Source organism: Zea mays, chromosome 1 (assembly GCF_902167145.1).
Source record: "Zea mays cultivar B73 chromosome 1, Zm-B73-REFERENCE-NAM-5.0, whole genome shotgun sequence".
Lineage (NCBI taxonomy): Eukaryota > Viridiplantae > Streptophyta > Magnoliopsida > Poales > Poaceae > Zea > Zea mays.
The window spans coordinates 12,903,235-12,975,323 of NC_050096.1; the positions used below are offsets into that span (position 1 = coordinate 12,903,235).

A 72,089-nucleotide genomic window follows, 5' to 3' on the forward strand; every position below is an offset into this window, starting at 1 on the left:
CTGCTCGTATCGTATTCTACTAGCACATCATCCCAGTACGCATGACCAGGTGTACTGCCCCTGCCTGCCTCGCGATTCCGCGGTTTAAAACAGCGGAATAACAATTAATTCACTAGGGCATGTTCGGTGAGCTAGTATTTAGTACACACTAGGATCTAATACACGTTGAGATTGACTGAATTTATCTCATGACACTTCAATCATGTGTGTTTCAATTACAGCTAGAATTTAATACATTGCTCATTTTTTATTGTTTGGTTACACCATACATTCATTTGTTGTATACATATAAAAAGATCAATGCCCTGCTTATATATCAGGTCCATGAAGCGGATCAAAATTAAAGCATCAAAATCAGAAGCTGGTGGAGCAATTCATTTGCCTCTTATTACATTACAATAGAGTGTGTGTGCATTTAGATTAAAAACAAACCAAAGGGAGAGCGCTAATTTTTATTCAAACACAATATAACATAACATAACTAAAGGAACAAAGAAAGTTAGCTGAATACCGAAGTTGACCGTCTGAAGGTCTCTCCTTCCCACTAATTCCATCCAGCGAGATTGTGCATCGTTGGAATGGTTTCATGTGTAAAACAGGTTATTTGTACACTCGAGATCAAAGGCTTGATGGGGGTGCAGGATTTGCTGCGAGCTGAAATGAGTGAAACTTTTGCCGCCAAGGAGGCGCTTTCTGAAGATGAACTGAGGAATGAGAAGCTGGCCAGGCTGCTTGGAGTTGAGGAAGTTAAGAACAAACGGCTTCAAAACTCCCTCAAAAGGTAGCTATCCGGAGGTCAAAATCAGATAGCACTTGCCATTCCTCTTTGCAGCAATGCACGCTTCGAGTGAGTTCATGATGGAAGTTCTAGTGCTTTCAATGCAATGGTGTTTTTTCTTCATAGGATGGAGAAGACTTCTAATCTGGATGAGGAAAACAGAATGATTCGACAGGCTATGGCGTTAAACCCTGCTATTGTCAGGTCGTCATCAAGCGAAAACCATGAAGGCACCTGGTATTCAGGTATGCCCAATCATTGTATCATAAACTGACTTGTGATGCCATGACCAGTACTAAGAAATCATACTTTTTTAGTTAATAGTTGATCATAGTTGTGTACATTCATGTACTACCATGAAAGAAAGGATTCGTTGTATCGTCCAGTTTTATTTGTTGAGAAAGAAAATCGGACATTTTTATCTGAAACTAAAGGAACAAAGAATTATATTTCGGTCTAGCTTAATTCTGTTTTTACATTCTAGCAGATTTGATATAAGGTTTGATGAACTGATGGAGAGTGCTAGGAAACTGATCAAAGCGACATCAAAGGAGATCAACAAGTGAAAATAAATATCCATGCAGTGTTTTCCCAATCTCCATAATCAACCAACGGGGAGACCAAGAAGGTTGTAAAACCTGGCCATCTCGGTCAGTAAGCTAAAGGCACTTATATTTTTTGCTTACTATCTACATTCTACGAACTGCCCTTAATGGGGGAAACAACACAGTTGCTGCAGATTAATAAAAAAATTGAGTTGATGGCTTTCTGAGTATGAGAGTTCTTGAATCCAAAAACATTCAGAAACATTTGGCAGCCTTCAGAAAGGAAATCACATATCCTTGCAATGGCAAACTTTCGATGGCCAGCTCTGTGCTGCCGGCGGAGGACAAGAAGCCCAAGTACATGAAGTCCCGCTCCCGGACCCACCGCTCCAGCGACTACCACATTTCCAACTCGTCGAACGATGCCATGGGCCCATGGCGTGGTTCAGCAGCGATGCGGCCATGCCGCCTGTAAGGAAAAATGACCTCGGTCCATTTGATTAAATAATTTTGATGTTTGATAATTAGCATAACTTGTGAACTAATATATTTACTAGTGTTTATGTTTATAGTTCACATAATGCGAAAAGGATAAGGATTGGACTGAGGCTCTAAGATGCAACACCTCAAAAGAAAGACACAAAAGACGCTTAAAAGATCAATAAATATCAAGCATAAGTCCAAGTCTCAAGACCAAAGGAAGCTCAAGGAAATGTAGTGAAGAAATTCGAAAAGTGGGCAGTCAGTTAGCACTCTAGTGACGCACCAGACGGTCTGGTGTGAAGCCACCGGACTGTTCGGGAGAGCTCCGTATATGGACTCTCGGGAGTTATAGCACCGGACTGTCCGGTGTCTATCAGACAGTCTGGCCAAAGGTCGGCAACGACTCTTCCAACGGTCAGCAACAACAACTCTCACCGGTCGGCTGACGTGGCCAGGGCATCGAACATGTCTGGTGCGCCCGACAACATAACAGTCGGTTTTCTATCCAACGGCTATGATTGAGGGCAGGCTATTTACACCCCTCCAACCGGTCATTTAAAGGTGTGGGAGCCTAACCAACATATCAATACATGTCATAGACATTTCCAAGTGCTCAAACACTCAAGTGTTTAATAGAATCACTTAGTGATTAGCGTATGTGCTTTGTAAAGTGCTTAGGTTATTTAGACCGCTTATGCGCTTGCTGATAGTCGCCTAGAGGGGGGGTGAATAGGGCGAAACTGAAATTTACAAATATAAACACAACTACAAGCCGGGTTAGCGTTAGAAATATAAACGAGTCCGAGAGAGAGGGCGCAAAACAAATCCCAAGCGAATAAGCAAGTGAGACACGGAGATTTGTTTTACCGAGGTTCGGTTCTTGCAAACCTACTCCCCGTTGAGGAGGCCACAAAGGCCGGGTCTCTTTCAACCCTTCCCTCTCTCAAACGGTCCCTTGGACCGAGTGAGCTTCTCTTCTCAAATCAAAGCCGGGAACAAAACTTCCCCGCAAGGGCCACCACACAATTGGTGCCTCTTGCCTTGATTACAATGGAGTTGTGATCTCAAGAGTAAGTGAGAAAGAAAAGAAGCAATCCAAGCGCAAGAGCTCAAATGAACACGGCAAATCACTCTCACTAGTCACTAGGGCTTTGTGTGGAATTGGAGAGGATTTGATCTCTTTTGTGTGTCTAGAATTGAATGCTAGAGCTCTTGTAGTAGTTGAGAAGTGGAAAACTTGGATGTAATGAATGGTGGGGTGGTTGGGGTATTTATAGCCCCAACCACCAAACATGACCGTTGGCTGGAGGCGTCTGCTCGATGGCGCACCGGACAGTCCGGTGCCCCTGCCACGTCATCACTGCCGTTGGATTCTGACCGTTGGAGCTTCTGACTTGTGGGCCCGCCTGGGTGTCCGGTGCACACCGGACAGGTACTGTTTGCTGTCCGGTGTGCCAGCATGGGCGATTCTGACTTCTGCGCGCGCAGAGGGCGCATTAAATGCGCGGCAGAGAGCCGTTGGCGCGGAGATGACCGTTGCTCCGGAGGCGCACCGGACAGTCCGGTGCACACCGGACAGTCCGGTGAATTATAGTGGACTAGCCGTTGGCGTTTCCCGAAGCTGGCGAGTTCCTGAGGCCGACCTCCCTTGGCGCACCGGACACTGTCCGGTGTACACCGGACAGTCCGATGAATTATAGCCGAGTCGCCCCTGGAAATTCCCGAAGGTGGCGAGTTTGAGTCTGAGTCCCCTGGTGCACCGGACAGGTACTGTTCACTGTCCGGTGGCACACCGGACAGTCCGGTGCGCCAGACCAGGGGTGCCTTCGGTTGCCCCTTTGCTCCTTTATTGAATCCAAAACTTGGTCTTTTCATTGGCTGAGGGTGAACCTTTTACACCTATATAATCTACACACTTGGGCAAACTAGTTAGTCCAATTATTTGTGTTGGGCAATTCAACCACCAAAATTATTTAGGAACTAGGTGTAAGCCTAATTCCCTTTCAATCTCCCCCTTTTTGGTGATTGATGCCAACACAAACCAAAGCAAACAGAGATGTGCATAATTGAACTAGTTTGCATAATGTAAGTGTAAAGGTTGCTTGGAATTGAGCCAATATAGCTACTTACAAGATATGCATGGAATGTTTCTTTCTTATTTAGTATTTTGGACCACGTTTGCACCACATGTTTTGTTTTTGCAAAAAAATTTTGTAAATTCATTTCAAAGATCTTTTGCAAATAGTCAAAGGTAAATGAATAAGAATTTGCAAAGCATTTTCAAGATTTGAAATTTTCTCCCTCTGTTTCAAATGCTTTTCCTTTGACTAAACAAAACTCCCCCTAAATTAAATCCTCCTCTTAGTGTTCAAGAGGGTTTTGATATACCATTTTGAAATACTACTTTCTCCCCCTTTTGAACACAACAGGATCCCAATTGATAAATACTTCTTGGAAAAACACTAAGTTTTGAAATTGGTGGTGGTGCGGTCCTTTTGCTTTGGGCTCATTTCTCCCCCTTTTTGGCATGAATCGCCAAAAACGGAATCATTAGAGCCCTTAGGTACTATCGTCCCCTTTGGTCATAAGTAAATGAGTTAAGATTATACCAAAGACGAAGTCCTTTTGCTTTGAATTCTCATTCCTCCCCAAGGAATAGAGAGATGCTTGGAGTGATGGCGAAGTATGAGTTACGGAGTGGAAGCCTTTGTCTTTGCCGAAGACTCCAATTCCCTTTCAATATACCTATGACTTGGTTTGAAATAGACTTGAAAACACATTAGTCATAGCATATAAAAGAGATATAATTAAAGGTATTCAAATGAGCTATGTGTGCAAGCTAGCAAAAGAAATTTCTAGAATCAAGAATATTGAGCTCATGCCTAAGTCTGGTAAAAGATTGTTCATCAAGAGGCTTGGTAAAGATATCGGCTAATTGATCTTTAGTGTTAATGTAAGAAATCTCGATATCTCCCTTTTGTTGGTGATCCCTAAGAAAATGATACCGAATGGCTATGTGCTTAGTGCGGCTATGCTCGACGGGATTGTCGGCCATTTTGATTGCACTCTCATTATCACATAGCAAAGGGACTTTGGTTAATTTGTAACCATAGTCCCGCAGGGTTTGCCTCATCCAAAGCAATTGCGTGCAACAATGACCTGCGGCAATGTACTCGGCTTCGGCGGTGGAAAGAGCGACCGAATTTTGCTTCTTTGAAGCCCAAGACACCAAGGATCTTCCCAAGAACTGGCAAGTCCCCGATGTGCTCTTCCTATTGATTTTGCACCCCGCCCAATCGGCATCCGAATAACCAATCAAATCAAATGTGGATCCCCGAGGGTACCAAAGCCCAAACTTAGGAGTATAAGCCAAATATCTCAAGATTCGTTTTACGGCCGTAAGGTGTGATTCCTTAGGGTCGGATTGGAATCTTGCACACATGCAAACGGAAAGCATAATGTCCGGTCGAGATGCACATAAATAAAGCAATGAACCAATCATCGACCGGTATACCTTTTGATCCACGGACTTACCTCCCGTGTCGAGGTCGAGATGCCCATTAGTTCCCATGGGTGTCTTGATAGGTTTGGCATCCTTCATCCCAAACTTGGTTAGAATGTCTTGAGTGTACTTCGTTTGGCTAATGAAGGTACCCTCTTGGAGTTGCTTGACTTGGAATCCTAGAAAATACTTCAACTCCCCCATCATTGACATCTCGAATTTCTGTGTCATGATCCTACTAAACTCTTCACATGTAGACTCGTTAGTAGACCCAAATATAATATCATCAACATAAATTTGGCATACAAACAAGTCATTTTCAAGAGTTTTAGTAAAGAGTGTAGGATCGGCCTTGCCGACTTTGAAGCCATTAGCAATAAGGAAATCTCTTAGGCATTCATACCATGCTCTTGGGGCTTGCTTGAGCCCATAAAGCGCCTTAGAGAGCCTATAAACATGGTTAGGATACTCACTGTCTTCGAAGCCGAGAGGTTGCTCAACATAGACCTCTTCCTTGATTGGTCCGTTGAGGAAAGCACTTTTCACGTCCATTTGATAAAGCTTAAAGCCATGGTAAGTAGCATAGGCTAATAATATGCGAATTGACTCAAGCCTAGCTACGGGTGCATAGGTTTCACCGAAATCCAAACCTTCGACTTGGGAGTATCCTTTGGCCACAAGTCGAGCTTTGTTCCTTGTCACCACACCATGCTCGTCTTTGCTTGTTGCGAAAGACCCATTTGGTTCCTACAACATTTTGGTTAGGACGTGGAACTAAATGCCATACCTCATTCCTTGTGAAATTGTTGAGCTCCTCTTGCATTGCCACCACCCAATCCGAATCTTGAAGTGCTTCCTCTATCCTGTGTGGCTCAATAGAGGAAACAAAAGAGTAATGTTCACAAAAATGTGCAACATGAGATCGAGTGGTTACCCCCTTATGAATGTCGCCGAGGATGGTGTCGACGGGGTGATCTCGTTGGATTGCTTGGTGGACTCTTGGGTGTGGCGGCCTTGGTTCTTCCTCATCCTCCTTTTCTTGATCATTTGCATCTCCCCCTTGATCATTGCCATCATCTTGAGGTGGCTTATCTTCTTGATTTTGTCCTTCATCAACTTGAGCCTCATCATCATTTTGAGTTGGTGGAGATGCTTGCGTGGTGGCGGATGGTTGATCTTGTGCTCTTGAAGGCTCTTCGGATTCCTTAGGACACACGTCCCCAATGGACATGTTCCTTAGCGCTATGCATGGAGCCTCTTCATTACCTATCTCATCAAGATCAACTTGCTCTACTTGAGAGCCGTTAGTTTCATCAAACACAACGTCACATGAGACTTCAACTAGTCCAGTGGACTTGTTAAAGACCCTATATGCCCTTGTGTTTGAGTCATAACCAAGTAAAAAGCCTTCTACAGTTTTAGGAGCAAATTTAGATTTTCTACCTCTTTTAACAAGAATAAAGCATTTGCTACCAAAAACTCTAAAGTATGAAATGTTGGGCTTTTTACCGGTTAGGAGTTCATATGATGTCTTCTTGAGGATTCGGTGAAGATATAACCGGTTGATGGCGTAGCAGGCGGTGTTAACCGCTTCGGCCCAAAACCGGTCCGGTGTCTTGTACTCATCAAGCATGGTTCTTGCCATGTCCAATAGAGTTCGATTCTTTCTCTCTACTACACCATTTTGTTGTGGCGTGTAGGGAGAGGAGAACTCATGCTTGATGCCCTCCTCCTCAAGGAAGCTTTCAATTTGTGAGTTCTTGAACTCCGTCCCGTTGTCGCTTCTTATTTTCTTGATCCTTAAGCCGAACTCATTTTGAGCCCGTCTCAAGAATCCCTTTAAGGTTTCTTGGGTTTGAGATTTTTCCTGTAAAAAGAATACCCAAGTGAAGCGAGAATAATCATCCACTATTACAAGACAATACTTACTCCCCCCGATGCTTATGTAAGCAATCGGGCCGAAAAGATCCATGTGGAGTAGCTCAAGCGGCCTGTCGGTCGTCATGATGTTCTTGTGTGGATGATGGACTCCAACTTGCTTCCCCGCCTGGCATGCGCTACAAATCCTGTCTTTCTCAAAATGAACATTTGTTAATCCTAAAATGTGCTCTCCCTTTAGAAGCTTATGAAGATTCTTCATCCCAACATGGGCTAGTCGGCGGTGCCAGAGCCAACCCATGTTAGTCTTAGCAATTAAGCATGTGTCAAGTTCAGCTTTATCAAAATCTACTAAGTATAGCTGACCCTCTAACACAACCTTGAATGCTATTGAATCATCACTTCTTCTAAAGACAGTGACACCTGTATCAGTAAAAAGACAGTTGTAGCCCATTTGACATAATTGGGAAACAGAAAGCAAGTTGTAATCTAAAGAATCAACAAGAAAAACATTGGAAATAGAATGGTCAGGAGATATAGCAATTTTACCAAGTCCTTTGACCAAACCTTGATTTCCATCCCCGAATGTGATAGCTCGTTGGGGATCTTGGTTTTTCTCATATGAGGAGAACATCCTTTTCTCCCCGGTCATGTGGTTTGTGCACCCGCTGTCGAGTATCCAACTTGAGCCCCCGGATGCATAAACCTACAAAACAATTTTAGTTCTTGACTTTAGGTACCCAAACGGTTTTGGGTCCTTTGGCATTAGACACAAGAACTTTGGGTACCCAAACACAAGTCTTGAAGCCCTTGTGCTTGCCCCCAACATATTTGGCAACTACCTTGCCGGATTTGTTAGTCAAAACATAAGATGCATCAAAAGTTTTAAATGAAATGTTATGATCGTTTGATGCACTAGGAGTTTTCTTTTTAGGCAACTTGGCACGGGTTGGTTGCCTAGAGCTAGATGTCTCACCCTTATACATAAAAGCATGATTAGGGCCAGAGTGAGACTTCCTAGAATGAATTTTCCTAATTTTGTCCTCGGGATAACCGGCAGGGTATAAAATGTAACCCTCGTTATCCTGAGGCATGGTAGCCTTGCCTTTAACAAAATTTGACAATCTTTTAGGAGGGGCACTAATTTTGACATTGTCTCCCCTTTGGAAGCCAATGCCATCCTTGATGCCAGGGCGTCTCCCATTATAAAGCATGCTACGAGCAAATTTAAATTTCTCATTTTCTAAGTTGTGCTCGGCAATTTTAGCATCTAGTTTTGCTATATGATCATTTTGTTGTTTAATTAAAGCCATATGATCATGAATAGCATCAATATCAACATTTCTACATCTAGTACAAATAGATACATGCTCAACAATAGATGTAGATGGTTTGCAAGAATTAAGTTCAACAATCTTAGCATGAAGAATATCATTTTTATCTCTAAGATTGGAAATGGTAGTATTGCAAACATCTAGTTCTTTAGCCTTAGCAATTAAATTCTCATTTTCTATTCTAAGACTAGCAAGAGAAATGTTTAATTCTTCAATCCTAGCAAGCAAATCATTATTATTTCTAGGATTGTGAATTGAAACATTACAAACATGAGAATCAACCTTAGCATTTAAAATAGCATTTTCATTCCTAAGGTTGTCAATCATCTCACGGCAAGTGCTTAGCTCACTAGATAATTTTTCACATTTTTCTACTTCTAGAGCATAAGCCTTTTTAACCTTAACGTGTTTTTTGTTTTCTTTAATTAGACAATCCTCTTGGGAATCCAAAAGGTCATCCTTTTCATGAATAGCACTAACTAATTCATTTTTTTTAGCTATGTTAAGGTTGGCAAAAAGGGAACGCAAATTATCTTCCTCATCACTAGCATTATCATCACTAGAAGATTCATATTTAGTGGAGGAGTTGGATTTAACCTTCTTCCGTTTGCCGTCCTTTGCCATGAGGCACTTGTGGCCGACGTTGGGGAAGAGGAGTCCCTTGGTGACAGCGATGTTGGCGGCGTCCTCGTCGTCGGAGGAGTCGCTTGAGCTTTCGTCGGAGTCCCACTCGCGACAAACATGGGCATCGCCGCCCTTCTTCTTGTAGTACCTCTTCTTCTCCTTTCTTCTCCCCTTCTTGTCGTCGCCTCGGTCACTGTCACTAGATATAGGACATTTAGCAATAAAATGACCGGGCTTACCACACTTGTAGCAAACCTTCTTGGAGCGGGACTTGTAATCCTTTCCCCTCCTTTGCTTGAGGATTTGGCGGAAGCTCTTGATGACGAGCGCCATTTCCTCATTGTCGAGCTTGGAGGCGTCTATGGGTTGTCGACTTGGTGTAGACTCCTCCTTCTTCTCCTCCGTTGCCTTGAATGCAACGGGTTGAGCTTCGGATGTGGTGGCATCATCAAGCTCGTTGATCTTCCTCGAGCCTTCGATCATGCACTCAAAACTTACAAAATTCCCGATAACTTCCTCGGGGGTCATTTTAGTATATCTAGGATTACCACGAATTAATTGAACTTGAGTAGGGTTAAGGAAAATAAGTGATCTTAGAATAACCTTAACCACCTCGTGGTCATCCCACTTTACGCTCCCGAGGTTGCGCGCTTGGTTCACCAAGGTCTTGAGCCGATTGTACATGTGTTGTGGCTCCTCCCCTTTGCGAAGCCGGAACCGACCGAGCTCCCCCTCAATCGTTTCCCGCTTGGTGATCTTGGTGAGCTCATCACCTTCATGCGCGGTCTTGAGTAAATCCCAAATCTCCTTTGCGTTCTTCAACCCTTGAACTTTGTTATACTCCTCTCTACTTAAAGAGGCTAGGAGTATTGTTGTTGCTTGAGAGTTGAAGTGCTCGATTTGGGCCACCTCATCCTCATCATAGTTTTCATCCCCTACTGACGGTACCTGTGCACCAAACTCAACAACATCCCATATACTTTTGTGGAGCGAGGTTAGATGAAATCGCATTAAATCGCTCCACCTAGCGTAATCTTCACCATCAAAAGTTGGTGGTTTGCCTAATGGGACGGAAAGTAAAGGTGTATGTTTGGAAATGCGAGGGTAGCGTAGGGGGATCTTACTATACTTCTTGCGCTCTTGGCGCTTAGAAGTGACGGAGGGCGCATCGGAGTCGGAGGTTGATGTTGATGAAGTGTCGGTCTCGTAGTAGACCACCTTCCTCATCCTCTTGTGCTTGTCGCCTTTCCGATGCGGCTTGTGGGAAGAAGATTTTTCCTTCTTCTCTTTGTGGTGAGAAGAAGATTTCTTCTCCTTCCCTTTGTTGGAGGAGCTCTTCTTCTTTTCCCTCCTTTTGGTGCGGGACTCTTTCGATGAAGTGCTCCCGTGGCTTGTAGTGGGCTTTTCGCCGGTCTCCATCTCCTTCTTGGCGTGATCTCCCGACATCACTTCGAGCGGTTAGGCTCTAATGAAGCACCGGGCTCTGATACCAATTGATAGTCGCCTAGAGGGGGGGTGAATAGGGCGAAACTGAAATTTACAAATATAAACACAACTACAAGCCGGGTTAGCGTTAGAAATATAAACGAGTCCGAGAGAGAGGGCGCAAAACAAATCCCAAGCGAATAAGCAAGTGAGACACGGAGATTTGTTTTACCGAGGTTCGGTTCTTGCAAACCTACTCCCCGTTGAGGAGGCCACAAAGGCCGGGTCTCTTTCAACCCTTCCCTCTCTCAAACGGTCCCTTGGACCGAGTGAGCTTCTCTTCTCAAATCAAAGCCGGGAACAAAACTTCCCCGCAAGGGCCACCACACAATTGGTGCCTCTTGCCTTGATTACAATGGAGTTGTGATCTCAAGAGTAAGTGAGAAAGAAAAGAAGCAATCCAAGCGCAAGAGCTCAAATGAACACGGCAAATCACTCTCACTAGTCACTAGGGCTTTGTGTGGAATTGGAGAGGATTTGATCTCTTTTGTGTGTCTAGAATTGAATGCTAGAGCTCTTGTAGTAGTTGAGAAGTGGAAAACTTGGATGTAATGAATGGTGGGGTGGTTGGGGTATTTATAGCCCCAACCACCAAACATGACCGTTGGCTGGAGGCGTCTGCTCGATGGCGCACCGGACAGTCCGGTGCCCCTGCCACGTCATCACTGCCGTTGGATTCTGACCGTTGGAGCTTCTGACTTGTGGGCCCGCCTGGGTGTCCGGTGCACACCGGACAGGTACTGTTTGCTGTCCGGTGTGCCAGCATGGGCGATTCTGACTTCTGCGCGCGCAGAGGGCGCATTAAATGCGCGGCAGAGAGCCGTTGGCGCGGAGATGACCGTTGCTCCGGAGGCGCACCGGACAGTCCGGTGCACACCGGACAGTCCGGTGAATTATAGTGGACTAGCCGTTGGCGTTTCCCGAAGCTGGCGAGTTCCTGAGGCCGACCTCCCTTGGCGCACCGGACACTGTCCGGTGTACACCGGACAGTCCGGTGAATTATAGCAGAGTCGCCCCTGGAAATTCCCGAAGGTGGCGAGTTTGAGTCTGAGTCCCCTGGTGCACCGGACAGGTACTGTTCACTGTCCGGTGGCACACCGGACAGTCCGGTGCGCCAGACCAGGGGTGCCTTCGGTTGCCCCTTTGCTCCTTTATTGAATCCAAAACTTGGTCTTTTCATTGGCTGAGGGTGAACCTTTTACACCTCTATAATCTACACACTTGGGCAAACTAGTTAGTCCAATTATTTGTGTTGGGCAATTCAACCACCAAAATTATTTAGGAACTAGGTGTAAGCCTAATTCCGTTTCACTTGCTCTAGGTTGTTCCTAGTTAGTTGAGTGAGTTTAGAAAATACACAAAACCTCTAGGCTCTTGCGTGAGCCGTTGTAATATTGTACTGAGTGGGACGAAAGTTTTGCGAGACTATACCAACCGAGTTTGTGTAACAGAGGGAACGAGGCCTGCGTGTTTCGGCCGGAAGCTCGATAGTGGAGACGGCGGGGAGCGTCCGAGAGAAGACGGAAGCGGAGAACCACTTGTGCGTGGAGAAGGCCCGTGACTCTCTACGAAGTAACTCGACCGTGATGATTGGCCCTTGTGAGGGCTACTCTTTGCGTAGGGGCACCAACGAGGATTAGTCGGCACCTTCGAGGTTCCGGATACCTCGGTAAAAATATCAGTGCCATCCACGAGAGCTCTTTAATCTTCCGCACTTACTCTCTCTACTTAAGTTGCAATCTTTACTATTCGTTGTCTAGATTATATATGATTAGAAATTAGGTTGCATAACTCCTTTTTGCGGTAGAGATAGCAACACTTAGACAAAACCTAGTGTACACATTTTAGATTGTTTATTTTTATAGGTTTTGTGCTAGGGTTTTTTTGTGGCCTAATTTAGAAAGGAGTTTTTTATAAGTCCTAATTCACCCCCTCCCTCTTAGCCATCACCGTTTCCTACACCGTCCAGCCTAGGACCTTCTCCTCAACCTCGCTGGTGGTTGCCTCTACCTTTCCGAACGCCATCCGTCATGCCTCGGTAGGGATGAGTGAGCTGCCACCTCTTTGTGCGCCTGTGACCGTCACGGGCAAGAAACCCAAACCCTAGGACACTGACACGGGAGAGGATAAGGAGAGAGAGGGGAGGAAGGATGAACTCACAGAGAAAAAATCACCGACGAAGAGGGCAGACAACGGTGGAAGGGGCCTTGCGTCACCGTCGTCACTTCCTCCAAATCGCGCCATCATCATCTCGGTGGACTTGGGTCGTGTGGACTTATGGACTTGTTTCGACTATTGTGTATATAATGTTTGGACTTGTGTTTGAGACGTTGTATGTATGTGATTATGTGATAATGCGAGTTTTAAAATATAAACCCTGTTCTGGAGGCTTCCATCTATGAGGGAGCTAGAACAGGGTTTATATTTAAAAAAACATATAAGAACGTCGGCCAAGTGCTTGTGTCCACATCATTTACGAATATCGATCGTACAGATGTTCTTACGACCACGTGGCAATGCCAAGGGATGGCCGGGTGGCTGATTAAGAACGCCAGCCACCTCGTCGATGTTCTTTACACTTTAAGTACATCAGTCGACCAATGTCCGTATGGCCACGTGGCTCGTCCACGAAGCCCCAACAATCTGCCACGTGGCTCGACTTTAAGTACGTCAGCTAGTTAAAACCGATTTACTTAAGGCATTAAGTGCGCCAGTTTCAGAGTGGCCGGCATACTTAATTTAAGTATGTCAGCCCCAACGTTCTTAGTCGTCTAGGTACGTCAAATTCTGTACGTCGATTAAGAACGTCAGTAAACCAACGTTCTTATCATAAGTACATTGTCCTATCAAAGTAAGAATGTCGATTCCTGGCCGACGTTTTTTCTAGGTTTTCCTGTAGTGACATAAGAGTAAAGCACGAGAGCGGTCATTTTAGTCCTCAATTTTTTTTCTAGCAAAGGGCAATTGAGATGATGGGAATTGTGTTCCTAACAAGGCAAAAACACTATGCGAACGATATATATGGTTCATTTTTTGACATGCTTTTCTGATAATCTGGATTCATGAAGAATTTGGATGTAGGAAGAATCTTAATATCGTGGAACTTACGTGCAGAGGAAGATAAAGTTGTTCATATAGTTTAGCGGTGGGGTAACCATAGGGTATGCTGTATATACCACTACATACCCTATGCAAACTGGCAATATACATGTGTGTGTTGTGTGTGGAAAGGAGGAAATTTAGCAAAGCACACTTGTGTCATTATGGGATATAAATATTCATTCATGCGGCTCACATGACGTTTAGATACGACTCACTATCCACCCGACAAAGTAGTACATCTATACGTAATAGGCATACATACTTCATGATATTTTCTTTCCACCTTTTCTAACCCAATCTACTCGATTAGATCTATAGGGATTGGAAGCACCTAGAGGGGGTGAATAGAAGATCCTGCAAAAATACAACAAAAAACACAAACTTGGTTCAAAGTCAGGAGTTAGCGCAAATCTAAAATAAGTTTGAAGCGAGAAAAAGATAGAAAGTCCTTTTCACTTGATTGCTCTTTTAAGATGTAAATTAGACTAAGAGCAATATTTCAAGTAAATTAGATAAATAGGCTAATGGGGCACTTGGATCCATTCATTTTGGAGGAATCAGAAATTACTTAATAAATTAATCTATTTAGCTTGGATTTTGATATTCCACCACTTTCCAGTTCAGATATAACACTATCTTAAATTCATGGGGTGCAATATGAGAAATGATTTTATGTATTAGTAGAATATATTTCTACTCCACAACTTATAGGACGCTATTCGACTCACTCAAAAATAGTAAAAATGTAGCACATAAATATCTCGAATATCTTGTTAATAACAATATACAAATATATTTTATATAAAATAATATTAGCTTAATTGACACGTGTCTAAATTATTATTATTAGAATGAAATTCAATTGCAATGATCCAATAAAAATTATTACAGGGCACCCACCAGTGCCTTGGATTTCACATATTCCCACGTGGCGTTCTTCCCGCGCCCTACGTCCTACATATGGGCGGCCCACAGCACAGGCGGGCCGGGTTCCGTTTTTGCAACTGCGAGCGCGAGGTTTCGACCTGCTCTGGCTGTCTGGGCTCTGGTAGGCCAACTAGTGGGCCAGATATCACCAGCCGGAAATTAGCAAAAATGCTACGGCCTAGCCCAGGTCACCCAGTCACCCTGGTATGCGAAAACGCAAAATTTTCGCGCCACCCAAAAAAATTCGCGCCCGGGAACGAAAACCCGGCGCGCGCGCGCCATCGGGACTCGGCGCCCACCCGATTCAAACCCCAACCCAAAATTTTCCCCTGCGTGGCGCGTTTAAAGACCTTTGCTCCCGCATTGAACAGGGACGGGAGAAAATCTCCAAACGCAGCAGAGCCCCTCGCGCCGCCGGCCTCTTCAGCCTTGCAGCACACCGCCGCCAGCCCGAGTGACCGCTGCAGCCTAGGTTTCCGGCGCCGATGGCGGGTAAGGGAGGGAAGGGTCTGCTGGCGGCCAAGACGACGGCGGCCAAGAGCACCGACAAGGACAAGGACAGGAAGAAGGCCCCCGTGTCGCGCTCTTCCCGCGCCGGCCTCCAGGTACCCTCTCGCTTCTTTTTCTTTCGAATTTCATCTCGATCTGTGCACGCCATATGTTACTCAGATGCTAACTTAAACTGGCGCTTCTTGTTTGCAGTTCCCGGTGGGTCGCATCCACCGCCAGCTCAAGTCGCGTGCCTCTGCGCACGGCCGCGTCGGCGCCACCGCCGCCGTCTATTCCGCCGCCATCCTCGAGTACCTCACCGCCGAGGTCCTCGAGCTGGCCGGCAACGCCAGCAAGGACCTCAAGGTCAAGCGCATCACCCCGCGCCACCTGCAGCTCGCCATCCGCGGGGACGAGGAGCTCGACACCCTCATCAAGGGCACCATCGCCGGGGGCGGCGTCATCCCGCACATCCACAAGTCGCTCATCAACAAGACCGCCAAGGAGTGAATCAAGGCCGTGCTGCTGCTTCTGCCTGACTACAGTCCCATCTCGTTCTGTACTTGTGCAATCTGAGTTTAAGTGCATGTTGGCACAGTTCTAGTAAACTCATCCTGTTCACCTATGCTTCTATCTTGTTAATTTAAGCTCTATTCCGCGAGCTTTTTGGATTGCTGGTATCGTGATTAACGGGTTCGTAAAATTAGTACGTCGAACCTTGCAATTGAATCCGATTGTTTGGTTCTTTTTTTTTGCTATCGTTCTGACGTCGTAGACAGCTATTTAAGCTATTAACCGTAAACGCTGCACAGCTCCACCTCGTCGTGCCTCACCGCCGCGGCTCTGCTCTCCTCCCGGCATACCCGCTCGGGCGCTCTACCTGCTCGTCGTCTCTACCCGCGGCGGTGAGCGCGAATGCTCGTCATTCCCTGGCAACGGCAACTGCGGAACGAGGGGTCGAGGAGGCAGAAGAACAATGTGAGCGTGGAGGACGTGGAGTGCCGAGAATTCTCGGCGAGCACGAAGATTACGACGATGTCCCCGTAGGAACCTTTGCTTCACCACCAGCGACCGGAAGATATCGTCGAGCTCACCCCCTCGTCTTCCTCCATAGCTGCCGCGAACTGTGACAACAGGTGGTGCTTGTCACAGCAGACGCCGTCGCTGACGCCGTGTGATCGCTCCTTTGACTTCATGATCGCCGTTGCGGTCAGGTGGAGCATGCGTGCGAAGGAGATGTCGACGGCGGCGGCGAACGCCTCGAAGAACATGCCACGGTCGAGGCCGAGCGCGTTGCGCACTCGAAGCGCCATATGATCTAATCTGGAGTTGAGGACGGGAGGCGGCGCACGGGCCGACGCGAGCACATCTCTACTACTTAAGAGCGGAGCGTAGGCGTCCACACCACCGCTGTGGTGCACGGTTCTGCCTCCGCGCACCCTGGCCGCCGCGCCGCGATGCCCGCCTATTTCCATCGCCAGCGCGTTCTCCGTGCTCCGCCAATCTCGCAGCGGCGCGCCATCATAGCTCGGCAAACTCTCTTCCCCACCACGGTCCCCCTTCCCCACCCACTGGAGACCGCGCCCTTCCCCCCTTCCCCACCGCGGCCACCGGATCCGGCATGGCACACACCTGAGATTGCGTTCTTCCCCACCGAATCTAGCTTGGCGCACACCGGAGACCACGCCCTCCCCCCTTCCCCACCGTGGCCACCGGATCCAGCATGGCACATGCGCGCTTCGGCATGGCACATCCACAGCGCGAACGCCCGGAATGGAGCAGCGAGCATCCATGTACCCACCGGAGACCGGGCCATTCACCACCGTAGTCCCCACCCCACCCCATCCCCCCGCGCATCACGCCCAACCCGCATCCGAATCCGGAAACTTTCATTCACCTCCCATGGTCGCTCTCCCTGTTCGGGTCTAACATTCGAGAGTTTGGTTCGGTCTCAGGCAGCGATGGCGTCACGAGCGTGGCATCGAACGCGGATGCGGTGGCGATGTGGATGGTGTCCTGCAGGGTGCCGTGCGGCTGGTGCTCAAGTCCACAGGCGACACCACGCCTCCGTCCTCAGTGCCCCCCACAACACCCCAACATCCCGGCGGCTGGGCGGCACGGGACGCGCGCTCCTCACGGTCTCCAACATCTCGTTGGGTCGCCACCAACTCTGTGGAGGGCAAGGTCAAGGAATTGTTCCGCTGTGTCAAGGCCAAGTGCTCCGAGCTCATCCATGGCTGGTACGGATCATGCAGTCTTCTTTACCTCCGCACTGCCCCTTTTATTGAGTCCTCCGTTCTTCTGGTAATGGGGTCTACTTCTGCCTAGCAAGTTCAGAAGGTTTAATTTTCATTTTAGTGTTGGTATGGACTATTGGCATGAGGTACATGGGACAGAGAATTAGCAACTCATCAGCACAAGTTGTCATCCTTTTGGCTCCCCTCTTAAGCAGCAAGATAACACTAGCTCGTTTATGTGATGAAGTTGTGATGCTCTAGCCCCCTCTAATTTCCTATTTTTCTTTTCTCTACTTCTCCAGAACCGTGAAATTCTGTTTCGTTACCATAGTGGAAATTGCAGCTGCAATGCATGAGGGAAGGTTGTTGGGTGTGTTTGGCTAATTCACTCCCAAAATGTGGAAGAAAATATGTTCTAGGATTGTGTAGGATTGTTTCCCTGGTTATAGGGAAAAACTTAATGGAGCTCTGCTGCGATTACTTGTAGCATTGTGCTAATTAACCCTAATTTTGTTCAAAAACATTTGAAGACGAATTGAATCTCGGAAAAGAAAATTTCTTTGCATGATATTGGTTTTCTAATGACCCCATGTGCTCATATGCAATTTGGTCGATGGTCAGGAAAGTACAGATCAACATTGCTTCGTTTCTTGGTCACTAGCAAACTCCAGAGATGGAGAGACCGTAGTAGATCTTGCCCATTATCTAGCTGTTCTTTCATGCATTTATTTATGTGGATGGAGACCCTAGCAGATACGATTCCAGTGGATGGAAGATTTGAGCGTTTTGTTTTCTCTTGCAACACGACATCTGATCATGCTATTATATGGATAGAAAGAGAGGCCCAACAAGCCTTTGATGTAAGTCTACATTTTGTCATCAAAATTGACTTATTTCCTGTTGAAATGATTGTTTGTTCCTGAATCTTTTCCCATATGTACAATATGAGCACAAATATTAAAACTAAAACTTTTCCATTTTCCAATCAACCATGGCAGGAGGAGGTCATCGAGTCAATTATAGCTGGGACATGGAACGTCGTGGAGGTTGTGGCTGATGCCTGCGTGCGGTGCCTGGTGTTGTCCGTTCTCGATAGCGGGTAGGGTTTAGCTTGTCGCCCCTCTCGATTCCAATCAGTGCCAAATTTTATTTTTTTTGTGTTGTACCATTGAATACCTATTGCAAGTTGTAGCATTAGTGCTTATGGTGGCTGCCTTCACGTGCTCACATGTTTGAATTTGATTTGTGTTTGGTGCTGGCACCACATCATAGACATGGCTGAGAAGGAGGAAACAGAGGCCGCTGCCCTGCCTGCCGCACATGCTATGACAATGATAGGATCGTCAAGATGGCCGCCACTTGTGACAGGTCCGTCGTGATGCTTCTCTCCTTACCAATCAAAATTTTCACTTAAGCAAACTACAACATTTGCAAGTGATTACCCTTTTATATATCATGGGAAATAGGAAGAGGTAGGTCTCTCTATCTCAGTTAATTGGAACCATCTGTGAAAGTTGACCTTGCCACTAGGTATCTCAAACTTACCTTTTACATTGATGATGGAAGCAGGACAGTGGCAGATAAAAATGCGGAGAAGAAGCAAAAGGCCCAAAGGGTTAAGCCAAAGTCAGCACCACCACCAACAACAACATCAACCATAGAATCTAAGAAGCATCTTGCTACTGTCAGGGTTATCCAGAGAAATCTGGTGTACATAATTGGGCTACCTGTGCATTTATGCAATGAGAGCGTGAGTTCACATCCACTTTTGCCCAAGTCATGTGATATGTTTAAATTTTACTTCTCATATTGATTTGATGGATACATTTCTGAGAAGCGCAACCCAGCAACACCGGTGGAGGGGCTGGCGGCCACAGGGCCCTCCCTGGGCGTGGGGCACATCGATGCCGGTGCCGGCAAAGAGGAGGTAGAAAATGACCTATCGACCCAATATCATCTGACCTAGCGCGTCGTCGTCCTCGCCAGATCTCCGTCCGCTCGTCAGTCACTCAACTTTCATTCATCTTCCTCCCATCTTCGTCTCTTCCTCTCGAAATGTCCTCTGAAATTAGTTATGTCGGTGCTCCTACATAGGTGCTTGCGAAAATGGTGAGACAGGTTTAGGTGTTGTTCTTGTTGCGTTGGTCTTGGCTTGTGCACTGGAGTGCACTAGGAGCCATAGCTGATGGCTCTAATCACAAGTACAAGGATGAGAATCATTTTCCACTTCAGAATGCACCCTGGGAATATTTGAATGAGCTACTTGAGGGTAGGAGGAGCAGCAACTACTGATATCCGCATCCAATGACCGCTTAGAAAACAATAATTTTTTTAATCAAGAAAAAGATTTGTTTCATTTTCCCTTTTTATTGGTCTCATGAACTCACAGTTCTTATTTGACTTATTTTAGCTCTGCACTCATTAACTAGATCAACTGCTGCAGTGTCTGTTCCACCCAATGCAAATCACAAGGTAAAAGGATGACCATTCAAACACAACATGGGTATAGGAGTAAATTCAATTGGACTAACACAAAAAAATAATAATATTGTGTATAAGAATCACCAGTTGCTAGCATAGGATCCACAAGGAGGATATTACATCCTTTCGGGAATCTATCAGGTAGCCTGCACTCAAAATTATGTTCCATTGATCATCAGCAAAACAAGTGCCAATAGTAATTTCATATAATACAATAGCTTGAAACTCAACTTTTCTAAATAATTTTGTTTATTTATTTATTTATTTGAATTAGTGATCACAATGCGATCCTAACCCGTGAGTGTTGGGGCTGTGATTTCTCGGTACATCTATGGGTCGACAACGGGAGTCTTGAGTGGGTTGTAGTTGTAGTTCTGTGGTTTGCTATTCTCACGTGTGGTTTCCTTGTGGTTTTGTTCTGAGGTCTACTTAACACTCGTTTCATTCCTCTATCATTTTGCTGCTTATGTTAAATATATATACGACTTCTATCCATTCTTATAAAAAAGGGAATTATATGTTCAGGTTGAAATCATGAATGAGTTGCCTGAGGACAAGAGCATTACTGTATACAGGTGTGGTCCTTTAGTTGACCTATGCCGTGGGCCACACATCCCAAATACTTCCTTTGTCAAAGCTTTCGCTTGTCTGAAGGTAATGATTCTTTGATTGTCCACTATCCTTCTGGTTCTCTTTTTAGTGGAACTGACTATTTCATATGTATAATACATGTAAATATTCAGGCTTCATCATCATATTGGAGAGGAAAAGTTGACCGCGAAAGTCTGAAGAGAGTATATGGAATTTCTTTCCCTGATTCTCGACGTCTCACGGTATTGAATGTAATTTCTGCTTATGATGCTATCACTGATGACAATGACAATTGTAAAACTGTTTACTAATATATAACCCTGCAGAACATGTCTGTTATATTTGCACTTCAGATACTAGCATAATTATATGTTCATGATTATGTGCTGCACCTGAGTTGGCATAAAGTTTCATACATGATATGACATACACTTCTATCTGAATCAATACCTTGAAATCTTGTCTAAGATCTTGTGTTTTCTGGAACCTGTTGGTTAACATGGGTTATGGGGTTAGGGATAGTTTGCACAACATGCTGCATGATATATGTGTGAAACTTTAATTGAGCGTGTCTATGAGGCACTGATAAGTTCAGGTAACTGTAGGGTCAGGTCATACCTTTTGCTTTCGGATCTATGTTATCATATTCCGTCTGACTGTCCTTGAATGATACACTTTCATTTTCTTTTGTTATTATTCTCATCTTCTGTGATTATGTTTATTATATGACACTTTGCAGGAATATAAACATTTTCTAGAGGAAGCTAAGAAACGTGATCATCAAATATTAGGGAAAGCACATGAACTCTTCTTTTTCCATGAACTTGGGTACATATTACTCCTTTATGTTTCTTCCTTTTCTTGCTTTCATATTCCATTGCAACATTTCTGGTTAATGGTGAATTGCTGGTTGTATTTACAATTGTGCAGCCCTGGAAGCTGCTTCTTCCTTCCACGTGGTGCTAGGATATATAACAAACTGATGGACTTCATGCGACAACAGTACAGAGATAGAGGATACCAAGAGGTTTATATTAGTTTCTTATTTACTGAGATTATAGACATCACTTTTCAATTCCATTGTTTTTGTTCCTTATTTCTATCTTATAGGTGTTGAGCCCAAATATTTACAATATGCAACTATGGGAAACTTCTGGACACGTCGCAAACTATAAGGAGAACATGTTTGTTTTTGAGGTATGTGCATTTATAGATTATGCAGCAGAATATATGTCATTTTATTGTACATTACATGTGTCAGACTCATTAGTGAGTTACAACATCTGCTGATTGCTTGTTGGACCCATTCTCAGAAACAGGAATTTGGACTTAAGCCAATGAATTGTCCAGGACACTGTCTAATGTTTGCTAATAGGGTTCGGTCGTATAGAGGTGAGTTTCTTCCTAATTTTTGTATTTTAAGTGTTTTAAGTGAGCGGGCGAAAGGGCCTCTAGCTGAGTTGGTTAGATGTTCTGAGTAGCACTCCTCAAGTCCTGGGTTTGACTCCCCATGGGAGCGAATTTCAGGCTATGGTTAATAAAATCCCCTCGCCTGTCCCATGCCAAAGCATAGGCATAAGGCTCGGCCTCGGTCGCGGTCGTTCTCACATGGGCTTCGATGTCGCTGTGTATGGGTGGGGCAGGGGTTCGGGGGTTTTCTCAACCTATGTGAGGTCTTCTTCTTAACACAATACTTGGGGTGTACAAAGCACAGAAGAATAAAATATTTTGCCATTAATGAAAAATATCTATAAAAGAACCGAATAGTTCTTTAATCTATACAAGATAATGGTTCATAATCTTGCAAACTAAAAATGGATACTACAAGTTAGTTGGATGAGGGGTCTTTTGTAAACAAGAGGTTGTGTCTTTACTATCATTAACTTATAGAAAAAGAATAGATTTCTTTTTGATATATAACTAAAAACCATTCAAATATTGATTTTCTTTACTATTTCTTAGCTTATTCTCAAAATGTGCTGCTCAAAATATTCTCTCAACACTTGTAACTGCAAACGGTAGTAGCATAACACCACTTTAAGAAGCTTGTAAACAAATGTGAATGAGAAGTTTTTTCTCAACAACTCTGACTGAGACTAAGATGAAACAAGTATGCTTCAGCAAACTACTGCTAACCAGTGATCAATTGGGCATGAAGTCATGACTGGAATTATACAATAGATAATAGATTGACATCTTAAATATTCATACAAAGACACAATCTTGCCACCATCTAGAAGGTACAACCTTATCTTCTAAGGCTGATCTTGATCTTCACGGCTGGAGGTAGTCCTAACTGCTGTGTACCGGCATGACCACAATAATGGGGAGTTGGGGACTTCAATAGATATTTAGGCATGGTGGATTCTATTAACTCCTGGCATGTTGTCTGCTGCTATGCTCTCCAAGGTTGGCCGATAGTTGTCCATGTACACAAAGACACAAGGATGCGGATCATTTTCCACTTCAGAATGCTGAATGCACCATAGGAATATTTGATTGAGCTGCTTGAGGGCAGGAGGAGCAGCAACTACTGATATCTGCATACCAATGACCGCTTAGAAAATGATAATTGTTTTTTAATCAAGAAAAGATCTGTTTCATTTTCCCTTTTTATTGGTCTCATGAACTCACAATTCTTATCTGACTTATTTTAGCTCCGCACTCCTTAAACAGATCAACTAATGCAGTGTCTGTTCCACCAAATGCAAATCACAAGGTAAAAAGACGACCATTCAAACACAACATGGGTATGGGAGTAAAGTCAATTGGATTAACACAAAAATAATAATAATGTCTGAAATAACAACAAACCTTCTTTGTGCCAATATGTAAATAATATCAATTAGTACTACAAACTATAATAACATAACGAAAATGCAATGATACTTTATCTAAACAGTAACAACAAATGTCTGCTTACAGATTTGGCTTGTCCTCAAATGGTTTCACCTAATATATTTTTTCTAGCCGTACTGACCTTTAATCTCTCTCTACTAATTTGTTTCATGCATGTCGATGCAGTGATTTCCTCACGGTTGTGTCCTTCACAAAGGAAGGATGTGAAGCCACACTATTATCAAGCAACAAAACCAGAGTTGTGTGACACAATTATAACAAAGGAATCATCGCCCATTAGCACACTAAAATTGGCGCATACAGAGAACGCACCTGCAAAGTGGGATCATTTGAACATAGTTCAGCAAAGGGCCGACACACTTGAGTCAATCCTCGAGCTCTACGCAAAGCTTTTGGAGGAGAGGCTCGATGAGCTCGCCGACATTTTTCGACCATTCGTGAGAGAGTCGTGTCATCCAGAGAGATGAGCATACAACGATGTCTGACCATGAGCCTAATGACTCCACCCAAGTTTTGAGAGTCCCCAGCAATGCTTTTGTAGCAGCGATTCGTTTCAGCATTTTTTTGTTTTTCAAATACCATTCCGAGAGTGTAAATAACTTCAACAGAATCAAAATGGATGTACTTAGGTAGGCCTGAGCCCTATTTATCTTCGATGTATATGGTTTGCATGTCACCAACCGTTGTGAGCGATGATTGATTATGTACCATCTTGTTTTATCTGTTTGTACTCCTTTAATGCAACACCTTCCTGTGTCATGTGTCGTCTCCCCAGTAAGATGTTGATTAATATTCGTCATATCGTTGTTTATTTTTTAGCAATAAAAAAGTATGTGTACAATCTTATATATCTTTTAAGGTATGTAAACATGTACTTTACAAAAGTATAGAATAACAATTAGGGTTTTTACAAATCAATGTATTTTATCATATTGATTCCGTAGCAACGCACGGGCATATACCTAGTTGAGAAATACGCCATTACGAAACATAGTAGATGTGGATTCGACGAAATAGAGGTATAGGTGGGGATTCCACAGTTTGGAAAAGTAGAGAAAGACCAAACTCTGAAATGGACAAGATTTCTCTATTACCCGCTGCCGACACATATTAATCTCCCGCTGTGAGAATTAGTTGGCTTGTCTACGACGTCTGTCCCCATCGCCGTCATTGCCTACTCGTGTCGCGCTCCGACCGACCGCTGTCGCTGCCTGCTCGTGTCTTCGTCCGGTCGTGTCCATGTTGTGCGCAGCAGCCACCGTCGCCACTGGCCTATGTCTCGGCCAGCTGCCAATGTCGTTCGTTCTCCGCCTCTGCTTTTCACCGTCCATGGACCCGACGCCATCGAGTAGCTTCTGGAGGTAGTAGATCGCGGGGAGCTACCGAATAATCTAGCAAACTTATATACATTTAGATGTTAGCTCAACGGCCTAAGAACAACAGATAACATATCCTCAAGACAACACCTATGTTCTTTTCCATTTCCAGAACTTAATAAACTACAAATATTCAGTAATAGGCTAAAAGGCTCTGTCGAAGCTGTGCAAATGTTGGTCAGTCCGACCACTGGAGCTGCTCCTTTTGTTTTATCAGATTTGCTTGTTGGAAATGAAGTACTTCGTCAAGTTGTCTAGTGTGTCTCGGCCAGCTGCCAAATGCCGCTCGTTCTCCGCCTCCGCTTTTCACCGTCCAAGGGCCCGGCGCCATCGAGTAGCTTCTGGAGGTAGTACACCGCGGGGATTGTGATGTGGTCGTCGAAGGGATCTTCGTCGGCTCGTTGCCCCCCCCCCCCCCCCCCCCCCCCCCCCCTTCTCCGGCCACTGCGCACAAGGGCGACGACAATGGCTGCTGCTGCCACGAGCAGTCACCGATCTCCACCTCAGACCAGTGTCGCTCGTCCTCCGTCTCCCAGCGCCCACACCATTCCCTGTGCGCACGCTGCCGATCCCACGGTCAGCGGCCCACTCCTCCTTCCCACGCCCGACAGCTCCAACGTCGTGGCGCAGGGCCAACGGGTGCGCCGCCGAGCGGAATGGCTTCTCGTGCGCGACGACGTCCGTGGCGGCCAGGTGCACCGCGCACTGCAGCGCCAGGAACACCGTCCCCAGGGCCTCGCCCTCTCCACCGCCTCTGTTGACCAGGCAAAGGACGAGCAGCAAGGGCGTAGAACGCAGCGAAGGCACCGACCGTCATGACCTCTGTTCATCTACATCTCAGACGGAGAGCAGCAGCAACGTTAACAGGTAGCTGACGGCGTGAGCATCAGGAAATTAATCTGTATCGGCAGCGGGTAATAGAGAAATTTTTGTCCATTCCAGAGTTTGGTCTTTCTCTATTTTTCCAAACTGTCGAAGCCCTCCCGTATGCTTCCATTTCGTCGAATCGACCTCTACCGTGTTTTAAAATGGAAAATTTCTCGAGCACATTGGTGCTGTCGTGGTCGACACGAAGGGAGAGGAGAGCGTTAGTTTAGGAACCTTATCGCTTGCGTTGAATGGTTAAATTGGATCAGTATACTAAGTCCAAAGATGCGGCAGTTATAACACTAGAAATACAATTGCTTGGTTTGGGATAATAATTTTATAAAGGCTAGTAACGAGAATACCTTCGTTCCAGAACATGTTCTTGTTGATTCGTGTGAAATTCTCTTTTGCCTATGTCTAAGTTTTTGGCGTTCATTTTTATTTGGCCTGGTTCGGAACAGCTTTTGGTGCAGCATATCGTTTTAAAATGCAGTGCTTATGCATGGTGGACTTATTTGGCCTTATCTGTTATGACTCCAAATGACTTAACGCTCCTTGCTCTTGTGTGAGGAGGTGAAGAAAACATAGCCGCTTCTCGCGACAAGTTCATGTGGAGGAGCTTTTCTCTTGCACCTCTTGTTTCTTGCGTCGTAGCCTACGCTTGTTTGCCCTGCTTTTGTCGTTATGGTTTATGCAGGGTGTAAATGGATCAGATACATACGTTACGAACATCACTGATATTACATTTGTTTTGTTTTTTTATTCGGGTTTGAATTTGAATACAAAAGCTATTTAGATAGTGTATAAATGTACATTTGTCTCATAAATAGGGATGTCAGTCAGTCGGTATAAAATATGTGGGGATAGGATTTAAAAACATCTACAAGTAAGTTAAATATATTAAACCTACTTGTTAGAGTATGTACAACCCAATTAAATATAATGAGACTATTGAGAGGTCTTTAGGGGGTTAAATGACTCTTCACAAAAAACTCATCTCTATATGACTCTCTTACATATTGTGGTTTGACTGTATTTATGATTTAAATGATTTAGATGTTCAGGATTGTATCATCCAGTCTCTTAACTGTCTCTTATACTTTAAAAACCAAGTCATGTAAGGAAATAGACCTCAACTTATTTGATTAATGTATTTTGGTGTTTGAAGATCAATATAACCATTTGAACTAATTTGTTTGCTAATATTTATGTTTATAGTCAAAAGATACAACAACGTGAACTTGATGAAGGTAATGAGGTGTTCAATGAGACCAACGCCTAAAAACATTACATTACAAGACTCATTGAAAACCTATTAAGATCATGCAAAAGTTGAAGACACAAGACAAAAAAAGCCAAAGCAAGGAAAAGCAAAGATATAAAGAAAAACATGTTGCACATAATGCACTAGACATGTTTGGTGGGACACCGGATGTCACACTAAACACGAGTCGTGCTTGCACTAAAGATTGAGCTGAAGACAGAGTGCATCAGACGCCACAATGTGCATCGGATAAGGCATCCACAAGGGATTTAATTTGGGAAGTTGATTAGAGAATTTAATTAGTTGAGTTGACCAAGAAATTTGGTTTTTTACGGTAGTCATGGATACCATAAATCAAGGCACTTCCTTTTTCACCGTGCTCACAAAAATTTTGCATGTGGTACACTGGTGGACGCACTACAGTCTGAGCGTAAAATGCTTCAGTGTTTAGTGTAAATTTCCTCAATTTTGACCATAAATGGCGAGCCAACATGAGAGACATTGACAACTTTGATGTGTTGTATTTATGATTGTAAAATCCCAAGGTTTAATCATAAAATAGTGTTAGATACAGCGTAAACGTTGATTCTATCCTAACGAACAGCCACCACATACATGCAACCATCATAAATCAAGGGATTTGACTAGGGGAGTTGTTTATGGGATTTGATTTTTTTATGTGTTTCCTTTTTCACTATGTGAGAGCACCTAGAGGGGGTGAATAGGTGATCCTGTAAAATTCAAACACTAATAGCCACAAAACTTAGTTATGAGTGTTAGTACGGCTAAATAACTTGAAGCGAGTTATTGTGAGCACAAACAATCACAGATAGATCAACACAAGACACGCGATTTTTATCTCGTGGTTCGGCTAAGTAACACTTGCCTACTTCCACGTTGTGGCGTCCCAATGGACGAGGGTTGCACTCAACCCCTCTCAAGTGATCCGATGATCAACTTGAATACCACGATTTTTCCTTTAGATGATTATTCCCGTTTACGAGGAATCTCCACAAGATTGGCGTCTCTCGCCCTTACAACAAAGATCACAATTAAGGCACGGAGTAAGGTTGGGATAAGCAACACACAAGACACAAATCGCAGCACACCCACGCACACAAGAGAAGACTTGAGCTCAAATGACAACACAGGGAGTCCTTGACTCGAATAGAGCTCAAATCTCTCTAACACAACGAAACGAATGCGCGGGAACAGAGGACAAGCCATCCAACAGTCGACTGGGTCAGAACCCTAACGGTTGGGTGATGTGGCGGCTCACCGGACAGTGAACAGTACATGTCCGGTGGCGCACCGGACTGTCCGGTGCGCCCATCGACAGCATCCTCCCCAACGGCTACTTTGGTGGTTGAGGGCTATAAATACCCCCAACCACCACAACTCCAAGCATCCAAGTTTTCTGAACATCACATTCAATACAAGAGCTCTAGCATTCACTCCAAGACACATTACAAGAGATCAAATCCTCTCCAAGTCCCAAATCCACTCCAAACACTTAGTGGCTTGTGAGAGAGTGATTTTTGTGTTCATTTGAGTTCTTGTAGTTTGGATTGACTTCTTCCTTTCTCATTCCTTTTTCAAGTGATTTGTAAGCAAAGCAAGAGACACCAAGTGTGTGGTGGTCCTTGCGGGGTCTAAGTGATCCAAGTGATTAAGGGAAGGCTCACTCGGTCTAAGTGACCGTTTGAGAGAGCGAAAGGGTTGAAAGAGATTCGGTCTTTGTGACCACCTCAACGGGGATTAGGTTCTTTAGAACCGAACCTCGATAAAACAAATCATAGTGTTCAATCGTTTTATTTCTTGGTTGATTTGTTTTTCCCTCTTTCCCGGAATTAAGTTTAATTCTAACGCTAACCCCGACTTGTAGTGTGTTTCAAGTTGTAAATTTCATATTACGCCTATTCACCCCCCTATAGGCGACTTTCAGTGAGCGACTGCGGCATCGGATCCCGAGGGCACACACGTGGAGGCGGCCCCATGAGGTGTGCACGACGGTGAGGTGGCAGCGGCCGTGGTGGTGGATCCCGGGGGGGGGGGGGGGCACGAGCGCAACTGAAAGGGAATTAGGCTTACACCTATTTCCTAAATGATTTTGGTGGTTGAATGGCCCAACACAAATAAATTGGACTAACTAGTTTGCTCTAGTGTATAAGTTATACAGGTGCCAAAGGTTCACACTTAGCCAATAAAAAGACCAAGAATTGGGTTCAACAAAGAGAGCAAGGGATAACCGAAGTGTGCCCTGGTCTGGCGCACCGGACTGTCCGGTGCACCAGGGGACTTTACGCTGAACTCTTCACCTTCAGGAAAATCCAGAGGCGCTCCGCTATAATTCACCGGACTGTCCGGTGCCTCAGAGGAGAGCAGCTCTGGAACTCGCCAGCTTCGGGAATTCGCTCCGCTATAATTCACCGGACATGTCCGGTGTACCCCGGACTGTCCGGTGAGCCAGCGGAGCAACGACTACTTCGCGCCAACGGTCACCTGCAGAAGCATTAAATGCGCATCAGAGCGCGTAGAAGTCAGGCACGTGCGAAGTGGCGCACCGGACACTCTACAGTGCATGTCCGGTGTGCCACCGGACATCCAGGCGGGCCCAGAAGTCAGAGCTCCAACGGTCGGAACCCAACGGCCTGGTGACGTGGCTGGCGCACCGGACACTGTCCGGTGCACCATGCGACAGACAGCCCCACCAAACGGCTAGTTTGGTGGTTGGGGTTATAAATACCCCCAACCACCCCACATTCAAGCCATCCAAGTTTTCCTACTTCAACCACTTACAAGAGCTCTAGCATTCAATTCTAGACACACCCAAGTGACCAAATCCTCTCCAAATTCCACACAACGCCTTAGTGATTAGTGAGAGAGATTTGCTTGTGTTCTTTTGAGCTCTTGCGCTTGGATTGCTTCTTTTCTTTCTCAATCTTTCTTGAGATCAAACTCACTTGTGATTGAGGCAAGAGACACCAATTGTGTGGTGGTCCTTGCGGGAACTTTGTGTTCCAAGTGTTTGAGAAGAAGAAGCTCACTCGGTCCAAGGGACCGTTTGAGAGAGGGAAATGGTTGAAAGAGACCTGGTCTTTGTGACCACCTCAACGGGGAGTAGGTTTGCGAGAACCGAACCTCGGTAAAACAAATCCGCGTGTCACACTTCTTATTCGCTTGCGATTTGTTTTGCACCCTCTCTCGCGAACTCGATTATATTTCTAACGCTAACCCGGCTTGTAGTTGTGATTATTTTTGAGAATTTCAGTTTCGCCCTATTCACCCCCCTCTAGGCGACTTTCAATTGGTATGAGAGCCCGGTGCTTCATTAGAGCCTAACCGCTCGAAGTAATGTCGGGAGAACACGCCAAGAAGGAGATGGAGACCGGCGACAAGCCCGCTACAAGCCACGGGAAGGCTTCATCGGAAGAGTCCAACAACAAAAAGAAAGGGAAGGAGAAGAAAGCCTCCTCCCACAAGTCGCATCGGAGTGGCGACAAGAAAAAGAAAATGAGGAAGGTGGTCTACTACGAGACCGACACCTCATCGCCATCTACCTCCGGCTCCGACGCGCCCTCCATAACTTCTAAGCGCCATGAGCGCAAGAAGTTTAGTAAGATTCCCTTACACTACCCTCGCACCTCTAGACATACTCCATTGCTTTCCGTTCCATTAGGCAAACCGCCAACCTTTGACGGTGAAGATTATGCTAGGTGGAGTGATTTAATGAAATTTCATCTAACCTCACTCCACAAAAGTATATGGAATGTTGTTGAGTTTGGAGCACAGATACCATCCGTCGGGGATGAGGATTATGATGAGGACGAGGTGGCCCAAATTGAGCACTTCAACTCCTAAGCCACAACAATACTCCTCGCCTCTCTGAGTAGGGAGGAGTACAACAAGGTGCAAGGATTGAAGAGCGCCAAGGAAGTTTGGGACGTGCTCAAAACCGCGCACGAGGGTGATGAACTCACCAAGATCACCAAGCGGGAAACGATCGAGGGAGAGCTCGGTCGCTTCCGTCTTCGCCAAGGGGAGGAGCCACAAGACATGTACAACCGGCTCAAAACCTTGGTGAATCAAGTGCGCAACCTCGGGAGCAAAAAGTGGGATGACACGAGGTGGTTAAGGTTATTTTAAGATCACTTATTTTCCTTAACCCTACTCAAGTACAATTAATTCGTGGCAATCCAAGATATACACTAATGACTCCCGAGGAAGTAATCGGGAATTTTGTGAGCTTTGAATTTATGATCAAGGGCTCACGGAAGATCAACGAGCTTGACGGTCCTTCTACGTCCGAAGCTCAACCAGTCACATTCAAAGCGACGGAAGAGAAGAAGGAGGAGTCTACACCGAGTAGAACACCCATCGACGCCTCCAAGCTCGACAACGAGGAAATGGCACTCGTCATCAAAAGCTTTCGCCAAATCCTCAAGCAAAGGAGGGGGAAAGATTACAAGCCCCGCTCCAAGAAGGTTTGCTACAAGTGTGGTAAGCCCGGTCATTTTATTGCAAAATGTCCTATATCGAGTGACAGTGACAGGGGCGACGACAAGAAGGGGAGAAGAAAGGAGAAGAAGAGGTACTACAAGAAGAAAGGCGGCGATGCCCATATTTGTCGTGAGTGGGACTCCGACGAAAGCTCTAGCGACTCCTCCGACGACGAGGACGCCGCCAACATCGCCGTCACCAAGGGACTTCTCTTCCCCAACGTCGGCCACAAGTGCCTCATGGCAAAGGACGGCAAAAAGAAGAAGGTAAATCCAAATCCTCCACTAGATATGAGTCCTCTAGCGATGACAATGCTAGTGATGAGGAAGATAATTTGCGTACTCTTTTTGCCAACTTAAACATGCAACAAAAAGAGAAATTAAATGAATTAATTAGTGCCATTCATGAGAAGGATGATCTCTTGTACTCCCAAGAGGACTTCCTAATCAAGGAAAACAAAAAGCATGTTAAAGTTAAAAATGTTTATGCTCTAGAAGTTGAGAAATGTGAAAAATTATCTAGTGAGCTAAGCACTTGCCATGAGACTATAGACAACCTTAGAAATGAGAATGCTAATTTGTTAGCTAAGGTTGATTCTATTGCTTGTAATGTTTCAATTCCCAATCTTAGAAATGATAATGATGACTTGCTTGCTAAGATTGAAGAATTGAACATTTCTCTTGCTAGCCTTAGAGATGAAAATGAAAAATTGCTTGCTAAGGCTAAAGATTTTGATGTTTGCAATGCTACCATTTCCTACCTTAGAAGTAAAAATGATATATTGCATGCTAAGGTTGTAGAATTAAAATCTTGCAAACCATCTACAGCTACCGTTGAGCACACTACTATTTGCACTAGATGTAGAGATATTGATATTAATGCTATACATGATCATATGACTTTAATTAAACAACAAAATGATCATATAGCTAAACTAGATGCAAAAATTGCCGAGCATGAAATTGAAAATGAAAAATTTAAGTTTGCTCATAGTATGCTATATAGTGGGAGACGCCCTGGCATTAAGGATGACATTGGCTTCCAAGAGGGAGGCAATGTCAAAATTAATGCCCCTCCTAAGAAATTGTCCAACTTTGTTAAGTGCAAGGCTCCCATGCCTCAAGATAACGAGGGTTACATTTTGTACCCTGCCGGTTATCCTGAGAGCAAAATTAGGAGAATTCATTCTAGGAAGTCTCACTCTGACCCTAATCATGCATTTATGTATAAGGGTGAGACATCTAGTTCTAGGCAACCAACCCATGCTAAGTTGCCTAAGAAAAAAATTCCTAATGCATCAAATGATCATAACATTTCATTTAAAACTTTTGATGCATCATATGTTTTAACTAACAAATCCGGCAAGATAGTTGCCAAGTATGTTGGAGGCAAACACAAGGGATCAAAAACTTGTGTTTGGGTACCCAAAGTTCTTGTATCTAATGCCAAAGGACCCAAAACCATTTGGGTACCTAAAGTCAAGAACTAAACATGTTTTGTAGGTTTATGCATCCGGGGGCTCAAGTTGGATCATCGATAGCGGGTGCACAAACCACATGACAGGGGAGAAGAAGATGTTCTCCTCCTACGAGAAAAACCAAGATCCCCAACGAGCTATCACATTCGGGGATGGAAATCAAGGTTTGGTCAAAGGATTGGGTAAAATTGCTATATCTCCTGACCATTCTATTTCCAATGTGTTTCTTGTAGATTCTTTAGATTACAAATTGCTTTCTGTATCTCAATTATGTCAAATGGGCTACAACTGTCTATTCACTGATGTAGGTGTCACTGTCTTTAGAAGAAGTGATGATTCAATAGCATTTAAGGGAGTGTTAGAGGGTCAGCTATACTTGGTAGATTTTGATAGAGCTAAACTCGACACTTGCTTAATTGCTAAGACTAACATGGGCTGGCTCTGGCACCGTCGACTAGCACATGTTGGGATGAAGAATCTTCATAAGCTTCTAAAGGGAGAGCACATTTTAGGATTAACAAATGTTCATTTTGAGAAAGACAGAATTTGTAGCGCATGTCAAGCAGGAAAGCAAGTTGGTGCTCACCATCCACACAAGAACATCATGACGACCGACAGGCCACTGGAGCTCCTACACATGGATCTATTCGGTCCGATAGCTTACATAAGCATCGGCGGGAGTAAGTACTGTCTAGTTATTGTGGATGATTATTCTCGCTTCACTTGGGTGTTCTTTTTACAGGAAAAATCTCACACCCAAGAGACTTTAAAAGGATTCTTGAGACGGGCTCAAAACGAGTTCGGTTTAAGGATAAAGAAAATTAGAAGCGACAACGGGACGAAGTTCAAGAACTCTCAAATTGAAGGCTTCCTTGAGGAGGAGGGCATCAAGCATGAGTTCTCTTCTCCCTACACGCCACAATAAAATGGTGTAGTGGAGAGAAAGAATCGAACTCTATTGGACATGGCTAGAACCATGCTTGATGAGTACAAGACATCGGATCGGTTTTGGGCCGAGGCGGTCAACACCGCCTACTACGCCATCAACCGGTTATATCTACACCGAATCCTCAAGAAGACATCATACGAACTCCTAACCGGTAAAAAGCCCAATATTTCATATTTTAGATTCTTTGGTAGCAAATGCTTTATACTTGTTAAAAGAGGTAGAAAATCTAAATTTGCTCCTAAGACTGTAGAAGGCTTTTTACTAGGATATGATTCAAACACAAGGGCATATGGAGTCTTTAACAAGTCCTCTGGACAAGTTGAAGTTTCTTGTGACGTTGTGTTTGATGAAACTAACGGCTCTCAAGTAGAGCAAGTTGATCTTGATGAGATAGGTATTGAAGAGGCCCCATGTATCGCACTAAGGAACATGTCCATTGGGGATGTGCATCCTAAGGAATCCGAAGAGCCTCCAAATGCACAAGATCAACCATCCTCCTCCACGCAAGCATCTCCACCAACTCAAAATGAGGATGAAGCTCAAATTGATGAAGGAGAAGATCAAGCAAATGAGCCACCTCAAGATGACGACAATGATCAAGGGGGAGATGCAAATGATCAAGACAAGGAGGATGAAGAGCAAAGGCCGCCACACCCAAGAGTCCACCAAGCAATCCAACGAGATCACCCCGTCGACACCATCCTCGGCGACATTCATAAGGGGGTAACTACTAGATCTCGTGTTGCACATTTTTGTGAGCATTACTCTTTTGTTTCCTCTATTGAGCCACACAGAGTAGAGGAAGCACTACAAGATTCGGATTGGGTAGTGGCGATGCAAGAGGAGCTCAACAACTTCACGAGGAATGAGGTATGACATTTAGTTCCACGTCCTAATCAAAATGTTGTAGGAACCAAATGGGTCTTCCGCAACAAGCAAGACGAGCATGGTGTGGTGACAAGGAACAAAGCTCGACTTGTGGCCAAAGGATACTCCCAAGTCGAAGGTTTGGATTTCGGTGAAACCTATGCACCCGTAGCTAGGCTTGAGCCAATTCGTATATTATTGGCCTATGCTACTTACCATGACTTCAAGCTTTATCAAATGGACGTGAAGAGTGCCTTCCTCAATGGACCGATCAAAGAAGAGGTCTATGTTGAGCAACCTCCCGGCTTTGAAGATAGTGAGTACCCTAACCATATCTATAAACTCTATAAGGCGCTTTATGGGCTCAAGCAAGCCCCAAGAGCATGGTATGAATGCCTTAGAGATTTCCTTATCACTAATGGATACAAAGTCGAAAAGGTCGATCCTACACTCTTCACTAAAACTCTTGAAAATGACTTGTTTGTATGCCAAATTTATGTTGATGATATTATATTTGGGTCTACTAACGAGTCTACATGTGAAGAATTTAGTAGGATCATGACACAAAAATTCGAGATGTCTATGATGGGGGAGTTGAAGTATTTCTTAGGATTTCAAGTGAAGCAACTCCAAGAAGGCACCTTCCTAAGCCAAACAAAGTATACTCAAGATATTCTAAGAAAGTTTGGGATGAAGGATGCCAAACCCATCAAGACACCCATGGGAACCAATGAGCATCTCGACCTCGACACGGAAGGTAAGTTCGTGGATCAAAAGGTATACCGGTCGATGATAGGATCACTACTCTATTTATGTGCATCTCGACCAGATATTATGCTTTCCGTATGCATGTGTGCAAGATTCCAAGCCGAACCTAAGGAAGCTCACCTTACGGCCGTAAAACGAATCATGAGATATTTAGTTTATACTCCTAAGTTTGGGCTTTGGTATCCTAGGGGATCCACATTTGATTTGATTGGTTATTCGGATGCCGATTGGGCGGGGTGTAAAATTAATAGAAAGAGCACATCGGGGACTTGCCAATTCTTGGGAAGATCCTTGGTGTCTTGGGCTTCAAAGAAGCAAAATTCCGTAGCTCTTTCTACCGCTGAGGCCGAGTACATTGCCGCAGGACACTGTTGCGCGCAACTACTTTGGATGAGGCAAACCCTTAGGGACTATGGTTACAAATTAACCAAAGTTCCTCTTCTATGTGATAATGAGAGTGCAATCCGCATGGCGGATAATCCCGTTGAGCATAGCCGCACTAAGCACATAGCCATTCGGTATCACTTTTTAAGGGATCACCAACAAAAGGGAGATATCGAGATTTCATACATCAATACTAAAGATCAATTAGCCGATATCTTTACCAAGCCTCTTGATGAACAAACTTTTAACAAACTTAGGCATGAGCTAAATATCCTTGATTCTAGGAATTTCTTTTGTTGATTTGCACACATAGTTCATTCATATACCTTTGATCATATCTCTTTCATGTGCTATGACTAATGTGTTTTCAAGAGAATTTCAAATCAAGTCATAGGTATATTGAAAGGGAATTGGAGTCTTCGGCGAAGACAAAGGCTTCCACTCCGTAACTCATCCTTCGCTGTCGCTCTAAGCCACTCTCCATCTTTGGGGGAGAAAGCATCTCTCCTACTTTGGTATAATCTTCACTCATATGTTTTATTTGCCAAAGGGGGAGAAAAGTAAAAGGGCTCTAATGATTCCGTTTTTTGCGATTTATGCCAAAAGGGGAGAGAGCATGAGCCCAAAGCAAAAGGACCGCACCACCACATCATTTTAAAAATGATTTTCAATTGGAAATTTCAAATTGTTATCTTATTGTGTTCAAAAGGGGGAGAAGTCAGTATTTTCAAAATTGATATCTTAAAACCCTCTTGAACACTAAGAGGAGGATTTCATCTAGGGGGAGTTTTGTTTAGTCAAAGGAAAAAGCATTTGAAACAGGGGGAGTAAATTTCAAATCTTGAAATGCTTCACAAAATCTTATTCATCTACCTTTGACTATTTGCAAAAGGACTTCGAAAAGAATTTACAAAACAATTTGCAAAAACAAATCATGTGGTGCAAGCGTGGTCCAAAATATCAAAAATTGAAGAAACAATCCATGCATATCTTATAAGTATTTATATTGGCTCAATTCCAAGCAACCTTTGCACTTACAATCTTGCAACTAGTTCAATTTATGTATTTCATACTTGCTTTGGTTTATGTTGGCATCAATCACCAAAAAGGGGGAGATTGAAAGGGAATTAGGCTTACACCTATTTCCTAAATGATTTTGGTGGTTGAATGGCCCAACACAAATAAATTGGACTAACTAGTTTACTCTAGTGTATAAGTTATACAGGTGCCAAAGGTTCACACTTAGCCAATAAAAAGACCAAGAATTGGGTTCAACAAAGAGAGCAAGGGATAACCGAAGTGTGCCCTGGTCTGGCGCACCGGACTGTCCGGTGTGCCACCGGACAGTGTCCGGTGCACCAGGGGACTTTACGCTGAACTCTTCACCTTCGGGAAAATCCAGAGGCGCTCCGCTATAATTCACCGAACTGTCCGGTGTACACCGAACAGTGTCTGGTGCCTCAGAGGAGAGCAGCTCTGGAACTCGCCACCTTCGGGAATTCGCTCCGCTATAATTCACCGGACATGTCCGGTGTACACCGGACTGTCCGGTGAGCCAGCGGAGCAACGACTACTTCGCGCCAACGGTCACCTGCAGAAGCATTAAATGCGCATCAGAGCGTGCAGAAGTCAGGCACGTGCGAAGTGGCGCACCGGACACTCTACAGTGCATGTCCGGTGTGCCACCGGACATCCAGGCGGGCCCAGAAGTCAGAGCTCCAACGGTCGGAACCCAACGGCCTGGTGACGTGGCTGGCGCACCGGACACTGTCCGGTGCACCATGCGACAGACAGCCCCACCAAACGGCTAGTTTGGTGGTTGGGGTTATAAATACCCCCAACCACCCCACATTCAAGCCATCCAAGTTTTCCTACTTCAACCACTTACAAGAGCTCTAGCATTCAATTCTAGACACACCCAAGTGATCAAATCCTCTCCAAATTCCACACAACGCCTTAGTGATTAGTGAGAGAGATTTGCTTGTGTTCTTTTGAGCTCTTGCGCTTGGATTGCTTCTTTTCTTTCTCAATCTTTCTTGAGATCAAACTCACTTGTAATTGAGGCAAGAGACACCAATTGGGTGGTGGTCCTTGCGGGAACTTTGTGTTCCAAGTGTTTGAGAAGAAGAAGCTCACTCGGTCCGAGGGACCGTTTGAGAGAGGGAAAGGGTTGAAAGAGACCCGGTCTTTGTGACCACCTCAACGGGAATTTCTTTTGTTGATTTGCACACATAGTTCATTCATATACCTTTGATCATATCTCTTTCATGTGCTATGACTAATGTGTTTTCAAGAGAATTTCAAATCAAGTCATAGGTATATTGAAAGGGAATTTGAGTCTTCGGCGAAGACAAAGGCTTCCACTCCGTAACTCATCCTTCGCCGTCGCTCTAAGCCACTCTCCATCTTTGGGGGAGAAAGCATCTCTCCTACTTTGGTATAATCTTCACTCATATGTTTTATTTGCCAAAGGGGGAGAAAAGTAAAAGGGCTCTAATGATTCCGTTTTTTGCGATTTATGCCAAAAGGGGAGAGAGCATGAGCCCAAAGCAAAAGGACCGCACCACCACCTCATTTTAAAAATGATTTTCAATTGGAAATTTCAAATTGTTATCTTATTGTGTTCAAAAGGGGGAGAAGTCAGTATTTTCAAAATTGATATCTTAAAACCCTCTTGAACACTAAGAGGAGGATTTCATCTAGGGGGAGTTTTGTTTAGTCAAAGGAAAAAGCATTTGAAACAGGGGGAGTAAATTTCAAATCTTGAAATGCTTCGCAAAATCTTATTCATCTACCTTTGACTATTTGCAAAAGGACTTCGAAAAGAATTTACAAAACAATTTGCAAAAACAAATCATGTGGTGCAAGCGTGGTCCAAAATATCAAAAATTGAAGAAACAATCCATGCATATCTTATAAGTATTTATATTGGCTCAATTCCAAGCAACCTTTGCACTTACAATCTTGCAACTAGTTCAATTTATGTATTTCATACTTGCTTTGGTTTATGTTGGCATCAATCACCAAAAAGGGGGAGATTGAAAGGGAATTAGGCTTACACCTATTTCCTAAATGATTTTGGTGGTTGAATGGCCCAACACAAATAAATTGGACTAACTAGTTTACTCTAGTGTATAAGTTATACAGGTGCCAAAGGTTCACACTTAGCCAATAAAAAGACCAAGAATTGGGTTCAACAAAGAGAGCAAGGGATAACCGAAGTGTGCCCTGGTCTGGCGCACCGGACTGTCCGGTGTGCCACCGGACAGTGTCCGGTGCACCAGGGGACTTTACGCTGAACTCTTCACCTTCGGGAAAATCCAGAGGCGCTTCGCTATAATTCACCGAACTGTCCGGTGTACACCGGACAGTGTCTGGTGCCTCAGAGGAGAGCAGCTCTGGAACTCGCCAGCTTCGGGAATTCGCTCCGCTATAATTCACCGGACTGTCCGGTGAGCCAGCGGAGCAACGACTACTTCGCGCCAACGGTCACCTGCAGAAGCATTAAATGCGCATCAGAGCGTGCAGAAGTCAGGCACGTGCGAAGTGGCGCACCGGACACTCTACAGTGCATGTCCGGTGTGCCACCGGACATCCAGGCGGGCCCAGAAGTCAGAGCTCCAACGGTCGGAACCCAACGGCCTGGTGACGTGGCTGGCGCACCGGACACTGTCCGGTGCACCATGCGACAGACAGCCCCACCAAACGGCTAGTTTGGTGGTTGGGGTTATAAATACCCCCAACCACCCCACATTCAAGCCATCCAAGTTTTCCTACTTCAACCACTTACAAGAGCTCTAGCATTCAATTCTAGACACACCCAAGTGATCAAATCCTCTCCAAATTGCACACAACGCCTTAGTGATTAGTGAGAGAGATTTGCTTGTGTTCTTTTGAGCTCTTGCGCTTGGATTGCTTCTTTTCTTTCTCAATCTTTCTTGAGATCAAACTCACTTGTAATTGAGGCAAGAGACACCAATTGTGTGGTGGTCCTTGCGAGAACTTTGTGTTCCAAGTGTTTGAGAAGAAGAAGCTCACTCGGTCCGAGGGACCGTTTGAGAGAGGGAAAGGGTTGAAAGAGACCCGGTCTTTGTGACCACCTCAACGGGGAGTAGGTTTGCGAGAACCGAACCTCGGTAAAACAAATCCGCGTGTCACACTTCTTATTCGCTTGCGATTTGTTTTGCACCCTCTCTCGCGGACTCGATTATATTTGTAACGCTAACTCGGCTTGTAGTTGAGATTATTTTTGAGAATTTCAGTTTCGCCCTATTCACCCCCCCTCTAGGCGACTTTCAGTAACAACGTCTCCCTGAGGTGCACGCGGCAGCGAGAGTTACGCACAACGGTGAGGTGGGAGCAGCGAAGGCGGACTTCCCTAGACGTGAGCGACGACAGCAGCCTCCCCTAGACGTGAGCGACGACAGCAGCCTCCCCTAGGCACGAAGTGGTGTCGCATCCCAGATGCGAGGCGGCGGTCCTATTTTTATGCTATTTTGTATACATATTTATGCCAATGTCAATAGGTTTTTACTACCTATATTTCAGTTCATGGCTCCGTTTTCATCTATTTGTCTGTTTATGATATTTCTATTCGCATTTTACGCAAAGAGTTTATTGATTTTATGCATTATCTCGTTTACTTAATACAGTGTGTATTGGGTTCCTACCATTTATGCTATATGTATAAGATATATTTACGATCCACACATATACACAACAAAATAGGAATTTAGAAAAAGATAACCGCTCTAAGAAATGAGGTCATTTATCACGATTCCATAAATCTCGCGTATTCCGATCCATTTCCTTTTGAACTCACATTACGCAGTCTACCATAGTGCATAAATAACTTCATCGTGTAGTATAATTAGTATCACTATATATTATAAACTGGTTCTAACGATGTTTGATGCATGGATGTTGGAGGAATCCTATATTTATGGATGAACTAAACCATTTAAATCAGAGTTTTTTTTTGTTTACATACATGTTTTCGTTATGAAATAGATCGATGATTTACACTAAAATTCATACCCATTTACGTTGTTTTGGTTCACGTTTTATGCTGAAATCTGCCTGAGCTCCCACACACGGTTAGCTCCATATCTTCTGTTCCTATATATACGGTAACTTCCAGCTTTGTGGGCGCGCTAATCACGGTGGTGTGTGGACCCACCTGAACGAACCAATGAAATGTTTGTTGCTGCTATCATGTTATGCAAGTCTGAACCATTAAATATGGTAGCATAAATACGAGTAGGAACCAATTACCCTTCCAGCGAACATGACGCTGGCCCACCTTCTCCCATCCAAACTCAACCCCACCACGTGCGCACCTTGTGTTTACGCAAAACATAACACGTGTTTACACATGCATAAACGTGCCCCACAATTGGGCGGACGCCCATGACCCACTGGCCCGACCTGACCATGCGTGTGACCACTACCCTGGCTGGGGCTTCACATGCCTATCGAAAGACCTAGGCTTCCATTACCGACAATATATATATATATATATAAAATTTAAAATAAAAATATAATCACGTTTGAACCTATATAATATATATAAATTGTAGCGATGTAGGATAACTAACTAGTTAATAATTGTAGAAAAGGGTTTCAATCCTGGCCAGTGGCCACGGTGGCCCAATGATTCACAGTTCCATAGCCGGCCTAGTCGTTGTCGACGGGCCCAAATTGACGCCGGGCCTGAGGCCACGAGCACCTAGAAGGACCGTAGGAGCCCACTTGTCATGGCAGTGTGGTTATGTGCCACCGCATGAGATGAGAGACCTACTACAGTCATCCACAATCAAGCCTCTCGTCAAGTCTCGTCTACTGTAGGAAAGGCGAAACCACACCTGCGCGCTCACAAGATCTGTCGGCTCTCTCTCTCTCTCTCGCTCTTGATTACAAAAAAAAAAAATGTTCGCGACCAGCTCCATCTTTCTCAAAAGATAAATGAACTCCATCCACCTCTTGACGCATGTTCTTCTTTGCACCAGTGACCCAGTGCCGGATCAGCATGCCTCGGATCAAAAAAGGGTCGCGTCGCCAGCCAGTCGCGCTACACCATGGCCTGGGCCGAACCAGGACGAACACATCTGCAGTGCAGCGCAGTACAGGACAGCGGAGGCGGATGGCGACGATAATTTCCTGTGCGATGATTCTTTCTTCCGCGGACAAGTGCGTCCCGCGTTTTGGTGTCGTTGCACAGCTTTGGATCCGAGCGAAGGGGAGGGGGGGTGGCCCACGCCACGAGCGAGAGTCACAAGCGTACCTGCGGACCAACCAGGAGAATCCTTGATACAAAGCTTATCTGACGGACGGCCGGGGAGGTTACACCTAACATGAATCCCGGATGGGGGGAGAGGGACCACCAGCGGACGATGGCGTAGCCCGCCCCCTCCGGCCTCCGTCCATCCCGGTCAGTCGCTCGCACGCAAACGCAAGCGCAATGATCCGGTACGGTGCTGATCTTTTCCCCATCTGCCGGGCCGCGGCGTACCAAGCAGGCGCATGCACAGCAGCTACGTACGTACGCGCACCATGAGCGCGGAGAGCACCCCCCAGGCCCAGCAGCAGCACAGCAGTAGGCGGACCCGACCCAGTCGAGGCGACGCCGACGCCGACGTGCCGCCCACCGCGCCCGGTCACGCTCGGCATGCAGCAGCAGCAGCAGCAGCTAGCAGGCCCATGATTCCGCCCCGGGCGGGTGAAATGATCGAGCGACCTACCACGGCTGCGTCGCTTCCTGCCTGCCACTCGAGTTCATTGCTTGCTCGCGCAGGGCGGGGGACCGGGGGCAAGCGCCTTGTCGCCTATTGCCCTATTGCCGAAGCAAGCGACGCCTATTGCCCTATTGCCTGCCCGGGGAAAACGCGGTGCTCCCCTTCCCCACGGCTCACGCGTCGCTCGCTTCGCTTGTGCGGCCGCAGCTGGGACGGGATAACCACAAGACAAAAACCACCGGGACACACCAAGGCGCTCAGGCGGCATGGAATGGAATCATCCATTCCGTGTGCGTGCAGCCAGCGGCGCTATCCTTCCTCCCCCCCCTTGCTGCCTTGCTGTTTGCTGCTGCACGATTCGCTGCTGGATCCGTGGGCAAGCAAGCTAGCGCCGGGCCACAAGCTTCCGCAACCGATTGGTTCTGGGCGCCGGGGCGGGGGCTTCGGCTTCGGCCTTCGGCCAACCTGCCTGCCTCCTACCAGTATCCATGGCTCCGGTCATTGCAACCCCGGCCCGCCCAACCTGCCTGACTCCCATCGAAGCTTGGACGCCAAGCATTGCCGCCGCGTCCCCTGTCACCGGCTCACCGCGCTTGCCTCCCAGTTCCACGATCAGTGGGCGTGGATACCAAGTACATATATTATGATTAAACGCTGGACATTACTTTCTTCGCCTGCATGTTTGCTGAACGAAGGGCGTTTCGTTTCTAGAGAAAGATATCGATTGATGAGCCTTCGTTACTAGTACATATTACTAGTATATAGTAGTATATTACTCCAACAACAAACACACGTCGAGGTAATGACGCCTCTCTTTCATCATCACTAACTGGAGCAATAATTGGAGCACCACAAATACCTTTAAACAAATATCAGTGTTATATTTTTTTAAAAAAAAGAAGAAGTACGGAGTATATATAAAACTACTGCTATCAGTATTGATCTGACCTGGCCCCACAGGAAAACGCGCCTACCACCTCCCGCCCTGGTAGTAGTCTGCATTCTGCAAAAGATCTGCACAGCACAGGCATGCGGGCTGGTCACGCCGATCGGTGCCGCGGCCGCCGTCTCCCCCCACCCTGTCACCTGATAAATACCCAAACCACCCCTGCTCTCCGGAGACATCAGCGGCTTTGCCACTGCACGCAGCGCGCCACGCCACTACAGGCCACGAGAGGGCAGCTAGGTCGTTTCGCACGGGAGACCACACCGCGGTGGACACGTAGGATAACGTTCGCGTTCCCGTCCGGCACGTCACCGGCCGCGCCTCCTTTAAAACCCGGTCCCCCTCCTCGTGTTCTTCTTCCCAACAGATCAAGCCTAGCAGGAAATAAAAATCTGTAAGAGAGAACAAAAAAAAAGGAGTCAATCGCCGGCGACGGGTACGGGTGTGTACGCCTGAGGCGATCGGCAGAGAAGACCGAGACCGACGGCTCCAGTGCCGCTGTGCCACTGCCAGTCTGCCACAGCCAGCCGCCTAGCTTGATCCGCCTTTTGTGCTGTGCGGATATGAGGGCCGCGCAGATCGATCCGTCCCCCGCGGCGCCGCCCAAGTCGCGGCTGAAGCGCCTCTTCGAGCGCCAGCTGCTGCGGGTCTCGCCGGCCGAGCGCCTCCCGTCGGCGCCTCCCGGTGGCGGGGACAAGGATGAGCTGCCGGAGCCTAGCTCGCTGTGCCTGGACGGCATGGTGCGGAGCTTCCTGGAGGACGGCGGCGGCGGCGGCGGAGCCGAGCGGGCGGCAGCGGCCGCGCGGTGCTGCAACTGCTTCCACGCCGGCGACACCTCCGACGACGAGGACGGCCCGGCTGCCGCCGACGCCGCGGCCGCTGACATCGCGGAGACAATCAAGGTAGTCGGCGCAGCAGTACAGTACAGTGCTGCCGTACTGGTGGCTTCTTTCTGAATTGTTAGCGTCCTCCTTCCCGAGGGAGACTGAGGACCTCGCGTGCGTGCAGGGGCTCGTCCACTGCGCCAGCCTCCGGGAGCGCAACCTGCTGGCCGACGTGTCGACGCTGGTGGAGCGCCACCGCGCGTCGGGGGCGCGCAAGCGCGACCTGCTCCGCCTGCTGGCGGGGTCCCTCCGCGCGGCGGGCCACGACGCCGCGGTCTGCCTCTCCCGCTGGGACAGGTCGCCGTCCCACCCCGCCGGGGACCACGCGTACCTGGACGTGCTCCTCCCGGCCGCGTCGGAGCGCGCCGGGCGCGAGCGCGTGCTGGTGGACGTCGACTTCCGGTCCGCCTTCGAGGTGGCGCGGCCCACCAAGGCGTACCGCGCCGTGCTGCAGCGTCTGCCGCCGGTCTTCGTCGGGCGGGACGACCGCCTGCGCCTCCTCGTGGCGGCCGCCGCCGACGCGGCCCGCGCCAGCCTCAAGAAGCGCGGCCTCCACCTGCCGCCGTGGCGCAAGCCCGAGTACATGCGCGCCAGGTGGCTTTCCCCCTACGACCGCGAGGCTCCGCAGCCCGAGGCCAGCACCGGTGAGCTCGCCGGCGACGGCGAGGGAGGTGGGCCCACTGCTTAATCACCGAGGTCGTTTTTGGAATTTCCTTTTTGCTCTTGCCCTTGGGGAATTTGCCGTGTGGTCCTTGTGTGCGTACAGGGACTAGACGCGAATGTCCTGCTCTGTTTGTTTTTTTCCCTTTTCACCCTTTTGATGGGGGTGTCTGTTTCGCCGCGCCGGAAGTCGTAGTACTGTAGTAGTAGTAGCTAGTGCTGGTAATGATGGAGAAGAGAAAGGACACACCAAAAAAAATTGCAGCTTTATTAGATTGATGATGAGGTAAAAGAAAAAGGAGATTCCGGACAGAGACCCGTCGTTGTTCCAGGCAGCGGAACCTGACAGCGAAGAAAGAACCACGGAGATGCATGATTTGTTGCTCGCGATCCTGTATGATCTGTCTTCGTTCTGGAGAAGCCGCTCCCACCCTCGATTTGGATTTGGGATGGTGTGTCGGGGAAAGAGGTCGACGCATCGGAATCGCAGTAGCTCGCTTGCGGGATGGAAACGCCATTACGAAGTTGTTTATGCTGAGTTTGTTGTGCTGCGGGTTAATCTCAGGTGGGATAAAGTGGGGATCTGGTCAGCAAAGTGCAAGGGGTGGGATAGCAAGCGGGCGGGCTATCCTGTCGGATTCAACGAGATCGTTTTGCCCCCGCTACTATGAAAATTCCCCGCTCGCGGGTATCAATTCGTTTTGCGTGCGGCGGCTGCTGGAGAGGAAGACGTGTGACGGTGTGTGAGTTAGGGTTAGAAAACATTCTACATGTTTGCATTTGGCTGGAAACCTGGAACCAAATTTTTTTTTTTGCTAGGCCATTAGGCTAACTCTAACCATTTTTCTCTTCCAAATTTATTCCTTTAAAAATCTATCACACAAAGATTCTTCCAATATATTTCACCTACCGTGCGATCGTTCCTCTTACACAGCTCTCCTCTAATCTTAGCTTATTCGTTGCGACTTTAATCTAACCGTGGCTGCAACTTATACAGTATTTTGTCTATATGAAATATAGCTATTGCGGCTGAATCATAGGGTTTAGGGTTTTAGACAATTAAACTTAAAAATGTTTAATTTGCAATTAAAAAAGAACTAGGGTTATATATATATTCGGGATTCAAGTGGTTAGGGTTATATCATGCAGTCTTCAAACTGTTCCTTAGGCGACTCCTATTTTCATCACCTAACAAACGACGAAGGGCTTATTTCTCTTGTTGCCTCGCTTGCCAGTTGTCATAGTTTTGCACATCTAAAGTTATATAGGATTAATTGAGTTAGACGCGTGTTTGGTTTATGGTCATAGTTGTGGCACGGTTTTTCTTCTGTTGTGTAGGTCACACTTGTCAGCAACTTGTAGAATATATAGCAAAATCCTCTCTGACACGTGGAAGTTAAGCGTCTAACCATAGATAAAAGTTTTTTTAGCACATTGGGAATGCAAAACAAAGCATGGCCGAAAATCCCCCGTCGGAGATCGGGCTCGTCGCCATACATTTACATTGGATGGTTGGAGTATTTATTTATATTACATTATCCTAAGCGATCGGCGGGTCGCTTCGTTCCGCTTGCTTATTTCCGTCGCGTGGTGTCGTGTACTCCTATTTAAACAAACGCGCTAATCCGAATCTGGATCGTATGGTTACCTGGGGCAGGTCGCAAGGACGAGTATAGATTCAGCGACGCTGGATTTCGTGCGTGCGATCTGGGCGGGGCTATCATACGCTTCCCCATGGGCCTGAGCCTGAATCGACGGGCCGGGGATAAGCATCGTCAGGCACTGCATGATTGGGGAGAGAACAAGGTGACAGTAGTACCCCGTAGTACCTGTTCTCCATGGTCTGGTGAGCTTTTGTCCTGTTCTCCGCTCCCGGTCCTTTTTTTTTTTTGTTTTTGGTTTTGTTTTTTGTCAAGTGGGCTGTTGATTAGGTTAAACGCATGCTTTGCTTTCGTTGAGCAGCCTCTGCTGCGGATTGTGGCAGTGACGTCACGTTAGACGGGAGTACAGTAGGCGGCTCTCGTACTCCGTACGCAGCGCCAGGCCCCGTTGCCGTTCCCATCACTTTTCTCTCTCTCTCTCTCTCTCTCTCTCTCTCTCTCTCTCTCTCTTTTACTTTTGCGTGATTTGACACTGTTTGGCTGCGGTGGCCGGGACAAGGGACAGGGTACCGTCCCGTGCGGAGTCGCCCTCGCAAGCGGCCCCTGTCTGTTCATCATCATAGTCATGACGAAAGCAGGCCGGAGTGTGAGAGGGTTGGGTTCACGCGGGGGTCGCGCCGTGGCCTCAACCGCACCGCACTCCACTCGCCCGGCAGGATTCCGCTCACCCCACCCCGCGCCCACCTGTCGCATTACGGTTGAGGAGGGGGCGCCGGCTTGGACGGTTGGAGCTGGACCCCCACGGACTGGGCGCCGTGGACCGGGGTACTGCTGGCTGGCTGGCTGGTGTACGAGGCGAGCGTGACCGACCGCGCCTCCGGCTCCGCCCGTCCCCACAACCCCACCATGAGCGACACCATTCACCGCCCGCATTTATTTATTTACTAGGTGGGTGGCCGTGCGTTACAACGGAAATATATAATACAACGATAACTTATGTACAAATATGTTGTACTGTTATGAGAAAATGTTTCGTAATTCATTTGTGATCCTAGTCATACATAAAATTTGTTATTTTAATCTATCTATTTCACCACTACATTGCAACCATCAGTACCATGCAGACTTCTATATATGATAGTTAAGTGCTCGTGCGTTGCAACAACACATTAATTTTTGCTCTTTCATTCGCATACAATGTTGAGAAGCATTTCAAGTAATATGCTTAATAATAAATACCATATTCAGGAGAAACTATCAATCAGAACAACACTGAGGCTATTGTCCCTTACCAACTATATTATATCAGTGCTCGAGACACCTTCTGTTCTTGTAACACACAACCTTCTTGGCTAACATATATGCATCAGTATCATCAAGTACCAGACAAGGACCATCACCATGAATAATGTAATCAATGTTGTTCATGTTGAAAAGAGTGGTCATGAATTCTTCTGATAACTCATAAACATGGCATGTAGATCTTCACTTACACACTGGATATGTTCACGTCTCCTTCACTTGCACACTATAAAGATGGACCTTGCAGAGTGAACAAACAAATATAGGAATATCCCTAATACAAGATCCAAAACAGGTTTCTTTCTTTGTTTATGATAATCAATTGTGCAAAGAAAAAACATGCAATTTTAGCGAGAACCATCAGAATCCAAATGAGATAACATGCAGCAAAAATAGTAAAATATTAATTGAGCCCAATAGAAAAAATATAAAACTTCTGCAGCATACCTGTATAATCTCCATGGCCTCAAATTCACAACCAATAGAACCCAAAAACTGAGAGGGCTAAGGACAGCGAAGAGGAACCCACAAATGCTGCATGCTAAAACAACTTTGTGATGTCCCACCCCTTCCATCCTCCCCCTTTTCAATCACCTTTTGTAGGTAAGAAACATGGATGTCCTGTAAGAAAAGGTACACCATAAGAACAAAGAGCACTAAATGACACTGAACAACATAAGAAAAATCATTAGCAGACGTTCCATTCTGCTTATTTAAGCACAATAAGTAAAATAACAACATTTCCTTACAAGTCTGTAGGTCAGGGGGTGTTACAAGGGCTAATTACACAATGACAAAAGGCATCCCCATTGTAAGTCTGTATAGGTCACATAAGTGGAAGGTTTGGAGTTCATTTAGCTGTCAAGAAACCAGATAGAGAAGTTGTCAGTCAGCACTGTTCAACGTATAAGAAGGCAAGATAACCAAACATATTATAATTAGACAAGCAAACAAACACTATATTCAGAGATAATAAAAAACCACAAGAAACTAAATCAAATAGTGTCTGATTCAATATGGCCAGCTGATACAAATAGGCAGATTCCAATAGGAAGTTTGCACCTATCCAGATTTGATTTCTTTGATGTCACAATGAAAATTGAATCTTCCTTCAAGGTCTATTGGAGAAAGGATGTGTAAACATATGTTTGCAAAAAGTCAACTGCACCTTGAAATTGTATTAGAAATTGATTCAAACTTACCTTGCCAGCAATACTTTCAAGAAGGTCTAGATCAGTGGTAGGAGAACTCCTACAGTCGATTTCTTCAGCTTAAGGAAAACGATAGGTGATAGAACATGGCTGGAAATTTCAAGCTATGGAGTTTCTGATAGTTCATATTGAATAGGTATGTGCCCGTGCGTTGCCACAAGAGTTAAAAATTAATATAAAACATAGAGAATAACAACATCACTATGATATGCAAGGAACAGAATACTAATAGTACGATGATGTTGTCAGCTTAAAAACATAGAAGCTAGTTTCATAGCGTAAATTGCATAGACATTCTTCAGGCCACCCATCACCTCATGGCCGATAAGATCATTGTGGTCCAGTGTTCTTAAGTCGGTAAGGCGAGCAAGTAAACATGACCACCATCTTAACGCCTAGGCGGGCAAGGTGCCTAGATTTATCCAATCGCTTGGAGGCCTAGGCGACACCTTAAAAACACTATTGTGGTCCCAGACAATGAAATGTGGCTGCCTTAAAAACTGAGGCCTAGGTTGGGCAGGTGTCTTGTGTTCCCAAATCCCATAAAACTCTCGCCTGGTTCTTGGCAATTGACGAGTGTCAAGGCTTTAGTGGGAGCATTCGGCCCAGCTTTACAAATTAGAACAGGTGTCATTTCACTACTCACTGGAGAGGGATCTGGTTTGGTGTTCTGTTCCACCCATCAGCTATTTCACAGGAGACAGGCCAATCACATGGTTTCTATTTGCCCGGCACTGGATTTTTAATGCCTTAATTTGTTGTAAGCCTAGGCTATGTTGTAGTAGTATTGCATGACAAGGACCTCTTGTACTATGAATCTATGATCAAATGCAAAAAAACAGGAGACACTGTATAATGGAAAATATTTACCTGTTCCTTCACTATGTTTGTCCGAAGCAGTGCAAGGTCTGAGTAAATATGCAACAAAAGTTAGCTAAAAGTGAACTCCAAATCATGTTGTAAAATGCTATGATTTTTCTTTTTGAAAGGGAAAAACATGTTTGGTCTTTGGGCAAAGTTGAGATTTCCAATCAAATAAGCTGCTTGTTTTGTTAAACCACACAATTTACCTGTGCCACTGCAAACATTCCAATCAAATAGGTATGTCACTTGTTGCCCCCTGGGAAAATGTATTTCAAATAGATAGTTTAATATTTACCTCAAAAAGGCATGTTATTATTTGAGAGGTTACAATATATTTGTTTTTTTTCTCTTAGTATCTGTAAAATGCTAATCACAATCTTCTGTTTTTCCCATGCAGCAAAATATGTGGCAAAATATTAATTCAAAATTAAAGTTTGTATCCCATGCAATATATATATATATATATATGATATAGAAAGGCAAGAATATCCCAATTCATTTGTGTTGAATCCAAAATATGTGGCACAATAGCAGGATGGCACAGCTGATTTCTGAGTAAGACATGTGTTAACTGCAAACCACTTTTTCTCAGTACAAATTAGAACAGAGTTAGTCAAGGCACTGAAATTTCTACTCTAGCAAAGAGTAACATGATGAGGTCCAGTTTATTATAGATTATACCTGAATCAACTGATTACGGTGGTTATCAAGCTGCACGACAAAAGAAAAAAATAAAGTGTATTTAGAAACTGATTGGTCGAAACATAAAAGACAATATGCATCAATTTGGGGCAACATTACCTGGATATTAATATAATCTTCTGTATCATCAATGTACTCTCTCAGCTGAATAGGTGTTGAAAAAAACAATGTGAACACAGCTAAATCCAAAAGGTTTTCTTACAGCATTAGAATTTAAAATATAGCCATGCGAGCAACAGCATAAGGGCAGGTTTTGCTCATCTATTGTGATGTTGTAAAGCTTCCAATCAGCTGCACCAACTTACTGTTGTTAATTTGGTTAGTGTGCCATCGATTTGCATGAAATATGCCTACAGATTATAATAACTTTAAGTACTCAACCAAGACAATGACAACTGATAACTTATGTCCGTCAGGTAAAGGAACAAAATACAAACCTCTAGCAACATCTCTAGCTCTTCAACGTCATTCTCATTTCCATGCACAGTAGCTGCACTGGCTCTGCTTGCTCTTGATATTTTTGAGCCAATAGGTGGGGATGCAGGGAACCAGTTTGGTCCGACAGAACCACTGACAGGGGAAGATGCCCCAGCCAACTTTCTAGACAAGTAAAGATCAGCCATATCGTCGTCATCATCCAATAATTGTTCAAGCTCATCTCTCACCTGGCAAATAGAGAAAAAATTGTGATTCCTAAACGACAAAAAGAAAAAGAACAATGCTAGTAGTCTATCACTATTCACCAAGAATACTAATGTCATGAAATAAAATAAAACTAAGGTGAAATTTTACCCATACCATAATTTGGGAGGCACTTTTCATTTATACTATGAGGATAGTCAATTAAATTTGGGGGTCTGGTTCTACACGTCATTGACAGACAGGTGGTATAAATATAAAGTGCACCTCAAATGCTGGTACACATGAAAATATACCTATAATAAACTGGTTATGTTTTTTTGACAACGAGGAGTGGGGTTTAGACATACAATACCATAGGATTGGTCGTTGACGGAAACCTGCATGGACTGGCTAGCAGAGTAGATTGTCAACTGCGGTCACTGCCCAGACTTAGAATCGCTCATTAGAGTTGATGGTCATGCTGCATTGAAACATTTAGCAGTGGGGTTTAGACATACAATAATCGTCGTCGTCATCCAATAATTGTTCACTTCCCTATTATATTTTTTTGATGGGTAGCAATGGGGTTTAGACATACAATACCATAGGATTGGTCGTTAACGGACACCTGCATGAACTGGCTAGCAGAGTAGATGGTCAACTGCGGTCACTGCCCAGACTTAGAATCGCTCATTCGAGTTGATGGTCATGCTGCATTGAAACATTTAGAGGTTAGCACGCAGAGACTATCTAATTGCCTGGCTCATCAGAGACAGAGTCAAGTGGAGGAGGATCTGGGTGAACTGTTACCCGTTAGCATACACCCAAATATAATCCCTATTCCATAGCAAATAAGAGGTTGAGTTATTGGAATACTTCTAAAGATACTTTGTTATGGTAGTTGGATAGGAATGACGCTGCTCAAACTGAATACATGTGCATTGAAATTTAAGTGAGAACACAACTGCACTAACTCCATAAGTAGCTAGTTTGAACTCGATACATTTTTTGACAGAATCTGGCTGACCTTCTCGTTGATACTGAAACAAGATATCCTGAGATTGTATTGATACTTCCCGATGGATTGGTCCGACATAACCAATTTGGTCCCTAAGGAGTCTGGTTACAGTTGTACAACTAATTAGGTTTAGTTACTGTTTTAGTGCAACATGTGTGCCATCTGTTTACCTGAGGGACCTGCACAAGACCATCAAGCAAACTGAGCTGGCACTGATCTCTTTCAACCCCACAATCCAATCCATCAGGAAGTTTCAGACACCGTGTGTTGATACTGAAACAAAATATCCTGAGATTGTTCTCTATCACTAACAAAAAGAGACATAATGAGGCTACATCTACTTCTTTTCCGTCAAATCAATTACACGGGATGGAAACCAAAATATCTAAGAAATTCATATTAGCAACTCTTAACGTACATAGAGTAGTTTAGCCTGATTTTGCTGCCGGGGAGCAGCCTCCAGCAGCCTTATAATGTTCACTTCCACCTTGTTGAGCCTCATGTTGATGTAGCGACCTTGACAAGGAAGCATTGTTGTTTCATACGTGGGCCGAGTAAAGTTAGTACATGGGATCAGAGAAAGCTGGCATTAGAGATCTTGCAACGAAGATAATGGAAGGAAAGAAGATTATTGGTTCTTACCAGGCTCCCTGCCTGGTAAGCGGACGACGCGGGGGCTGGGGACGCGCCGGTGTGACCGGAGACGGCGGTGCGGGGAATGGGGACGCGCCGCCTAGGGAGTCTGCCGACCAGGATGGGGGCTCGCCGGCGCTGATTCACGACTGGCGCTATCGCCCGGCGCGCGGAGGCGGAGAGGTGTCGAGGAGCAGCATGCTGAATGGCATCGAATCCGGTCCCATTTCTGCCTCCACGGAGATTGGGTTGCGGAGCCGGGGCGGTGGTCTGGGGCGATTAGAGAGGAGATTGGGGGCTCTCGATTGGTGCGCGGCATACTCGCGGTCGGGAGAGAGGCCGCAGTGGCGCAGGTCGGACTCGGCATGGGACCGCGCTCCGACGCTGATAGTGGAGCTCCTACTCGGACTCGGGCATCTCGATGAGTGGAGCGGCGAGGACGCGACGGGAAAAATAGATGGAATCCGCGGCAGTCGTGGGGTTTCCCACCAGATTCGCGGGGGTCGTGGCGAATCCGCGGCGGTTCGGTGCTAGGCTCCGGCGCGGACAAAGGGCTGCGGCGCGCGGGTGGGTGCGGATTTCGCGGCGGCTGCGGTGTTGCGGCAGCAGAGGTCGGCGGGGCGTGCGGGAGCGGGGGTTTCGTTGGGCAAGGAGCGGGGGCAGTCTACAGACGAGTCTTAATAGTTGTAGAGATTTATTTATTTATTTTTGTCATTCATGATGCCCAGCCCTATCCCCTCCTCGCACCGGACCTGACAGTACGTGTGGGAGGCTTTTTGAAACCGCAGGGGCGGGGTGCGAAACAGCCCCGTCCGCGGAAAGGGCAGGGCCGCAGGGGACGCCCATCCGTGCATCGCACAATCAATGGCTGTGGCTCCCATTCCGCCTCCCTCTCTCTCTCTCTCTCGCGCGCGCGGTGCACTTGCAATGCAGAAGTGGGCAGCCGGCGAGCCTGCCTGCCTTTCCTTGTTTCCGGCGACACGGGGTGGTCGCCATCATCTCATCTCGTCTGCCCGTTCCTCTCTCCTCTCTACGTGATTCTTTGTGTCGCTGCCAGCCACAGCGGATCAGGCCCCGCAGTTCCTGACATCTGAGAAAGAGGAAGAGAAGGAGCCTATTCTCTGAACCCCGTCCAATACAAAATTCCTACGAGTGGTTATGTGCTCACTGCTCAGGTTTAAAAAAAACGAAGCTACTCCTGGTACAGTACTACTTTTGATTACTTTTCTCCAACTATAAAATACTCGTTCGCTCGACGAAGTCGCCTCCAGGCTTCGGTTGGCAGGTTTTTTTTTATATATAGTATATTCGTTGCTTGTCCTTTCAGTTGGACGCAAGACGGACCTGCCGCCCCCCTGCTGCCAGCTTTTGGGTGAGCGGAGCATCTGATGCATGACAATCCTGTTCATGTGCGCGAAACGGGGACAGGCAGTGATGGTACGCTTATCCGGATCATGTACTGGTAGTACTAGTACATGTTACTACTCACTCCTACGAGTAATAAGTGTTTCGTACGGACTACTCACTCCTACGTAGCTTTCTCTGGGTAGGGTCGGGTAGGGTAGGGCACTGTCCTCTGAACTATGAGAGTGTTTCTCCCCGCCTCCTTTTCAGTAAGATGCTGTTGATAAAGTGTTCCCAATATCACGAAAAGAAAAGAAAAAGGCACAAGAGAAATCATTCATGGCAACAAAAAAAATATAAAGCACGTCACGGCGTGGGGGGGGGGGGTTCGTAGATTCTACGCCGCGCGTGGCAAAATAAAGAAACCTCGCATTGCCCCTGCTGCACGCGAAACCACTTGACTTGAGAACATGCCCGTGCCTGGCCGGCCTGTGTACAGTGGCCTAAGAAAGTTGATGCAGTCCAAGAGTATGTGTGTGAGTGATGGAACAAATATTAAATATATAACTTATATAATTAGACGTTATATATATATATATATATATATATATATATATCATCGTAAAGTTTAATGGACCTGTTTGATTGATTTCTCTCGGTAATATGTGTGAGTCAGGACTGCTGAAGTCTAGCTCTGGAGATGCGATTAATCTACTGGTGAGTCTGGTCTAGAGTGCTTTGACGATCGTGCAAGTCTAGATCTAAATCTGTATACAAGCAATCAAACACAGAGCTCGCACGTGCATAAACTCACAGCAACCAAACAATAGCTACCAACATTCCACAATGCAAGCACGCACAGATACAGATACAGGCAACCATACACACCCAATATAAACTATATTATTAAACTTAGCTCTAACAAAAGACGGTGAAGGATGGAAAAACCTGCCGCCAGCCCGAGCCGCTTGCGTAGGTTGGTGAGTAAGGTCGTCGCACCAGTGCAAGTGGGAGCGTGCACGCATCGGTTGCCTCGAGACTTGCAGCTACTTACATCATCATCACACGCGCATATGCCTGCCTGCCTGCCTTCTATAGCTGACTATGCTAGCTATAGTATACCTTTGATTAGATTAGTCCCACAGCTGCTGTGCTATATACTACTAGTACTTACTATTGTATAGCACAACTACTAATCACATGCTCGATACATGTGCTCATCATCTGTTAATCCTTGTTTGTTTTTTTATTGCGAAAGGAAAAATCCATCTGTCAACATGCCTGCCTACACTGTCGTTAGTACTGAAGCAAAACGGCAAAAGGTAGCATTTGCCGGTTTGCCGCGCGCCGGGGTAAATCTCATCCCTTAATTCCCGTTTGGTTTTGTTTGGATCGCTCTCTCCATCCGCCGCATCTGCGTCATCGACCACGCCGACAGGTTACTTGTAGCAGCAACAGTCAGTGGGGGGTTTTCCGTGCCATAAATAAATTAACCAGAAGAGAGGACCGTACGGGTTTCAGCTCGTTGTGCGCGTGGCTCGAGGCATCATATCGTGCCAAGCTTTGCACCTTTCCCTTCGCTTTTCACCACTCCTTGACGGAGGCTCTGTCCACGTAAACAGTCTGTGTATACGTCCCTTATACCCTTCCCTGAATCTAGATGTTGTTTGTTTGTTATTATAATAATATATATTCAGATTACATTATCTAACTTATATTAAACCAACACTAAGTTTGAAAATCATATAATTTAGATAGATATCCCAAACAAACGGCTCCAATCCATCCAGTACGCCGTTTCAGTTCCTTCCCAAGTTTCGTTTCGTTTGGTGGTCCTTAAACCCAACACCAGAAAATACATTACCCAGCGGCAGCGGACAGCCCATCATATACAAGGCCCATTCAAGAATGTGCCTCGTTGACCCACGGTCAGGTCGACTGGGGCCGAGCCCATCCTATCCGAGAATCGCACGACTGGGGCCCAACTCACCACCGGCGCGCCTTCTTGCACGCGCGTTTCTTCTTGTTTCCGGGCCGCATCCAGACCCAGGCGCAAGGACCAAGGAGGGCTTGGCGTTCGGTAGTTCGCCGTCCCCAAAAATCACTTCGGGGTCCATCTCGTCTCTGCTTGACTATCAACCAAACACTATAGAAAACGTGGCCGCCTCATTCCATCCCTCCTCGTACATTCAACTAAACGCACGGTAAAACTTGTTCGCCGTCTCTACTTAGGTGACCACCCTGCTTGGGTGCGTCAGTATGCTTTGCTTGCCTTGCTTCTCTGGAAGGAGAGCTCTATGGGCCACCCTGGAATGTCCTTCGGTCACTGCCGCCTCTGTACAAAGCTGTAATGGTGATGCACTGGCAAAAAAAAATGATGATGGAAACCTCCATCTGGTATGATGCTTGGCATAGTGATGATGCGGTGGCAGATGGTTTCCCGGCTCTGCACAGTCACAGCAGGAGAAAGAAGAAAGCTGCTTGGTAGCACAGGTTATGGATGAAAGTATGCAGCATCGATCATCATGCAGTCTACTGCGCTATCTAGTAACAGAGATCGGCGCCGTGGCCCTTTTCTGTCTGCCGCAGGGAAGGATTGATGCAGGCAAAGAATGTCTCCTTTCTGTCTACTGCAGTCTCTGCCCGCGAGGGCGGCAGACCCGTGGCAACCCCAGCTATAGCCACGCCACGGTCAAGGTAGCTCCAACAAAGGAGATAGCACTAAGTCCTAGTGCTAGGTGTGTGGTAAGATGGGGCACATGACTACTGTTTGCTGGCACCGCTTCAACGAAGCTGAAGAGAAGATCATCAGCGATGTCTACATTAGATACGACATCCACACAAGCTAAGATCACAATATTCGGGAGTTAGAAAAGTTCAAAACAGAAGGTATTGTATTTAGTTTGTCATTTAAGTTCTCTTAGGTGCGAATAATATAACAATCTAGCGTGTTTGAACTTGCAGGGCCAAAGAAATTTGTCTATGAGTGTCGAGTTAAGACAAGTATCCAATGTCTTTGCCTATAGGGTCAGTACATTTCTGGGTATGAAGTTAATGGATACTGTTTTCGTATAACAAGCTATGACCAAAGTAGATCCAATCAAAAGAAACTACATGTTCTGAAGTTTTTACGTCCGGACATGACGAGGTCGAGTATTATGGAAGACTAGTCAGTTACCCGTGCGTTGCGACGGCTCACAACAATACCCACGTAAATTATCCACCAAAAAGATCTCAAGATTTTTTATTGATTGTGTCCGCTCTTCGCATAATTTTTTTTATGAACGCACGAGTACCATATGCAGCAAATCAGAGACCCCCCCATCACTCGTCTCCCCTACTTCTAAGGTTTCGTAGAGCAGGAGGGGAAGAGAAGAGGCGGGCATACATGTTCGTTGCCGGAGAAAGACACGACGAAGAGAAAGACACGACGAAGACCTAGGCATCTGGAGGCGACATAGGTAGTATAGATATATAGGGAGAGAACACGCAAGCGGAGAAAAAAGCCCAGCCGGAGCAGCTCCAAATCGAGAGGCACCCGCACCAGGCGTCAATCCGAGAAGGTCGAGAGAATGCGAGTGTCTTCCCAGCACTGGACCCGCCGAAGCGACACAACACCACCACCAACTTTGTAGCATATTGTCGGCGTTTCGAGACCGGGGGGTCCCTAAGCCGACGAGTGAATGTGCCGCGTGCCCCAGCCCAGATGGGTCGAGCGCGTGGGCGAGCGCGAAGGGGGGAAGCGAGGTGGCCGAAGACGGGCGTGAGAGAGGTGGAAATCCCGCGGCCTTCGTGTTCGTCCCGCGCCCAGGTCGGGTGCGCTTGCAGTAGGGGGTTACAAGCGTCCACGCGGGTGAGGGAAGCGAGCGGCCCCAAGAGAGTGCCTGTCTCGTCCTCGTCCCCGCGCGGCCAGCCTTCTCTAAGAAGGCCCTGGTCCTTCCTTTTATAGGCGTAAGGAGAGGATCCAGGTGTACAATGGGGGTGTAGCAGAGTGCTACGTGTCTAGCAGGGGAGAGCTAGTGCCCTAAGTACATGCCAATGTGGCAGCCGGAGAGATCTTGGTACCCAGCTGGTGTGGTGTCGTGGCTGTCGGAGGAGCGGCGGAGCCTAGCGGAGGGACAGCTGTCGGAGCGGTTGAGTCCTTGCTGATGTCCTCCTGCTTCCGTAAGAGAGCTGAGAGTCGCCGTCGTCACAGGGCCTGCGGGGCGCCATCATTGCCTATCTGGCGGAGCTAGCCAGATGGGACACCGGTCTTGTTCTCTGCGGCCCGAGTCGGCTCGGGGTAGGGTGATGATGGCGCTTCCTGTTGAAGTGGCTGGCCTGCGCCCTAGGTCGGGCGACGTGGAGGCTCCTCCGAAGCCGAGGTCGAGTCTGTCTTCCATGGCCGAGGCCGAGTCCGAGCCCTGGGTCGGGCGAGGCGGAGGTCGTTCGGCAGAGGCCAGGGCGGAGTCCGAGCCCTGGGGTCGGGCGAAGCGGAGTTCGTCGTCTTCTGGGGCTGAGCCCGAGTCCGAGCCCTGGGTCGGGCGGAGCGGAGTTCGCCGTCTTCCGGGGCTTAGCCCGAGTCCGAGCCCTGGGTCGGGCGGAGCGGAGTTCGCCGTCTTCCGGGGCTTAGCCCGAGTCCGAGCCCTGGGTCGGGCGGAGCGGAGTTCGCCGTCTTCCGGGGCTTAGCCCGAGTCCGAGCCCTGGGTCGGGCGGAGCGGAGCTTCCTATGGTGCCTTTGGCAGGGCCTGACTGCCTGTCAGTCTCACTCTATCAAGTGGCACTGCAGTCGGAGTGGCGCAGGCGGCGCTGTCCTTCTGTCAGACCGGTCAGTGGAGCGGCGAAGTGACGGCGGTCACTTCGGCTCTGCCGGGGGGCGCGCGTCAGGATAAAGGTGTCAGGCCACCGTTGCGTTAAATGCTCCTGCGACTCGGTCGGTCGGCGCGGCGATTTAGTCAGGGTTGCTTCTTAGCGAAGGCAAGGCCTCGAGCGAGCCGGAGATGTGTCCGCCGTTGGAGGGGGGCCTCGGGCGAGACGGAAATCCCTCGGGGTCGACTGCCCTTGTCCGAGGCTAGGCTCGGGCGAGGCGTGATCGAGTCGCTCGTATGGACCGATCCCTGACTTAATCGTACCCATCAGGCCTCTGCAGCTTTATGCTGATGGGGGTTACCAGCTGAGAATTAGGCGTCTTGAGGGTACCCCTAATTATGGTCCCCGACAAAAACCGCTGTCGCTCCACCGCTCCTCTTACCGGTCTGACAGAAGGACAGCGCCGTCTGCGCCACTCCGACTGCGGTGCCACTCGACAGAGTGAGTCTGACAGGCAGTCAGGCCTTGCCAAAGGCGCCACAGCGAACTCCGCTCCGCCCGACCCCAAGGCTCGGACTCGGGCTAAGACCCGGAAGACGGCGAACTCCGCTCCGCCCGACCCCAGGGCTCGGACTCGGGCTAAGACCCGGAAGACAGCGAACTCCGCTCCGCCCGACCCCAGGGCTCGGACTCGGGCTAAGACCCGGAAGACGGCGAACTCCGCTCCGCCCGACCCCAGGGCTCGGACTCGGGCTAAGACCCGGAAGACGGCGAACTCCGCTCCGCCCGACCCCAGGGCTCGGACTCGGGCTAAGACCCGGAAGACGGCGAACTCCGCTCCGCCCGACCCCAGGGCTCGGACTCGGGCTAAGACCCGGAAGACGACGAAACTCCGCCTCGCCCGACCCCCGGGCTCGGACTCCGCCCTGGCCTCGGCCGAACGACTTCCGCCTCGCCCGACCCCATGGCTCGGGCTCGGCCTCGGCAACAGAGGACAGACTCAACCTCGGCTTCGGAGGAGCCCCCACGTCACCCTGCCTAGGGCACAGACCCGCCACGTCAACAGGGAGCACCATCATCGTCCTACCCCGAATCGACTCGGGTCACGGAGAACAAGACCGGCGTCCCATCCGGCCAGCTCCGCCGGATGGGCAATGATGGCGCTCCACAAGTTCTGTGACGACGGCGGCCCCCAGCTCTCTTACGGAAGCAAGGCAACGTCAGCAAGGATTCGACCGCTCCAACAGCTGTCCCTCCGCCAGGCTCCGTCGCACCTCCGACAGCCACGACATCACGCCAGCAAGGTGCCAAGACCTCTCCGACTGCCACATTGGCATGTACCTAGGGCGCTAGCTCTCTCTCCGCTAGACACGTAGCACTCTGCTACACCCCCCATTGTACACCTGGATCCTCTCCTTACGACTATAAAAGGAAGGACCAGGGCCTTCTTAAAAAAGGTTGGCCGCGCGGGACCGAGGACGGGACAGGCGCTCTCTTGGGGCCGCTCGCTTCCCTCACCCGCGTGGACGCTTGTAACCCCCCTACTGCAAGCGCACCTGACCTGGGCGCGGGACGAACACGAAGGCCGCGGGACTTCCACCTCTCTCTCGCTCGACTCCGGCCACCTCGCCTCTCCCCCCTTCGCGCTCGCCCACGCGCTCGACCCATCTGGGCTGGGGCACGCAGCACACTCACTCGTCGGCTTAGGGACCCCCCTGTCTCGAAACGCCGACAGTTTTCAATTCAACTTGAATGATAAATTGCAAACAATTTTATAAACCAAAATCCACATATACTTACTATTTTATATCCTATTAAATGTACAACTGTACTCATAATTCTTAATTTGGTAAGTTCCTGATGAATGATCATCGGACTAATCCTTAATCATGTCCTTTTTGGCTTTTCTTCAGTTGGTACACTATGTTGATTATGTTTGTTCAGTTCGATCATTACTAACCCATTTTAAGATCATACATCTTGTATTATAGGGTATAATATAAATGGTAATAGTTGTCTTGGCTATTTATTTTTGCTTAAAAGTTATTTTTTTCTCTCGTGATGGTGCTAAGATTATTCGCTGGAGTTCTACTCGAGAAGCAAATTGTGGTAATATGCCTAAATCTGGCATGGTTTTCTTGGAGCATTGTAATAGTGTGATTTAGTTCCAATTGCAGGGTGTTCTGTTAGCAATTGTTTTGTTAATTATATCGTCGATAACAAGGTCGTTCCAGTGGCAAAGTATGTTGCGTCCGTAAGTCCTGTAAGATTTAAGTTTATCTTAAAGCAGACCAACTTGGGAAGGATCTAAGTGATTTCATATATAGAGAACAAGCAATACCTAAATTTTACTCGATGAGGACCCAAACTCATTTCCTCAGTTTGTATCATGTATCCATTTTTTGGAATACTATATTTGTAATTAATTTCATTTGTTTCGGTATTGGATTATTAGGACTTGACCTTTGATCTTCTTGGCCTTGTATTTACCATGTTATATGTTAGGAGAATGAAACCAGCCGCACCTCCGTGAAACACTCTCGTGCGAGCAAACCGGGGTGAGTTTTACTTAAAGAGATTCACTAGGTGACCTCCACATAATTCATGCTTTGCGTTTTCCGCTTCCCTCGGATAAATCTCATTCCTCCTATAAAACATCAACAACTTTCCACACCTAATCTTCTGTAGTCTCTCTATGTAACGTAGACTAATGTAGCATGATCACCATTTGCAGCAACAAAGTGTTTCATTTGGTTAATTGAACAAATTCTAGATTGCTACTTGCTACTAGGAATCAACCACCAGAGTGTAGATAAAAGTCCATACAATAGATTATATTTATTCATACTACATGTACGTTTCAAGTAGAGTAGAAACTGATTGCATGCATTCAAGGAGCAGATATTAGTACAATACCGAGGAAACCGTCCTCTCGCGATGCCCCCTACGCCCGCCGCTCCTACCATTAAGGCGTGATGCTCATGCCCCCGGCCAAGATAGCCTCTTCCTCCTCCGTCCCGCTCGCGTGAATCCACGTCGTCCTCGGTGCCCCTGCCTCGCCCTCCTTCCTCCCCAACTACAACGCGGAGCTCCGTCGGGCGTCGACCCTGACGCGACTCTGCTGATCGTTGTGTCGTCCCTCTGCCGGCTCCCACGCGCACCTTCTCGACTGTGCACCACCGCTGCCAAGGTCGCCGTCCCCAAGAGATTGCTCCCTCCCTGAGACTGTCCCTTCCACCTCGCACCTCGCAGACGGGCGGCCTCATGCTGTGGGCCGGCGCGTTCAGCTGTGACCCGAGTTTCGCTTCGACGACATCCTGGACGGCTCGCGAACGTCGTCCTCTATTTCATATCAGTATAGCACAAATTTTGTACATAAGTTATCACGATATTATATATTCTCGTTGCAACGCATGGACACTCACGCCTAGTAAGATTGTAGTCGTGACTCTGTTAGGATTTTTAGTTAGGGTCCTTAAGATCCTATTCTTTTAGAATTCTACTAAGACGTTTTATATACTTGGTCATGCAACCAATGAGTATATACTATGTAGCAACTAAATCGGCTTCAGACATAGCACAGCACCTCTCATTTCTTTCTTTGAGTGTGGATTGCCCGATTTGTGAAGTCGATCTGCCGTCAGACAGACGAGACAGCTAGCCATTTAATTGCCGAAAACTTGTTCCAACTAATTCCAATGTGAGTGGGTCTCTCCATTCCTTGGCCTGCCCCCAGTCCCGGCCCCCACACTACCAGGCAAACATTTTGAGCACTTTTTGGTTGCCTTATTATGTTGTTGGCAGCTGTGGAACTGAAGCGAAGAAACGGGATAACATTCAGAGAGGACGCTGATTGCCTGCAGAGGGCGAAGAAGCTGCATTACGGATGCATCGCTTACCAACGCGAGACACAATGCAAGGCCATAGGAGAAGCCCTGACGGTGTGCTGTTCTTTTTATAACCCGTATAATATATGTAATAATGCCAAACCTTCGCTTGTGTGTAAGCTCTAAAGTCTTTAGATACTGGTGGTGGGCACTATTGAGCCGAGATCAATGTGGGATCGTCCGAGTCCGAGGAATCACATGCATGGGGTGGGGGTGTGCATGATGAACCCTTCTCGATCGGAGATCGATCGATCGCCCTCGCTCGCTTGCTAGCTCACGACAAATATGGCTTGCAAACAAAAGCCCCGATCGACCGACGACACTACGCATGACAGACGTCCTCGTCGGACGTCGGTCAGTGCCGTCTGTACAGGCATCTGGAACTGACGAGAGAGACAAGAGACAAGAGACAGAGATGCGTCCAGCTCAGCGAAGAGAGAGAGAGAGAGAGAGAACAGGAGGGATGGCCAGGTCGCGCGTGCAAAGTGCCATTATGCATGGGCCATTCATCATTTTCATTCCCTTCTCTCGGGTCCGGATGCTGCCGCCTGCCGCCGACTGCGATGCCGATGGGGCCGTCGGGCCGGCGTCAGCTACGAGGCGGGCAAGCGCGAGCGAGAGACAACTCAGACAAAGCAAGCAAAAGCAATCATCGAGCGAGCGAGAGACAACTCAGCTCGGCACGCCATCATCATAAGCACGCACAGTACGTACGTGCACTGTAGTAGTGCATGGCTCTCGATCGGGCCGTCGGGTGCCACTCAGTGCCAGCTCGATCGCGGTCGGCAAATGGCATGGCCGTACGTGTGTGTGTCGAGTCGAGTAGCCGAAATCGCGGCGCGCGACGGATGGATGAGCCAGCAGTGCCGACGAACCAACCCTCCTGCCCCCGGCCCCATGCTATGCTGCCATACACATCTTCAAGCAAGCATGCAATGCATGTGTGAGCCCGGCCCGCCGGGAAAGATACGGCGCGGCGGCTCAATATTGTCAAACGAGGCCTAGCTAGCTACTAGTTGGTTGGTTGGTTCTTTGCAGTCAGTGCCCGTACGTCACCCCGGTCGTCGGTGGTGTGTGTGCCTGCCTCCTATCTCTCGATGTCAAACGCAGCATGTGAGGAGCTCGTCGTCGGGAAATGGCGGGGTGGTGGTACAGTGCTGATCGCTGAATACCATGCATGCATGTGGTTTCAGCTGCAGGCAGGTAACAGGTCGTGGTATTCAATCATGGTTTGCACTTCGCCACTTCCTGTTGCATTATATATATTGCAGTTGCAGCACGATCGACGCCGGCCGTCCGTCAGAAACCGGCGGCCGGCATGCAGCTCCAGCAGTGTGCCGTGTAGAGCGAGCGCGTACTGTCCAGTGTCCTCTATATATCTCGTCTGTGCTCCTTGTGTGCCTTTGCAATGCAAGTATTTCACGGCACCAATGCATGCTAGCTACACCTCAGAGGCAGAGCAGACTGAACGCCCAAGTCTGCGGCCCCTTCCATTAATTTAATCCAGGCACTGCACCGGCCGGCAGGCTCCTGTTGCGAGAGGAGGCCAGTAATTAAAATAAAATGGTGGCTGCTCCGGCCGGCAACCTAATCTTGGGCCTCATCGAGTGTGCGTGGTCTCAAGTCTTCTAAATATAAAGCTAGCTAGTACCGTGGTCCTGCACAGGAGGAGCTAGTAATGACCAGCAGCCATGGATTCCATCTGCAGATCAACGACCGCTTGTTAACGCGCTAACAGTAGCACATGCTTGAATCGATCGGGAAAACCCTAGCTAGCTTACTAGCCTTGCCCAATCTAGCACGCTAGGCACACTGTTCATATCTTCCCGTTGGTCGATCTTCCGAGACGGTGATTATTTCTCCAAGAAGAGGTTCGTTAGATGCATCGCCGCAATATATATGCACATTTTTATCCTCACGATCTGACCCCATCACATTTCATATGTGGTAATAATCAGGTTGGACATGGGGCGGAACCCAAGTGCAGGGAAGGCCCAGGCTGCTCTATTAGTGCTAATGAACCTATAAACATGCACCAAACAGTATGGGTACAAAGTACACAAGACTATATATTTATAATATAAGTATTATTTTTTGCTCGGGCTCTCAAAGATTTCTAGATCCGCGGAGGAAAAACAAGCTGGAAGCATGGAACTGAAACCGATTAGCAAAATCCGTGTGCCGGTGTCAATATATCAAGCAACTAGTTAGGCTTATTACGGCGCTCAAAGAAGAAGAAGACGAAGAAAAAAAACGACCAACATTCAAATCAACCAACGGCAATGCAAGTTGCTAGGAATAAATGCGTGCGTGGACAGCTTGGAGCATGCATTGTAGTGTAGATCGTGTCCAAATAAATCCGGGCACAAGGAGGTTTTGGCCACTGCATTATTGTTCTGAATCAACAATAACGGCCGAAGAGTGAGACGACGACCCCACTGATGTGATCTATTGGTTGTGGTGCCACATGCTCTAGAAAATCGAAAACGTCTAGTGCTAAAGTTCTCTCGGTTCTTTTAAGATATATATAAGAGAGACGATCTTCTTTCTAATTTTTTGCACGACTAAATCCTAAAAAATGCATTAGAGGAATAATATCGAGGCAAGGCCTTGTTCGACATTGCTCTTGGCTAGCTCATCTTCTCCGCATCGAATTTGGAGTACGTACGAGACACACAGAAGACAGAACAGAGAAGTGCTTGAAGTATATATATATATTTTTAATATCGTCAGATTAAATATAAGAACCCATCTAAACACTCTCGGCGCACGAGCAATTCTAGCTCGACCTCCACTAATTTTTAGAGCTGAGCTGAAGTACCCCAGCTCCAGGTAATATAAAAAAGGAAAACACCCCTGTCCTTGCGTACGTTGAACAACAAACAGACAAGGAATGGATTCTCTGTCAGTCTTCGTTTAAGAAAACAAAAGAGAAAATGAAAGTTTTTTTTATTCTCTCTGGCGTTGCTCGGATGTTTTGAGGAACCCACAAAATCCCACATACATACATACATACATTTAGGACAATATGCTAATTGCATTGTGTTTGTGAGGTGGCTTATCTTGTCAGAACCTAACATTACCAGCTAGCAGCACCAGCTCATCAGGATCGTCGATTAGTCTGTCTGCTCATCACACATTCTTCTGAATCGACAGCTGCATGCATGCATCATTAAGACATACTCCTGTCTCTAGACGGAACCATCTAAGTTTTTAATTGCACCACAGACGAGAGTCGATGCTAAATTATCACCATGACTTTTGTAAAAAAATAATAATATCACCATGGCAGTTGACAAAGCAAGTTACTATATATGTGACCCCAAGCAGAGTAGCAGATCGACGTTCCTGTGCAGGGACGACGGCAGGCCATTTTCTCAGAAACGCGCCATCGACGACAGGCCATTTTCAGGGCGCAGGGAGTCGGCGCGCCCATGATCGCCCATCCGGTCCAGGAGGAGCGGCAAACACCGTGCTGCCGCGCGGCGCGCTACCCACACCATACAGCCGGCGGCATGGCACCGCGCTGACCACCATGTATGTACTCGAGCGAACTCACTCGCCATTTGCCGTGCCGTGCCGTGCATGCACCCCGGAAACGGTCAGCGCGCGCGCGCGCCCGTGCGTCCGTCTCAACGCAACGGCTGAGGCGGAACACTCCGCGTGCGGCCGCCTGGCGCGTCGCAGTCTCGCAGACACCGAACATGCTCGGCATTGGCATCTCCGTGTGGGCACCGGGCTAGCGGGCGGGCGGGCCGGCCGGCATAACTCCGTAGGGAGGGCCGGAGGGGGGCCTCGATCTGCCTGGAGACTGGAGGCTGGAGTTCGTGCGTGCAGCGTGCGGTCTGACCGTCTGAGGCTGAGCTGGGTAGCGAGTAACGACGGCCGGGGGGCGGGCGCCACCGCCACGCGTCGTGCGGCGGCGTGCCCTGGCCGCGCGCGCGTTATGGGCAGAGCTCTTGGGAGGCATGGATCGGATCGGAGCTCGTGGACGGAGGCGCGCGTCTTTGTTCCTCCCATGATGGCCGGAGGACGGTAGCTACTAGCTGCCGGTTGCATTTATGTATGTACGTGGCGACCGAGATGCGTGCATGTGCATGCACCTGTTGCCGGCGGCCCGGCGCCGGCGTCGTCCCAAGTGTAATCCAGAGCAGAGCCCCGGCATCGCGGATTCGCTCCATCCGTCGCTGCGGGTACCGGGGTACTACGTGCTGACACAAAGCGGGCCAAGGAGGAGATGTGTGCATTGTGCACGCTAGCTCGCTAGAATCGCATTCGATCGATCGAGTAGGCAGCCGAGCATGGGCTCTGAAAAGGATCGGACGGGCGTCGTAGCTGATCGCACGATACAACCCGGCTACCATACGTGTAGACGTTCTCTACATTTCATCTCCTAATGCTTAGTTTGGGAACCAAAATCGCCTTGAAATCTCCCTCTTTTCGCAGGATGAGGAATACCTCCCAATAACATTTAAATAAGGTATGTAGTTATATACGGGAGGGTTTTTTCTGCATAGGTTTGCCTCTGCCCTAAAATATTATTCTCCGTCCTTTGTATCACCCTCTAAAAAAAATCCATTATCTATATCCAAACTCTCATAAGTAAGAGTGTGTTTGGTTTGAGAAATGAAGTGATCCATCTTCTTCTCGCTCCTCACTTTTTTATTTGGTTTGTGGAATAGAATGGGTTGATCCATCACCACCTCATTCCTCATAAGCTAATAATTAGTATATACATGAAGAGTGTGTTGATTCCACCAAAATTGATGGAATGAACTTATGATGCATCACCTTATGAAGCATAGAGTGACTCCACAAACCAAACACACCATAAAGTTCTCTAAATTTTATCCTCTGTATCTTAATATCTTTATTTGACCGTCGTAATAGAATATGCACAACAACCATATTGTTTTATTTATTTCGGTGTTTGACATATAGTTTGTCGAAACTCTAACTCGTTGGTTGATACTAGTCTAATACGCGTGTTAACATTACGGTCCTAGAGGAGAGGAGAGGATCAACATCACGAGGGAGGGACCAGCATCGGCGGCGCAAGTGAGGGCAGGGGTTACTATACGGATGAGGGAGGAAAGAAACTCCAAATTAGTTTGGTCATTGGATTCTAGTGATTGAGAGAAGAGAAATGAGAGTTATCTATTTGTCGGTGGTTCGTGTCTCACAGGAACAAGTAAATTTATTGTATATGTTCTGGGCTCCGAAGGATGTGCACGAAGGGCGCAAGATTTATACTAGTTCGGGCAGAACGTTCCTACTTTCAGTCATCGGTGGTTTGTGCTACCGGCACCATTGATGATCAAACTCATAGTACAGGTAACAAACAGTCGAGAGAGGGAGGATAGGCTCCCAAGTCTCTTTATCAAGATGGAAGTGGAGCTTAGAAGCTGTAGGATGGAGTCCTAGCTAAATCTTGGCTCGTCAGGGTTCCGACCACCTCGTCCTCATCGGCGCTTCTCTCCCTCCTCTTATTTGTCCTTGTGGGTTAGTGTCTGTCTCAAGTTATCCTGTTGCCTAAGAGCTCTCCTTTCGACCCCCCTGTCTGGAGGTCGGCCTCCCCCTTTTATAGGCAGGGAGACTGGTCGACCAAGAACCGTAAGGCAAGGATAAAACCAGTATTTTACTCCAAGTGGAGCCACACGTACTTGAAAGTCGCCTAGAGGGGGGTGAATAGGGCGAATCTGAAATTTATAAACTTAAGCACAACTACAAGCCGGGTTAGCGTTAGAAATAAGAACGAGTCCGAGAGAGGGCGCAAAACAAATCGTGAGCAAATAAAGAGTGAGACACGATGATTTGTTTTACCGAGGTTCGGTTCTTGCAAACTGAAAGTCGCCTAGAGGGGAGTGAATAGGGCGAATCTGAAATTTACAAACTTAATCACAACTACAAGCCGGGTTAGCGTTAGAAATATAAAACGAGTCCGAGAGAGGGCGCAAAACAAATCGCAAGCGAATAAGGAGAGTGACACAAGGATTTGTTTTACCGACGTTCGGTTCTCTTAAACCTACTCCCCGTTGAGGTGGTCACAAAGACCGGGTCTCTTTCAACCCTTTCCCTCTCTCAAACGGTCCCTCGAACCGAGTGAGCTTCTTCTTCTCAATCAAACGGGAACAAACTTCCCCGCAAGGACCACCACACAATTGGTGTCTCTTGCCTTGCTTACAATTGAGATGATCGCAAGAAAGAATGAAAGAAAGAAGCAATCCAAGCGCAAGAGCTCAAAAGAACACAACAAATCTCTCTCACTTATCACTAAAGCTTTGTGTGGAATTGGGAGAGGATTTGATCACTTGGGTGTGTCTAGAATTGAATGCTAGAGCTCTTGTAAGTAGTTGGAAGGTGGAAAACTTGGATGACTTGAATGTGGGGTGGTTGGGGGTATTTATAGCCCCAACCACCAAACTAGCCGTTTGGTGGAGGCTGCTGTCGCATGGCGCACCGGACAGTCCGGTGCGCCACCAGACACTGTCCGGTGCGCCAGCCACGTCACCAGGCTGTTGGGTTCCGACCGTTGGAGCTCTGACTTGTGGGCCCGCCTGGCTGTCCGGTGGCGCACCGGACAAGTCCTGTAGACTGTCCGGTGTGCCACCCGTGCGTGCACTGCTCCTCTGCGCGCGCAGGCGCGCATTTAATGCGTTGCAGTCGATCGTTGGCGCGAAGTAGCCGTTGCTCCGCTGGCTCACCGGACAATCCGGTGTGCACCGGACATGTCCGGTGAATTATAGCGGAGCGCATTCCCGAAGCTGGCGAGTTCAGAGTCGCTCTCCTCTGGGGCACTGGACACTGTCCGGTGGTACACCGGACAGTCCGGTGAATTATAGCGGAGCGCCTCTGAGAATTCCCGAAGGTGAAGAGTTCAGCTTGAAGTTCCCTGGTGCACCGGACACTGTCCGGTGGCACATCGGACAGTCCGGTGCGCCAGACTAGGGCAGCCTTCAGTTATCCCTTTGCTCTCTTTGTTGAACCCTTTTCTTGTTCTTTTTATTGGCTTAGTGTGAACCTTTGGCACCTGTATAACTTATAGACTAGAGCAAACTAGTTAGTCCAATTATTTGTGTTGGGCAATTCAACCATCAAAATCAATTAGGTACTAGGTGTAAGCCTAATTCCCTTTCAATCTCCCCCTTTTTGGTGATTGATGCCAACACAAACCAAAGCAAATGTGGAAGTGCATAATTGAACTAGTTTGCATAATGTAAGTGCAAAGTTTACTTAGAATTGAGTCAATATAAATACTTATAAGATACACATGGATTGTTTCTTTATCTTTAACATTTTGAACCACGCTTGCACCACATGTTTTGTTTTTGCAAATTCTTTTGTAAATCCTTTTCAAAGTTCTTTTGCAAATAATCAAAGGTAAATGAATAAGATTTTGCGAAGCATTTTTAAGATTTGAAATTTTCTCCCCCTGTTTCAAATGCTTTTCCTTTGACTAAACAAAACTCCCCCTCAATGAAATCTCCTCTTAGTGTTCAAGAGGGTTTTAAGATGTCGATTTTGAGAATACTACTTTCTCCCCCTTTTGAACACAATAAGATATCAATTTAAAATTTACCAATTGAAAATCATGAGTTTTTTTTTAAAATTAGGTGGTGGTGCGGTCCTTTTGCTTTGGGCTCATGCTCTCTCCCCCTTTGGCATAAATCGCCAAAAACGGAATCATTAGAGCCCTTTGTAAAACTACTTTCTCCCCTTTGGCAAATAAAACATGAGTGAAGATTATACCAAAGACGGAGAGTTGCTCGGAGCGACGGCGAAGGAAGAGTTATGGAGTGGAGTGGAAGCCTTTTGTCTTCGCCGAAGGCTCCAATTCCCTTTTAATACACCTATGACTTGGTTTGAAATAGACTTGAAAACACATTAGTCATAGCATATATAAAAGAGACATGATCAAAGGTATACTTATGAGCTATATGTGCAAGACATCAAAAGAAATTCCTAGAATCAAGAATATTTAGCTCATGCCTAAGTTTGTTAAAAGTTTGTTCATCAAGAATTGATCTTTAGTATTAATGTATGCAATCTCGATATCTCCCTTTTGTTGGTGATCCCTTAAGAAATGATACCGAATGGCTATGTGTTTAGTGCGGCTATGCTCAACGGGATTATCCGCCATGCGGATTGCACTCTCATTATCACATAGAAGAGGAACTTTGGTTAATTTGTAACCGTAGTCCCTAAGGGTTTGCCTCATCCAAAGTAGTTGCGCGCAACAATGACCTGCGGCAATGTACTCGGCTTCGGCGGTAGAAAGAGCTACGAAATTTTGCTTCTTTGAAGCCCAAGACACCAAGGATCTTCCCAAGAACTGGCAAGTCCCCGATGTGCTCTTTCTATTAATTTTACACCCTGCCCAATCGGCATCCGAATAACCAATCAAATCAAATGTGGATCCCCTAGGATACCAAAGCCCAAACTTAGGAGTATAAACTAAACATCTCAAGATTCGTTTTACGGTCGTAAGGTGAGCTTCCTTAGGGTCGGCTTGGAATCTTGCACACATGCATACGGAAAGCATAATGTCCGGTCGAGATGCACATAAATAGAGTAGAGAACCTATCATCGACCGGTATACCTTTTGGTCGACGGATTTACCTTCCGTGTCGAGGTCGAGATGCCCATTTGTTCCCATGGGTGTCTTGATGGGTTTGGCATCCTTCATTCCAAACTTGCTTAGAATATCTTGAGTATACTTTGTTTGACTTAGGAAGGTGCCCTCTTGGAGTTGCTTCAATTGAAATCCCAAGAAATACTTCAACTCCCCCATCATCGACATCTCGAATTTTTGTGTCATGATCCTACTAAATTCTTCACATGTAGATTCGTTAGTAGACCCAAATATGATATGATCAACATAAATTTGGCATACAAACAAATCATTGTCAAGAGTTTTAGTAAATAAAGTAGGATCGGCCTTTCCGACCTTGAAGCCATTAGTGATAAGGAAATCTCTAAGGCATTCATACCATGCTCTTGGGGCTTGCTTGAGCCCATAAAGCGCCTTAGAGAGTTTATACACATGGTTAGGGTACTCACTATCTTCAAAGCCGGGAGGTTGCTCAACATAGACCTCTTCCTTGATTGGTCCATTGAGGAAGGCACT

At 46.8% G+C, this 72,089-nt stretch overlaps 2 protein-coding genes and 1 long non-coding RNA gene across 3 annotated transcripts; all 3 read left to right on the plus strand.

The window, feature by feature from the left end:
• Positions 1-15,041: 15,041 nt before the first annotated feature.
• On the plus strand, positions 15,042-15,892 carry LOC100273753 (Histone H2A). The gene is made up of 2 exons (NM_001148161.1): positions 15,042-15,263; positions 15,361-15,892. Exons 1-2 carry the CDS (start codon positions 15,144-15,146, stop codon positions 15,655-15,657), a joined length of 417 nt encoding a protein of 138 aa, NP_001141633.1. The 5' UTR covers positions 15,042-15,143; the 3' UTR covers positions 15,658-15,892.
• A 5,498-nt stretch (positions 15,893-21,390) lies between these two features.
• LOC109943593 (uncharacterized) lies at positions 21,391-21,617 on the plus strand. The gene is made up of 2 exons (XR_002266633.1): positions 21,391-21,483; positions 21,567-21,617. It is a non-coding gene; the product is annotated as an uncharacterized lncRNA (long non-coding RNA).
• A 22,192-nt stretch (positions 21,618-43,809) lies between these two features.
• On the plus strand, positions 43,810-45,583 carry LOC100284467 (uncharacterized). The gene is made up of 2 exons (NM_001371998.1): positions 43,810-44,349; positions 44,456-45,583. Exons 1-2 carry the CDS (start codon positions 44,011-44,013, stop codon positions 45,017-45,019), a joined length of 903 nt encoding a protein of 300 aa, NP_001358927.1. The 5' UTR covers positions 43,810-44,010; the 3' UTR covers positions 45,020-45,583.
• Positions 45,584-72,089: the final 26,506 nt, after the last annotated feature.

Coding starts and splice junctions, on each gene's coding strand:
- LOC100273753 (NM_001148161.1), top strand. CDS start 15,144: ATGGCGGGTAAGGGAGGGAAGGGTCTGCTGGCGGCCAAGACGACGGCG. Junction 15,264..15,360: donor CTTCCCGCGCCGGCCTCCAG/GTACCCTCTCGC, acceptor TCTTGTTTGCAG/TTCCCGGTGGGTCGCATCCA.
- LOC100284467 (NM_001371998.1), top strand. CDS start 44,011: ATGAGGGCCGCGCAGATCGATCCGTCCCCCGCGGCGCCGCCCAAGTCG. Junction 44,350..44,455: donor ACATCGCGGAGACAATCAAG/GTAGTCGGCGCA, acceptor GCGTGCGTGCAG/GGGCTCGTCCACTGCGCCAG.